Source organism: Rattus norvegicus, chromosome 14 (assembly GCF_036323735.1).
Source record: "Rattus norvegicus strain BN/NHsdMcwi chromosome 14, GRCr8, whole genome shotgun sequence".
NCBI classification, from domain to species: Eukaryota; Metazoa; Chordata; class Mammalia; order Rodentia; family Muridae; genus Rattus; species Rattus norvegicus.
Window position 1 is genome coordinate 62,981,004 of NC_086032.1, and position 72,089 is coordinate 63,053,092.

The window sequence follows — 72,089 nt, forward strand, 5'->3', positions numbered from 1 at the left end:
TCTTTCTCTGTTTTTTGTTTGCTTGGTTGTTTGGTTGGTTTCTTTGTTGTTGTTGACAAGAGAAAGGGTCTCTCTTGTAGAAAGGGCCACTGTGTAGCCCTGGCTGTCCTGGAACTCACAGAGATCTGCCTATCACTGCCTCCCAAGTGTTGGGATTAAAGGCTTGCAATATCACGCCAGGCCTCTTGAGCTTTCTTGTGTGAGCAGATAAACAAGATAGACTTAGTGTCACGTGTGTAACACCTGTCATCCCAGTTCTTGGAAGGCAAAACGAGATGAGAGTTCTACACTGCCAGTTTGAGGCCATCCTGTTTTACATTAGGCTTTTATCTCAGAAAACCAAAGCGAAACAGAAACATTTTGGTAGATCAGAGAAGGGCGAGAGGTGTGGAACATGAATTATGTCAAGGTAGGAGGATGGGCCCTGACTAAGTAAGGCTTCTGGGATGGTCTGTGGGAGGAGTGAAGAGTCCCCTAGCACCCTCCTGGGAAAGAGCTTTCTAAGAAACGGAGGGAAGAGGCCCGAGGGTGGGAGGGAGTATGCCTGACAGGTGGGGAGAAATGCAGGGAAGCCACAGTGGCCCTGAGAGTAAACTGGCAGGTGGAAGGGCCGAGGCTGACGTCACAGGGATTGAGGGTGTGTAGATGTCCCTTCGTGTTCCTTTGGGGATGAACTTAGGGGAAATAAAGGCAGAGCAAGGAGTGTATGGAGGAGTGGAGGGTTCAGAGTCCTAAATGAGGGAGGCACGGAGCTGAATACATAGAATACATACCGAGTCAAGGGTGACTGCTGAGAACTGACTGTAAGAGGGATATGAAGAGGCTTGGGGAAATCAGTGATCCAGTGAAGGAAGGCGGTTTTGTTGCTCAGGCTGGGAGTGGTGAGTGACGAAAGTTACCTGTTCAGAATCTTTTTTGAAAGTGGTAGGAACAGAAATTTCCAAGAAAGTTACGGAATAACCCATGTGTGTCCGCAGGAATCCCTCTGAGGTCATGTGAAGTTTGGAGAAGATGAGAGGAGGGAGAGGGCTGTTGGTCAAAAGCTCCATTCGGGGTCATACTGAGATAGGTCTAAACAGATGTTCAAGTGCAGCTATCTGCAGTCAGGAATCCAGCATCTGGAGCTCAGGAGAACTCCAGACCCGGGACTGTACATATAGGTGTTGTGTTCAAAGCCCTGAGACTGGATAAGACATCCACAAAGGACACAAAAAGACAAGGAAGACAAACAATTAAGAAGGGAGGGCAACCAGACTGTCTTAGGAGACTCGGCCAATAAAATGCCATAAACCTCAAACACTCATTCTTGACTTAAGAGAAATATCAAGAGGAAGCTAGAGGGACCAAGAAACTATCTGGGAGGGAGGGGGAGAATTCAATGCAGAATGGAAGCTACCATATCCTTAGGTGAAAGACTATATTTTTAATTATTTTATTATTTCAAATTACAAAACATTCAGACCGATTGAACAAGTAAAACAGCACAGTTATGTGTAAAAGAAACAGTCCATTGTTGCATCCATCCCCACTCCCTTAGGGGTACCACATTAACAACATGGCATTTGTCCTTTCCTATCATTTGCATGGCTCAGTAGAATCACAAGCTTTTATATAACTCAGCTCTGTAGGCCTTCTCTCATATGTCCACTGTGTCAAAACACAGTCTTATCACATGTTACCATTTTTAAAATGTTAATAGTTTATCAATCACATTCTCAAATACTTGGGTATAATTAATTCCATCTTGTTCTGCCAATGTAGTGTATATTATTCTATGTCTATGCAATATACGTATATATGCATACATGCACACACATACAATGCTTAAACATATATGATTGTGGTCTGGATGCAAAGTCTCTCCCATAGGAACAGGTGTTTGAATATTTGGTCCCCAACTAGTAGTACTATTTGTGGGAGTTGTGGACCATTTGAGAAGTAGGACCTATCTGGAGGAAACAGCCCTCTGGGAGCTGTCTGGTGGAGTTGAAGTTTAGCATCTACTTACGTCCTGTCTCCTCTCTGCTTTGTGTTACGAGTAGATGTGAGCTAGCAGGTTCAAGAGATCCTGTCATCACAACTGAAATCTGCTTCTCCCATGGCTTCCCTGCCAGAGTGCCCTCCTCCCCCAACTGTGCAAGTCAAAACGTCCTTCCCTCCTCAGTTGCTTCTTGTCCGGTCTTTGGTCCCAGAAACAAGAAAGGCAAATAAACACATTAAGATGCAGACATATTAATAGCATATCACAGTAGGTTTTGTTGTTTTGTTTTTGTGAGACAGGTTTCACCGAATAGCCCTGACTGTCCTGGAACTCCTTCTGTAGACCAGGGTGACCTCAAGATCAACCTTCCAATGCCTCCTGAATGCTGGGATTAAAGGCATGAACCAGCCTCAACTCCCTGACTCACACTAGATGTTTTTTTCTTTTTTAATCTGAATGAAGTTCTTAGAAAACTTTAGACCTGTGTCTTCTTTCACCTTCCTCCTTTCAGCATCTACCCAAATTGTACTCCAGAGTGGCAGAGCCCCACTGTTAACCCCATGTCTGTGCCTTACCATGTCCTTAAGCTCATGCAATCCTAAACAGATGGAAGTCTGTTTACAAACATAAACACACACATACACCACACACATACACACACACACACACACACACACACACACACACACACACACACACAACTTACCATGTACATCAGTCTGCCTCTAGGAGCCGTAAGACTCCAGTGGCTTGCCCTTCTCACGCCACCCTTGTGAGAATCCTAATTCACTAAAAGTTCCCTTCTACCTTGGAAGTCAAAGCCTACTATTTTATGAAGCAGAGACACCATTCAGCACGTTTGCAAATGTAGCAAAAAAAATTATTAAACTGTTCCTTCACGGTTATGCGTTTACTTTGCTTCTAATTTTTTGCTACTACAATTTTGCATAAAGCCTTCCATATTGGCTTGTTGTTAATTATTTCCACCTGCCTCGGGGTTGAATCACTAGGTCAAAGGTTGTGCAGATTTTTTAACAGATTTTTTAGGACTACAGCAACAGTTCAGTTTCACAAACACTGCAACAGTATTAGTCTTTTGAATGTTTTGAATCTCATGGGTGTAACATAATGCCTCGTAACTAGTGGAGTAATTTTATTTGGTGTTTTTAGGCAGGGTCTCAGGAAGTCCAGGATGACCTCAAATTCACTATGTGGTTAAGGCTATCCTTGTTTCTCCTGCCTCTACCTTCTGAGTGTGGGATTATAGGCATATGCTGCCACATCTGGCTAGATATTATTATCCTAACTGCAAAACCCAAAATGCTGGTGAGCTTAAAAACTTTTAACATGTTTTTTAGTTACTTGGAATGTTTTATCTTTCCTTTATCGACTTCTATGTATTTGCTGCTTGTGAGAAATATTTACCCCTCATGTGTTATCTGTGTTTCACGTGCTTTACTAAACAAGTTTTGACATGACGGTCTTGGCATCTCTGGCCATTTAGAGGTTTTGAGTTTTGTTACCACCCATTTCCCATTTCCCGAGTTCCTGGTTTTAGTTTTTGGAACGTGTTCTCTGTCACCCACGTCTGCGTGTAGCTACCTGAATGTTTCTCTAAGGCTTATGGCTTACACTTAAGTTTTTAATCCATTTAGAATCTGTTTTTAGACTTGTGAAATTGAGACCCAAGTTCATTTTGTTCTAGATGAATAGCCAGTTACACCGGCACTGGTTATTGAATAAACCATTCTTTCCCACAGAATTGAAATACTGCCTTTGTCACATATTAAATTATGATATATGCTGAAATCTATTTTTGGATTCAGTGTTCGGCTCCACTGATTTGTCTGTCCTGATGCCGATACCATGTTGATTGCATTACTGTGATTTTTATCACTGCGGCTTTCAGTTGAAGGCAGGCCTCTCATTATTTATCTTCAACAGAACTTTTTGTTGTTGTTATTATTCAAGCTTAGGATATTTGTGTGTGGATTTCTGAATGACTCTGTCTGACTTATTCCACCTTGTAAAAGGGAGAACTGTCCAGACTGTAACTCGGATGCTACCGCTCTCTTAAGAAGGGCATTGTTCTTCACTGGAGTACGTGAAAAGTTCAGTAGCATTTTATTTTTAGTTCTGTATTTTAATTTTATGGGTATGAATGTTTTGTCTATGTGGTATGTATGTGCACTACATGAAGTGAGCATGATGTTTGATTTCCTGAAATTGGAGGTACAGCCAGCTGTAATCCACTGTGTATGTGCTGAACCCTGATCCTCTTCAAGAGCAGCAAGTGCTCTTCCCCACTGGATGATCTCTCCAGGCCATTTATAACAGCTAAAATTAAGCGATTCCTGATATGAAGATATGTCTGATCATGTTCTAATCCCCCGTTATCTCATGGCTTATTTGGATAGAATCCTGATAGCTAAAGCTGTCAGTGAGCTGATGGTGCTAAGTGTTCAGGTTGTTTTAGTCTACAGAATCCCCCCTCTTCTTCCATTCTTTACTGAAGTAAAGAGGTTGTTTCCCCAAAACACTCCCTTAGCCTGAGCTTTGTTATCTGCAATGTTGTGGTGTCATTCAATGTCCAACATTCATTTAGGTCGTGGAGAAGGCCTAATTGTTGTTGCTGTCAGAAGTCCATCTACCGATCTGTTAGGACCTCCACAACGCTGAATAGATCCATCCTTTCATCTCTGTTAACTGGAACAGCTCTCGAAGGTCCTTCTACAAAAGTTGGTATCTTTTCCAACCACCTAGTGCCTGGGAATATAGAAGACAACAGGACTGTTCAGAGGATGTGGTCTCATGGAACCTGCTAAAGACAGTAACTATGTTTTCTTTACTTCTAAACTGTCAGATATAAGCATAATGGATATGGTTTCAATGTAGCATAATTATTAATGTTATTTGTTTCGCTGCTCTGTGGCAGCTTTTTCAGATTGCTCTTGAGTCTTTGCATAAGGCTGGGGGAGGGTCTTTGAATCTGACAAGGAAAGAAAGAGAAAGAAAGAAAGAAAGAAAGAAAGAAAGAAAGAAAGGAAAGAAGAGAGGGAGGAAGGGAGGGAGAGAAGGGAGGGGAGGAGAGGAAAGGGAAAAGAAAAAAGAAAAGAAAAGAAAGTCAGGTGCTCAGGTCAGGTGCATTTCCTACCCAGACCCTTCAAGGCTGCAACCAAAGGTCCTTCTGCCCACTGGAGGAACTGTCTGGAAGCCCTGTAAACACACTTGCTGATATTCGCTAAATCATTACATTGAAGCTTTATCTGGGGACAGCAGAAAGCAGAGGGTATTTATACACTTGCATGTCCTAAACTTATAATGGCATTTTACATTCACCTACAGGATACCTAACTCGATGGTGTGCTTCCTCCTACACCTAAGACATGCTACTGTTGACAATCCCAACAGAACTGCTCCTTGAATTGAGGTAGGGACTTCGTAAATATTTTTCACTTGCAACCCATTTTCACTTGAAATTTGTTTTTGGTGCTGATGATCAAACCCCCTTTATACATGCAAGTACTCTACCACTGAGCTGCAACCTCAGCCCCTGACTCAGTAATTTAAATATGTATTATTTATATATATATTATATTAAATATATAGTTTATAAGACAGATATATGAATAAAACATTTTCTGGGAATAAATCATTAAGAAATTTACTTTAAAATTTTAGATATATTTTAAAGATATAATGTAGCCTCAGTTGTCCTGGAACTCACTCTATAGACCAGGCTAGCTTCAAACTCAGAGATCCACCTGCCTCTGCCTCTAGAATACTGGGATCAAAGGTGTGTGTAACCAATACCCAGTTGATATTTTTAAAATATATTTATGACATTTTTATTGAGTGCATATGTGTATATATGCATACACATGCAATGGACCATGTGTGGAGGTCAAACGACAACTTGCAGGAGTCACTTCTCTCTTTCTATCATGTGGATCCTAAGGAGATACTCAAGTCTTGGCAGCAAGTACCTCCATCTACTGAGTCATCTCACAGACCGGTGTCTTAGGATTTCACTGCTGTGAACAGACACCATGACAAAGGCAAGTCTTATAAATTTCTGGGGCTGGCTCACAGGTTCAGAAGTTTAGTCCATTATCATCAAGGAGAGAACATGGCAGAATCCAGGCAGGCATGGTGCAGGAGGAGCTGAGAGTTCTACATCTTCATCCGAAGGAAGCCAAGAGCAGACTAGGCATCCTCAGGCAACCAGGAGGAGTCTTCAAGCCTACCCCCACAGTGACACACCTACTCCAACAAGGCCACACCTGCTAACAGTGCCACTCCCTGGGCCAAGCATATACAACCATTGCATTCCACTCCCTGGCTTGTTCAAACATGAGTCTATGGGGGCCATACCTAAGCATAGCATAGTGCAAAATACAGTTAGTCCAACTTCAAAAGTCCCCATAGTCTATAGCAGTCTCAACAGTGTTAAAGTCTCTTCTGAGATTCGTGCAATCACTTAGCTGTAATCTCCAAAGCAAGACAGGAAACCAGCTGGGCAAACTCCAAACATCTCCATGTCTGATGTCTATGCAGTCTTCAGATCTCCAACTTCTTTTTTCATCTTTGTTGACTGCATCAAACTTCTTTCACTTGGGCTGGTTCCACTCCCTGTTAGAAGCTTTTCTCAGCAGATAGACCATGACTCTGGCATCTCAAACATCCTGGAGTCTCCAAGGCAACCTCAGCATTACAGCTTCTTGTTTCAGTGTCTGGGATCCACACATGATCTTCTGGGCTCATCCAAAGGACTGGCATCACTTCTCCAACTCTACCCTCTATAGCACTCTAAGCTCAGGTTGATCCACTCCACTACCACTGCTGTTCTTGGTGATCAACCCAAGGGACTGGCGTATCCAATATACTGGAGTCTTCTGCTACAACTAGACTTTACCAATAATCTCTCACAGGCTCTCCTCATGGTGCCAAGCCTCAAATCCTTTGTATCATCCCTTCAGTCCTGGGCTGTCAACTACAATGGAGGCTGCACCTTCACTAATGGCCTTTCATGGCCTCTCACAGTGCCAAGCTTTAGCTGCTCTTCATGACCCCTTCATGCCTTCAAAACCAGTACACCTGGGTGACTCTTACACCTTACCAAGTACGGCTGCAGCATGAGGTACAACCTTGGCTGTCTCTGGGACACGGCTCTCAAAAAACATTTCCCAGAAGATTTAACCTCAGTGGTGCTGCTCTCTTCTTAATCACCACTAATTTCTTAGCTCCAGCTAACCAGCACCAATTGTCCCAGTAGTCGCTTCTATTTTTCACTCTAAAGTCAGAGCCATGTGCCCAAAACTGCTGAGTTCTGCTGCTTGCTGGACCTGGAGCATGGTGTTCTTTTTTCTATCACATTATCACCAGCTTTCTGTTTTCCAGCTCCTTCATTGCTTAAGCTGGACTGTCCTGGAACTTCTTCCTTTGACTGACTTTGAACTCAGAGATTTGCATGCATGTTTCCTAAGCACTGGGATTAAAGGTGTGGTTCACCAAGCCTGGAATTAATTTTTTTCTTCTCCTAGAACTTGCTCTGTTCTAGGCTGGGCTTGAACTCAGAGATCTGCTTGTCTTTTCTTCCTGGAATTAAAGGCTTGTACTACGGTGCCTGAACCTAAACTTAGCTGGGAGGAATCTTGCCACAAGGTCATTACTCCCTTAATTCAATTTAATATCCTTGAACACAGAATTCAGCTCCATTTCACTTCCTGGTGCCCCTTTAATACTCCAACCATATATTTTATATTTTTCCTTTCTCAGCTTGCTTTTCTTGTTCAAAATTTTCTTCATGAGACTTAACCAGAGAACAAAATCTATGATGGTTGTTTCTGAGACTTCCTTTGACAATGCAATTTAATCTGAGTCTCTTCACATTAGCCTCAGATAGACTCACTAGAAAAGGGCAAAAAGTAGCCACATTCTTCACCAAAATAACACAAAAACAGTATCTAGGCCACATTCTGAAATTCTTCTCCACTGAAACCTCTTGGGCCCAGGCTACACAGTTCAAATCACCCTCAGAAACAAAGTCTTCCTTATTCTTACTAGGACTAGCCCATTAAGCTCAACTGAATTCATTCCACTGCTTTCCAGAGTATCCAAATCTACATTCTTCCAAACAAAAGCATGGTCAGGCCTATCACAGCAGTACCCAACTCCTGGTACCAATTTCTGTCTTAGTTAGGGTCTTACTGACACCATGACCAAGGCAAGTCTTATAAGCTTCAACATTTAATTGGGGCTTGCTTACCTATTCAGAGGTTCACTCCATTATCATCAAGAAGAGAACATGGCAGCATCCAGGCAGGCATGGTGCAGGAGGAGCTGAGAGTTCTACATCTTCATCTGAAGGAAGCCAAGAACAGACTGAACATCTTCAGGCAGCTTGGAGGAGGTTCCCCACCCCCACAGTAACTCACTTCCTCCAATAAGGCCACACCTTCTAATAGTGCCATTCCCTGGGCTGAGCATATGCAAACCATTACACCTAGTGTGCTGACCAATTTTCTGTCAATTTGACAGAGGCTAGAGCCAGCTGAGAGCATGGAACCCGAATTGAGAAAATGCCTCCAGAAGATTGGGCTGTAGTCTAGTCTGTAGAGCATTTTCTTAATTAGTGATTGATTTGGGAGGACCCAGCCCATTGACTGATGTGGATGGGGTCACCCCTGAGATTGTGGTTCTAGGTTCTATAAGAAAGCAGGTAAATAAGCCCTGGGAAGCAGACCAGAAAGCAGCAGCCCTCCATGACCTTTGTATCAGTTTCTGCCTCCAGGTTCCTGCCATGTTTGAGTTCATGTCCTAGATGCCTTTGATGATCAACAGTGAAATGGAAGTGTAGGCCAAAGAAACCCTTTCCTCCTCACTCCCCAAGTTGATTTGGTCATGGTGTTTTATCACAGTAATAGTAACTCTAACTAAGATACCTGGTGTGGATATACTTTTAACATTAGAGAATAAATAAAATTGCATATTAATTACATGGATGTGTTCTGTGGTTTGAATGGGGAATGTCTCCAACAGGCTCACATGTCTGAATATTTGTCCCTTCCTGGTAGGGCAGTTTCAGAAAGATTTGGAGCCTTTATATGGTAGTCTTGCTGGAGAAGGGGTTCAAACGCATCAAATTTTGAGGGAATGTAAATAAGTGTAGGGCCATCCACGGGGCATGAGCAGTGTACCAGTGGCCGCCCTCCCAGAGAAGAACTACTTTCCTAATGCCCAGTATCCGTGAACAGCCAATAGTTCCCCAGCTGGAGTATGACCTTGTGAGCTTCCTGCTCATTCATGCTAGAATGTACATTGGCTGGATGTTGTGTACGTCTTGTGCAGGAAACCATAACTCCTAAGTACAGCAGAATTTCATGTCCAGAAGACAGATCCCATAGCACTCCACTCTATGCTCAGGCTGTTACATTCTCTCTGCATCCTCCTTGAGATATTCCTTGAGTCTTAGGGAAGGTTGATATAAATATCCCTTTTAGGGTTGAACACTCATCAGTCCACATATTCTCAGTAATCTCATCAGTTATGAGTTTATATTAACCACTATCCACTGCAAAAAAAAGTTTCTCTAAGGTTAAGAGAACAGATCCACAGGTACAGATGTAAATATTTAAAAGACAGTTTGACAACATGGCCATTTAGTAAATTTACAGTAGTAGATTTCCCCCTCTAGGTCCTAAGACCTCCTAAAGCAATGAACTTTGACAAGTATTAAATTCCTATTGTGGAGCAGGCTTCAAATCCAATCAGAAAGTTGGATTTGTTAATGCCAATATCCTATCTTGCCTGGCAGATATATTAATTCTCTTTCCCTCCTCTGCAAGACAGAGGCTCTATATTTACCTCTGGCTGTTCTGAAATGTGTTATGAAGATCAGGTTAGCCTCAAACTCATAGAGATCTGCCTGCCTCTGCCTATCAAGTGCTGTGATTAAAGACACATAACACTATGCCTGGCTATTTAATTTTCTATGTAAAAATGAATAAGCATATTTACTTCATTAGTATGTAAATTTGCTTTCATCTTTAATAAATGATAAAATTACATGTACGCCCAGGAATTATCTTAAAATACATTCCTTGATTATTTATTAAGAGTAAATGTTCTCTGTATATGCTTACTTTATACACCTATACACACAGCATTACATGAAAAATTCCTGTTAATCCATGACATCACTCTGCAGGGTCAAAAAAGTCAAGAAAATTTCCATATACCCAACACCTGGGAGGTGACAAGATAGGTATCCACAGAAAAGACGTGGCAGGGCATGGTGGTACACACATTTAATCCCAGCACTCCTGAAGCAGAGGCAGGAGAAATTCTATGATTATAAGGCTGTCCTGGTCTACAAAGCTAACTCCAGGACAGTCAGGACTTCATAAAGAGACTTTGTCTCAACAAACAAACAAACAAGCAAGCAAACAAACAAACAAACACAAAAACAATGGAAAGAGAGTATCAAAGAGTCTCAGGATCTCTAGGCAAGTTTGAGTGGTGAAGGTTTTCTCTCTAAAGTTAGGGAAGAGTGCAACGGGCCTAGCAGAAATGAAGGTATTTTCCAGAGACACCTGTGCTTCTCAGTCACCAGGCTATTCAAACAATGGACCCCAAAGAAAAAGCAATTTCTCCAGAAATCTCATGCTTGTGGAAGGGAAAGGTAACAGTTAGGCAGGGAAACCTGTTCTTTCAAAGGAGAGATTTCACACAGTTCTAGCAACTCGACAGACTATCTTACAGGAGGAGAATGAAGGGCTAATGGTGGATGGAACCACGCCTTAAATGAGAGGTCATCAGTGTACAACTTTTTAGCCGTCTATTTAAACTTCAATCCCATTTCAGGATCCTAGAGATCCAAACTGGGTTCCTTTGTCCCTCTTTCCATGTGGCTACACTGAATACCTTTCCCTTTTTGGTTCTCCATTTTTAATTTGGCTTAATTGGCTTATTGAGGACCAGTGGCCAGACCTATCTTGGACACAAGTTGTTACTTGCAAGTTCCATAACAAGACTGTAACAGCTGACTACTTCTTCAAGTGGAAAAGGGACAATATGTGACTTTCAGGAACATTTTGAAGAAAGACAATATTAAAGGAACTGTGATTTTCTAGAATCTGATTCAGAGAAGTGACAGCTTATGGATCACCTGACAAGGAATGCAAATTGTGTTCTAGGGGAGTTCAGTAAGCCACAAAATAAAATGGTGACTTGGGGCATAGGTCTGGGTAGAGTGTATATGAATGAGAACTTCTAAAGGAAGCTGTGTCTGCAGAGCCTGATTGGTTAGAACTGCAGTTCTGTGGAAGGGTTGGAATGTTGGAGGTCTAAGAGCTAGTTATCTTACCTTGGCCTACTTCTAACCCTAAGAACAGTCAATCTTTGCCCACATCTGTGTCTAAACTAACATCTTGTGACTAATAGATAGTAATATTGAGATAGGGTCAATTCTAGTTAGCAGTTTCCAAGAGCAAAGGTATATGAGGAGTCTATTAAAATAAACACAGTAATTAATGGATATAGAGTTTCAGTTTACAAGGTGAAAAAGTCCTGGGGATAGGTGTACAAGTGTTCTGAATTTTTCTGCACTGTATACATTAGGAATGGGGCTGGGATGATCTGGAGAGATGGATCGAGTGCTGAAAGCACATACTGCTCTTGCAGAGGATCCAGATCAGTTCTCTGTGCCCACACAGCAACTCACAAGCATCTGTAAGTCCAATTTCAGGGAATCCACCCTCTCGTGGCCTCCACAGGCACCAGGCATGCATGTGGTGCACGACAGACATGCAGGGAAAACACCGCACATATAAAGATAAATGAAAATGTCAGGGGTGGTGGTACGAACCTTTAACCCAAGCACTTGGGAAGCAGTAGCAAGCAGATCTCTGGTCTATATAGTGAGTTCCAGGATAGCCAGGGCTATACAGAGAAATCCAGTCTCAAAAACAAAACAAACAAACAAAACCAAAAAGCTTTTTAATCCATTAAATCAAACCACTAGCTTCCACCAAAGCAAAAAGTAAGAATGTTGTCAGATAGCATCTTGGGCCTATAGAAAAGCTTTTCCCATCTTGCTCACTCTCTAATGTACCCACAAATGTATTTTAAATTGCACTGGTTTATGACTGTTTTTGTTCTGTAAAGATTCGATCAAACCTCATGAAACCACTTCCGCATTGGAACATGGAATTTGGGGGAACCTGTATCTGGGCAGTCTTGCCATTTGATTCCTGTTCTTGTGAGTCAGCATGTCCACAGGTGGCAGGATATGTTTATCCAAGAACAGTGTCTTCCCTCTGCACACCTGCAGTTCTACTGAATAGTTTCATAGCGCTCAATACATATGTGTACAGTTTTGTCAATTATATACTTAAACACTTTATAATCATTAACAAAAGAAAGCTAATTAGTATGACTGTATGAATCAACTCAAATAGTTTTTAGTTTTTATTTTTAAAAAGCTGTTTTTTTAACATTTATTCATCATATGTTATGAGCACATGCTTCATGAAACATATATAGAAGTCAGAGAACATCTTTCAAGAGTCAGTTTTCTCCTCTCATTATTTATGTTCCTGGGATTGAACATGAGTCTTCTGGCTTAGTAGTCATCATTTGTACAGACTGAACCAACTTGGTACTAACTTGGAGTCACAGTCTCTCTCTCAAGATATACAGAAAATGTGGTACATTTACACAATGGAATATTACTCAGCTATCAAAAACAATGACTTTATGAAATTCATAGGCAAATGGATGGAACTGGAAAATATCATCCTGAGTGAGGTAACCCAATCACAGAAAAACACACATGGTATGCACTCATTGATAAGTGGCTATTAGCCCAAATGCTTGAATTACCCTAGATGCACAGAACACATGAAACTCAAGAAGGATGACCAAAATGCGAATGCTTCACTCCTTCTTTAAAAGGGGAACAAGAATACCCTTAGGAGGGAATAGGGAGGCAAAGTTTAGAACAGAGGCAGAAGGAACACCCATTCAGAGCCTGCCCCACATGTGGCCCATACATATACAGCCACCAAGCTAGATAAGATGGATGAAGCAAAGAAGTGCAGGCTGACAGGAATCAGATGTAGATCTCTCCTGAGAGACACTGCCAGAATACAGCAAATACATAGGCGAATGTCAGCAGCAAACCACTGAACTGAGAATAGGACCCCCGTTGAAGGAATCAGAGAAAGGACTGAAAGAGCTTGAAGGGGCTTGAGACCCTATATGAACAACAATGCCAACCAACCAGAGCTTCCAGGGACTAAGCCAGTACCTAAAGACTATACATGGACTGACCCTGGACTCTGACCTCATAGGTAGCAAAGAATAGCCTAGTAAGAGCACCAGTGGAAGGGGAAACCCTTGGTCCTGCCAAGACTGAACCCCCAGTGAATGTGATTGTTGGGGGGAGGACGGTAATGGGGGGGAGGATGGGGAGGGGAACACTCCTATAGAAGGGGAGGGGGAGGGGCTAGGGGGATATTGGCCTGGAAACCGGAAAAGGAAATAACAATCAAAATGTAAATAAGAAATACCCAAGTTAATAAAGATTGGAGAGAGAGAGAGAGAGAGAGAGAGAGAGAGAGAGAGAGAGAGAGAGAACCTGGAGTTCACCACACTGAGATATCTCCAAAGTAGAGAACTTACGTACCTTGCAGTTCTCATCATAGGAATGCAGTGGTCAGTAAAACAGCTTCTTCAGGCCCTAGAGGCTATATTCTTAGAATAGTATTCCAGCTCACATAGATAGGACATAGAAAAGAGATTCAAAGCTTTAAGTTGGCCCCTCAGACTACATGATCCAGTAGATCCTATAGTATAAGGGCGTTGAGTAAAAAAAAAAAAAAAAAAATGAGGTGTAGGTTTTATGGCAAACTCCAAGGGGAGAATCATGGTGTGGATTCTGGATCAAAGCCATACCAACTGCAAAAGAGAAACATGTACTTTTCAAAACAGTTCTTGGAGCAATGTGGTGCCCAAATAGACACAGAGAAGTGGCAACATAGTGTCTTAGGGTTTTACTGCTGTGAACAGATACCATGACCAAGGCAACTCTTTTAAGAGACAACATTTAATGGAGGTTGGGTTATAGGTTCTGAGGTTCAGTCCATTATCATCAAGGCAGGAACATGGCAGTATCTAGGCAGGCGTGGTACAGGAGGAACAGAGTTCTACATCTTCATATGAAGGTTGCTAGCAGAATACTCATTCCCAGGCAGCTAGGATGAGGGCCTTAAAGCCCACACTCAAAGCCCACCTACTCTAACAAGGCCACACCTTCTAATAGTGCCACTCCCTGGGCTGAGCACATTCAAACCATAGCACATGGATAAACAAAATTTGTTTTCCATTATGGTTGATTTCAAACTATCAAATGGCATCCATAGGCTCACAACAGGTTCATAAATAAAAACAAAACACATAGAAGTGGGCATAGTGTAAAAATCTTTATTTCCCATGTTCATACCTATTAGAAGGCATCCATTACACAGATGATGCTAAAAAGTCATGTACCATCCCATTACATCAGCCAGCCCCCATCAGATTTATTGAATTATTATATTAGGAACAAACACATGAACCCAGGACAGCTGTTATATCATATATTGTAGTACCAAGAGCCACTTTAGAGTCACCAGCTGGAGGGAACACCTTACAAAGATGGCATGCTACCCTTTAGAGCACCATGTGCCTTTTGAATGAATGACCTCTAATGGAGCTATTTCCCTAACAGTAGAATACAAAGGTCTGGAAATCAGGAATCGGAATCTCTTTGCCTGCCTTAATTCCCAACAATCCATCTTTTAGTGTTTTCTTCTAATGGAGACTCTAGGTGTCTAGTACTAAGAATAATTTTGGGGATAGAGGGAGTCATTTGTTTTTTTTTCTGTTTGCCTGCCTGCCTGCCTACCTGCTTGTCTGTCTGTCTGTCTGTCTGTCTGTCTGTCTGTCTGTCTGTCTTAGGGTTTCCTTTGCTGAGAAGAGACACCATGACCAAGACAACTCTTATAAAGGACAACATTTAATTGAGGCTGGCTTATAGGTTCTGAGGTTCAGTTCATTATCATCATGGAAGAAAGCATGAGAACATCCAAGCAGGCATGGCACACCAGAGGGGCTGACAGTTCTACCTCTTGTCCCATCCCAAAGGCAAACAGGAGAAGCAGAGGTAGGCAAATTTCTGAGTTTGAAACCAACCTGATCTACAGAGCAAATTCCAGAACAGCCAGATCCAACTCTGTCTCAAAAAACCAAAGGTGGGGGGAAAGGTAGATAGATTAGATGATTAATAGTGTGGTGGTTTGAATATGCTTGGCCAGGGAGTGGCACTGTTAGGAAGTGTGGCCCTGTTGAAGGAAGCATGTCACTGTGGGGGTGGGTTTTAAGACTCTCCTCATAGCTCCCTGGAAGACTATCTTCTCCTGTTTGCCTAAAACTTACAGAGCGATCACCACAGGGTCTTATGTCCTGATCCTATGGGATAAGGACCAGATTGTATATCCCTTACAATGAACATGTTGCTTCCTTGAGTTCTGCAAGTCATTCTAACAAATTGTTAAACCAGAACTTGTCCCTGGTTGAACAGGGGCCAAGGCAGTCTGGGGACTACTGAGCTTATGGATGGCACCTAGGGAGAGGACATCTTCAGGTTTGTTGTTAGATTGATTTCCTGCGTGTGGGTGTTTGCCTGCATGTATTTATGCGCACCATATACATGCCTGGTGACTGTGGAGGTCAGAAGAGGGTGTTAGAGCCCTGGTAACTGGAGTCACAGATAGTTGTGAGCTGACATGTGGGTGCTAGGAATTGAACTCAGCTCCTCGGCAAGAGTAGTGAATGCTTTCAACCACTGAGCCATCATCTCTCCAGTCCTGAATCTTTAGGGGTGTTGTTGTTGTTGTTGTTGTTGTTGTTTTTCTTTTAAAGGAACCTTGACCTTAACTTTTGGGGTCTGAGGTAACATCACATAGCTGATGACCCAATTGCATGGGGGTCCAGAGATGTAGTGCTTGCTTCTCCATCGCAGTGATCGAATAACCCAGCGTGGGCGGCTTAAAGGAGGAAAGATAAAAGCAGGACTTAAGTGCTTTGCTGCTGTTTTAGCCCTTACCTCTTGGGCAGGGCTCTCCAGGTTGTGCATAAGTGGCCTGTCTTTGCATCCAGAGGATGGCACTTCCTTATCCAGTATCGATTGTTCTCTTTGGGGCCTACACATGAGTCTCTAAAGTTTTAGGATTTCTGCTAGAAATGCTTCCCTCCTTTTCTTCCTCCAGCTCAGAGACACACCTGCCTCTGCCTCCCAAGTGGTGCACTTTCTATGACCCTTGCGGACCTTATGTAATGTCTCTTTCCTCAGGATCTATTCTTTCAACTTCAGTCCAGACTAAGACCCCTTATTCGTTCTCGCCACCCCAGTCCTCTCTAGATGGCATTTTTAGGACTTGTCACAGTCTTGTCAAAGCACCTTTCTATGCACTTAGCTGTTCAATGCTGTTTCTCTCCTTTCAGTAAGTTTCATGAAGGCAGAAAACACAGTTGTCCTGTTTTTGTGTTGTTGTTTCCTCCCCTCCCCCCATTTCTCTAGCACTTAACTCAATGCCTGACACAGGCTTAAAAAGATCCACTGAATGAATACATTAAAGATTGGTTGATGGATAATCTTGAGGTCAACTTGACTATATCTGAAATCAATTCGAACCCAAGCAGCTGGGCGTACCTGTGAGAATTGTTTTGTATTGTTTTGTTTTGTTTTGCTTTCTCTGAGACAGGTCCTTGGCTATCCTGGAGCTCACTAAGTAGACCAGGAAGACCTGGAATTGACAGGTATCCACCTGTTTCTGTTTCCTGAGTGCTAGAACTAGAGGTGCTCTTCAACCTTCTTGGTGGCAGCCCCTATAAAAAAACGAAGCCCTTGTTCTTTTGTTCTTGGCAAGTTCATCTGTCCTGCTGCTGGGGTATTCCTTCCCTGGTATTAGAACCTATTTTGGGGGGTGGGGGCTTCTGATGAAGGTCAAAGACCAGCTGAGACCTCCAGCCTCATGGATGAAACAACTACCAGATTCTTGACCTTTCTGTTAGAAGACAGTGACTAGCCAGAGCACAGTCTATAATTCACTTTAAGAAATTCCTATATATATCTACATTTTCATTCTCACATGTAGGACCCTGATTAAGGCAATTAAGTATTAAGTATAGAGTAGTAGTTATCTCCTCTTGGTTGGACATGACCAGCATTATCCTACATCAGAGAAGCTATGATGGTAATTCACATGAGCTCCTCATAGGACTGACCCATCAACACACATCTTGGAAGGAAAAGGATGGTCATGGGGTTTATAAAGCTCAAGAGTCTGCACAAGAACAAGAGGCCCCTCCGATCCAGGAACTATAAAGAGGAATACAACTGACAAGGGTAGGGCTCTTTTTGAATGGAATTGCCTGTAAGATACTCATGGGACTTTTCAGTGGCTGGTTGTGGGGGGGGGGGGGACACCCACTATGTTACTCTGGCTGTCCTGGAACTCACTATGTAAAACAAACTGACTTTGAACCCACACAAATCTGCTTGGCTCTGCACTCAGGAGTGCTGGGATTAAAGGCACTTACTACCACACCTGGCTTAATTGATTGTCAATGTACATTTAGAAGGTTGTATTGGGTATTGTGAAAGTAACAAAAAGATATTCATTTGAATTTGTACTGATGGATGATACAAAAATAGAAGCTGTCATCTGCCATGTTTCTGTTGTATTTAATCTTTTGAGAATTTTTGAGGGACTAGAGCCAAGGAGCAGTCAAGGAGAATCTTGACATGAAGTGATACTCTGTGTTTGGGCTGATCATTAGAATTCTTTCCCCCCACACTTCTGGAAATAAATGCAATTGAGCAAGCACATAGGCTGAAGGGAGAAAGATACACAACCTCTTAAGTGTCACCTTCCCTCAACAACTTGCCATTACAGTGGAGTTTTAATGGATGCGCTATTTGTTGATTTCCTTCAGTCTAGGTGATTATGTCTATAAAATGTCTTTCAGGGTTCACTCTACTAAGGAGCACAGCAACTAGGCATGCTAGGGCATGTCTTTAATCCCAGCACTGGGAGGCAGAGACAGCACCTGATCTCTGAATTCCAGGCTAGCCTCTTCTACAGAGCATGTTTGAGGACAGCCAGAACTACACAGAGAAACCCTGTCTTAGAAAACCAAACCAAACCAAACCAAACCAAACCAAACCAAACCAAACGAGGACAGAGATAGGGTTAACATCTCCAAGTGCCTAATATGTACTCATATATACACAAACGGAGAGAGACTAGGGCAGAGGATTGGAGAAAAAATAAGGTGTCCAGTACGAATTCCTCCAATTTTCTGAACCCTATCCAAAACACCTATAGATTGAATAAATACTGTTCTGGGGTAAGTGGACAAAACGAGTCACAGTAAATTAACATGTTTCTCACCGCGGCTGGGAATCTGGCGCAACAACTGCAAATTCCTGTTCTGGAGTTATAAAATAATTGTGCCCTGCTCTGCCACTTACCAGCTGTGTGATCTTGTTTCCTTAAGCCTTCCTGAGCTTCAGACCCTAAAAACAAAAGTAAATACACAGCTGGATAGATTTCCTAATTAGAACTAGGCTTTTCCAACTTTCCGAACGAACTCCAGGCAGCAAGTGACAGCTTGAGGCTCATCTTCGTCCTTCGCAATCGCTCAGAGCGGCTCACAGCTAGGAGGAGAGGGGAGGAGCCCGCGGGGCGCAGAGCCATTCAGCCAATGGCACATCGGGCGGGACGGGAGTTCCCGCCTCCGGGCGGCGTGCGCGCGCACCACGCCGGCACGCCCGCCGCGGCGGCGCGCGCGCAGGCCCTGCCCTCGTCGTGGCCGCCATTTTAGCTCCTGGTTCGGGCCGCACGGAGCGGTCTGTGGTGGCGGGAGGGGTGGGGGTCCCTGCGAGTTGAGCAGCGGGCCTCTTCTGTGTGGATCCGGCTGCTGGAGTCTCTCTTCTTCCTTCCTTCCTAAGCGTCCGCTCTGGGAGTGCGAAGATGTCCAAGAGGCATCGGTTGGACCTGGGGGAGGATTACCCCTCCGGCAAGAAGCGTGCGGGGACCGATGGGTAAGACAGACCGGGTGCGCAGTCGCGGCTCGGGCTTTGTTGGCTTGTGGCGGGGAGCAGGCCCGGCAGCCGAGTCTTTGTCTGCCATCGGCCGGCTGGGGCGCGGGCCGAGTGTGTGCGGTCAGGGTGAGAGGCCTGTGGTGGCCACGAGGCCGCGGGCGGCGGGCGTGAGGAGCGGGCCGCGAGGCCTCGGTGCTCGCGTGAGGCCCGCAGCCGGGGAGAGTGTCCGGAATGGGGTGGCCAAGGGCACTGCCCCTTGAGCGGCCCCGGGCGGCGGCGGGAGCTGTCTACTTGGGGATAAAGACCAGCCGACCTCGGGGCGCACTGTTTGGCGGGAGACGGACGGCCTCCTTCCATTGAGGCACTTCAGAAGAGGCCGTTGCCAACTTCCGCCCTCTGCTTGCCCTCCCGCCATCTCCTTTATTTCCTGCTTTGCTTAAAAACCGGCCTTGCTAAGCATCAGTGGGGTAGGCCTGTGAAAATACGTAATCTCCCTCCGCTCTGTAAGTTATTTCTATCTCCTCCCGACTTTGGACGCACTTTTCAAAAAGTGATCTTAAGCGTGTTTGAACAAACAACACCCACGTGCAGATTGAGGAATGCTTACACCGATTCTTGGTCTGGCAGTTTGGTTCCTTTTCCTAGACTTTTGCAAAGACGGGGCATTTAGCATGTAAGCAGTTGTATTATCATTTTCCAGCTTTTCTGTGACAGTTCATACTTAAAATGTACTTTAGCTTATATTCCTACCCTTCCATTTTAATTAACTGTATGTTTATACTTTGGCAGTACAGAGATCTGTTTGGTTAGTTAAAAAAATATAACACAGAAGTCCGAATGTCCAAAACTGTTGTATGCTTTTATCATTTTCTTACGTCCTGTGACACTAGCTGTCAAGTCAGATGTGTGGTCTCTTGAGATTTTAAGTCTTTTGGGCTTGCTTTCTAACTACCAATGGGAGGTATAGGTCAGGATAGGATGTGTTCTGATGCTCTCCTTAGATTGAAATATTGAATATGGAAAGTAGGTTTGTTATGTTTTGATTCTGTAGTTTTTTTTTTAAAGCTTGTAATACTAAGCATTGTAATAATACAACATCCCAAGACAGCTAGCTATTCCCGCAAGCAAAAATTCCAAGCGTTCATATTTGAGCTCAGTCAGTTCTTAGGTAGAAATACAGCTCATGATTATTCTCCAAGGGAGAGCAACATTACAGTGATCTTTTCCATACTTTACAGTGGCATCTAGAAATCTCCTTTTCTCAACATGAAACATAAAACTGTAGTTAAACATTACCACCTGTCATAATGCCATTCTTATTGGATTGATAAAGTGTAGTGATTGTCACATTTGGCTAAGATGCAACTAATTTCCCACTTAGAGGTCACTCTGAGATAGTTCTTTTCAGTGTTTTTGTGTGTGTGTGTTCACTACTCAGTGCATTTATTTCGATTAGTGGCTCCACATTGATCACAGTGATCATGGTGATTTCTCTTGCTAATGTATAACATTGGTAAAATGGACTTTGGGTGTATCATGGTAGCTTCATGTTTTCTCTGAGTATTTAATATTTGTCAGTAAGTACAGGAGAGTTCAGTTGAAGAGTAATTCCTTAATTTCTAGAGATTCTGGAGGGCAGTTGTTGCTGTTTCGTAAGTGTTTTGAGTACTTTTTCTTATAGAACTGATTTTCTTTAGCAATGAGTTTATACAGTATTTGTGCTTGGTATCTATTGATTTTCTCTTCCTCACTTAGTTTGAAGGCACTTTTGACTGCCAGGGATTCTGTCCCTCCTCTCCTCCCTCCCTCCCTCTTTTCCTTCCTTTTTGCTCTTGTTTAGTGTATTTGACAGCATAGGCTTGTTCATTTTGTCACCCCAGCTGTCACCAGACCCTGTTGTCTCCATTCCAGCACACTTTTGTGTGTTTGGGTGTATGACCACTGCTTGTGGCAAGCAGAAGAAAACATGGAATTAGATACTTCCTCTTGACCATGCTGGCCCCAGGGGTCAACTCAGTTTTTCACTCTGAACCATCTCACCAGCTCTGGAAAATCTGAGGACATTTTTATTCTAATGGTTCTTAGTATTCCTGATCGAAACTCAATAATTATGATTCTTTGTAGGTAGAAGTGTGTTTCACTACAATCCTGTGGTAGCTGAAATTAAATAAGATGCAGTGAGCAAGAAATTTTCACACTTTAAGGTATAAAGAAAAGAGCAGTAAGTTACTCCAAATCATTATTTCCATCTTTGGAGACCATACTTATTCTTAAATACAAAATGTAATATCTGAGCTCTTGGAATTTGGGGCCTATTTGTGCAGTACTCCAGTTATAAGGCATATCTCTTGTCTTGCTCATTGATATTAAGTGCTTTCTTGGGTTTTTTTTCTATAGATATGTATACATATTAATGCCCATGCTTAGTAGTGTTTATATAAAATATCTGAAGTAGATGACTAGTTTCCATCCTTTTTAGCGCAGTATATTAGTGCCCGTTATTATTCCAAGTACAATTTAAATGGAACATCAGTAGTAACCAGTATTTGCCTGGTGCATTTCAGATATTCCAGGCAGCATTACATTATTAGCTTATTAAATGTTTTTAGTTCCATTTCAAAAACCATAGCTTGCACGTGAGCAAGGAAACGCTGTTCTCGATAATTGTCAGTGTAAACTAAAGTGCTATTTAGAGCACTTTTCTGTCTGTCCATCCGTCCGTCCATCATTTCTTTTTAAAAAGAGGCAGCATCTCTACATAGCCCTGGCTATTAGAAACTCACTCTGTAGACCATGCTCACAGAGATCAGCCTGCTTCTGCCTCCAGAGTACTGGGACTAACGTGTTTTAACCACCACATTGGGATTGTTTTTATTTTCTTTAAAATTAAAAGCATTGTTTCAACTAGAGAATTTTTATGAACAAAACTTTTGTAGTGAAAGTTCCCATTTTGCAGATAAAGTGAGTCTTAGGCCTTCGCGTGTATTGCAACATTTGTGGTTGTCATGCCCCTCTTTTTTAATTTAAATTTTCACTTCACTGATTAGCAAATCTTTGTGTTTTTTTCATTGTATTTTTTTCTCTACTGTAGTAATGAAGCTGCAGGTGAATTGGGTTTTGGTTGGCTTGTGAGACTTTATTTAGTTTTGTGTGAGGGTGGGGGTTGGGATGTTTTGTTTTGTTTTGTTGGTTGAGGGGGGAGAGGAGGTGGTTGGTTTTGGTCTTTTTAGATAAGGTTTCTCTGTGTTGCTCTGGATGTCCTGGAACTGTCTGTATACCAGGCTGGCCTCAAACTCACCTCTGGCTCCCAAGTGTGTGCCTGGACATTAGAATAGAAGAGAAGTCACAGGCTAGTGAGGCTTTTCTTCACTCTTAAGATTATGTGGAATAGAATCTCATATTTTAAGAATAATGTACTGGCTGGTTTTTTGTGTCAACTTGACACAAACTGGAGTTATCACAGAGAAAGGAGCCTCAGTTGAGGAATGCCTCCATTAGACCCAGCTGTAAGTCATTTTCTCAACTAGTGATCAAGCCGGGAGGACCCAGGCCATTGTGGGTGGTGCCATCCCTGGGCTGGTGGTCTTGGGTTTTATAAGAGAGGAAGCTGAGCAAGCCAGGGGAAGCAAGCCAATAAGTAACATCTCTCCATGGCCTCTGCATCAGCTCCTGCTTCTTGCCTTGTGTGAGTTCCAGTCCTGACTTCCTTTGATGATGAACAGCAATGTGAATTGTGTAAGCTGAATAAACCCTTTCCTCCCCAACTTACTTCTTGGTCATGATGTTTGGGCAGGAATAGAAACCTTGACCAAGACAAAAAAGATTGGATAAAGTTTACCACAGCTGTGGCTGAACCATTTTCACACAGTACTGTGTTTAGTTAGCATTTTAGCTGTGTTCTGTTTAAGGTCTTTACTGTTACTCCCCCATCAGACTGTGGAGAGTGAGTGCTCTTCCTTGCTCTGCTGTATTGAGACTTAGGTCCCAAGAAATGGACTTTTATGTGTTGTAAGTAAAGAGCAATGACAGGTTTAGTTAGGGGTTTATTTCTGTCTCATCTCCAAAATGCCTCATTATTTTAGTCTGGGTCCCAAAACCTTATGGGAACTTAAGGAATTGGTCTGAAGTAAAGTTTGAATGAATGAGTAAACAGGTTCCTTCTATCACTAACTACTCAGACCACCTTTAGATGCAACTCAAAGCCATATTGTTTGTCTTCTATTATAAATTATCTTAAAATTACTCCACTAGGAATATTTGTAGTAGATACCAGAAATGACTGCTTAAAAATAAGTTTAGAAAAGTAATTGACTTTTCTGAATTTCTTAGTTTTTAAAACAACTCTGTATTTTATGAAAGTTTTTAATTTTATTACATTTCATTTTGATTGATCCAGGTTCATAGATTTACAAGGAACTCACAGAGATCACTTTCCTCTGTTTTCCAAGTGTTGGGTTCTTAAAGATGTATGCTATTATACCCAGCTTCAAGTGTTTTTTAATTACATTGCATTTTGTGTTGAGGCTATGTCCTGGGTATTGAATTAAGGTGGTCAGACTTGGGAGCTGAGCCATTTCAATAGGCTATGGGTCAGTTCTTAGTGTTGCTATGCTTAAGGTTTTAGAAGGATGAAACTAGAGACTTAGTCTAGTAAAGGATGATTATGCTGGTATGTGAAGAATCTGGTCATAATTTCTAATAACTAATTGAGATATGTGTTTAAAATCACTCTGATTTCTAAATTTTTGTATTTCTAGGAAAGACCGGGAACGAGATCGGGATAGAGAGGACCGATCTAAAGATCGAGACCGAGAACGTGATAGAGGAGACAGAGAACGGGAGAGGGAGAAAGAAAAGGAAAAGGAATTGAGAGCTTCCACCAATGCTATGCTTATCAGTGCTGGATTGCCACCTTTAAAAGCTTCTCATTCCGCTCATTCAACCCACTCCGCTCATTCAACACATTCTACACATTCTGCCCATTCAACACACACCGGACATGCAGGACACACATCACTTCCACAGTGTATTAATCCATTTACCAACCTGCCCCATACTCCTCGATATTATGATATTCTAAAGAAACGTCTTCAGCTCCCTGTTTGGGAATACAAGGATAGATTTACAGATATTCTTGTTAGACATCAGTCATTTGTACTGGTTGGTGAGACTGGGTCTGGTAAAACAACACAGGTGAGTTGTTAAAGACCATGGTAAATACGTTCATGTTCAAACTAAATGTGCTGATTGGTTCTTGGTAGTCCTTTCCATTGTCTGTCAACTCATTTCCAGTTGTCTTGTCTTATAGAGTACCTTGGAGAGTCCTTTGATGAGCACTCTTTAGTAACTTTAAGGGTGTGATTCAAATAGAGTGTTCAGGTTTTTCTGAGTCCACATAGGAAAATAACTGGTATGGTCTCATCTTGTAGGTACGGCAGGAATAATTTTCAACACATTTTAACCCTAAGACAATACAGAGTTAGAAATACAAAGTTTATTTTTGAGTGCTTGAGTAGAGAAACCTGAACAATTGAAGTAGTTGTTTCTACTCCAAGTATTTGTTAAAATATTTCGAATTATGTGAACAGTGTAAAAAAAGTTGAAATTGCCAGTTATGATAATGCAAATCTTTTCTAGCATTTAGGAATCAGGTAGGCAAGTTTCCGAATTCGAGGTCAGTTTTCTATAATGAGATCCTGTCTCACAAGAAGAAAATGATTAGAAATGCTGCAAGGTACAAAGTATGGTTGTGACCTGCATCCATCTGCTTCCAGGGTTGTAGTACTAAACACTGTTAAAGGGGGCTCATCGGGTGCTCACAGGTTTTAAACATGAACAAGCCATTACTTGATCTTGTTGATAGGTGGTGCAGCCTATTTTTATAATTTTTTACACTACTGCATCTATTTATGTGTGAATGTTTGTGTATGGGTACACCCATGCCAAAGCACATATGTGTCAATCAGAATAACTTAGGAGAGTTACTGTTCATCCTATGGGTATTGAGGATTGAACTCAAATTGTAAGGCTTAATGGCCAGTGCCTTTAACTCACTGAGCTGACATACCAACCTTAGGCTTTGTTCAGTAACTTCAGGGACAAGTATGTTTGTAGATTTTTGAAATGTCTAGATTTATTGCACTCGTACTACATGTAGCCAAATAGTCCTTTCCTCATGGAGCACCCGTCAGCTGTTTGGTTATATCCCTGAACTTGAATTTAGTAGTAATTGTGGATTTAATAGACACTTGGGAAGCCATCAGAGAAGAGTCTCATTTTGATTACAAAAGTTGTTGGGTATGGTAGAATATTTCCAAAACACAGGAAAATACTGAAATCAACTTAATAATTGCCCATTTTAATATGTAAAGATGAAAGGCTTTTTTGACTTATTCATTCATTTTTATGAATGTAGGGTACACATTTCTAATTGAACATGCTGCTAAAGCAGGTACTCTACCATTGAGCTCTATGTTCAGGGTGTCCCCCCACCCCCACCCCCGTTTTTTTTATTTTAAAGAAAGGATCTTGCTATTCAGTCTATTTAGGCTTCTAGTTTTGCTATCCTCTTGCCTGCTGAACCTTAGATGTGGACCACTGTGTCTGGCTTAGGATTTTTTTAAATTATGTTCTACAGATCAAAACTGAGTATTTCATAGAGACATTTTGATATTCTAGCAACCAAAAATATTAAAAGATTTAATTGAGGGACAACTTTATGTTAATAACTCAAACTTTTAGCTGTGGATAGTGACACTTTTAATTTCAGCATGTTGAGGGCAGCTTTGTCTACAGAGAGACACCCTGTATCAAACAAACCCTTAACTTTTAAATTTAATGTCTTTTTAAAAAAAAATTCATGAGAATGTGGCTCTATCAATGCCAGTAGAATTTTTAAACTATTTCAGATGCTATTGACAATCTTTGTTAATATTTTTGGAAAGTCAAACCATATGTATTTTTCATGCTTTATTAATAGCCACATTGAAGGTAGTTTGCATTGTGCAGATGGACAGACATAAAGAGAACTAAGTGCTGTCTATCAGGTTGGACATCAGAATTGAGAATATGTAAAATACATCCTACTAGAAAGGTTTAGTTTGAAAAAATTATTTTTTGTGGGGTGAAAATGCAAGTTTATACAAGATGGGTTTCATTAGGAATTAATATGTAAATCTATTACTTTCTCATTAGTTATTTTAAGAGTATAAAGAACTTTTAAAAGTTTGAGATCTGCCAAATAAAATGAAGTTAAGTCATTCATTTCATTAGAATGGATTTTTTTTTAAATCTGAACAGTTTTAAGAATTAAGGACTAACTTCCTTTAATCTGCTAGTCAGTGCTTCTAATTTCACATTGTTTGATTTTATTTTACTTTCCTTTTCTTTTGGAGCAGGGTTGGTGAAATGAAGGTAGATCCTTAAAGCTTTCCTAGAAAAGCACTATGGTTCTGTTGGTTTCCAGAACTAGGAAGATAGTGTTAGTTAGTAGTTTTCTTCATTTAGGCCCTTGAAAAACATACACTATTTTCTTTGGAGAAACAGTATAATTGTCTCCCCTTTGAGTTATTTGTTTTTATGCATGAGCTAGTCAAATTGCAAAAGTAATTAACTAAATTATATATAACAGTGTATCAGCCAACATTTCTCATCAGATGTCGTCATGTAAGCACTGAGATCCAAGCCCTGTACATACCTTAGTATTAGAATGTTTCAGATTTCAGAATCCTTGATGAGACAGATCGAGGTACTTATAGCTGAGGATTCTTAAGGTTGTGAACATTTACATCTTCCTATCTTTTCCGTTAAATGACTAGAGAACCAAACTATGAGAGAAGCCCTTCATGTCTGCATATTGTAATTGGTCACCATAGTGACCACCTTGAGCTTCAGATTTTCTTTTCTCTTTTCCCCTTGGCTGTTCTCAGTCCCTTTGAACTTGAAGGTGGTGATTTTGAGAACTTAACTAGTTAAGATGTTATCTAAGGTACTGTTACTGTGCATAATACTGCTCCTGAGAGAAAAGTTAACAGGGTTATAATGACGTTTTGATGGATTGCAATTTATATGATACTTGTGCCTACATTTTTATAATTAAGAATGTGATTTTCAAAAGTATACATTGCTGTATTTTACTTCTGAGACTTAAAATTCTTTCAAGGATAGAATTTAAATTGGATGTTTTTCCATTGCTTAGAAATACTAATGGTGCAGCTGTACTGCGGAGCACACTGAGCACCTCTGAGTGGATCTTGTCTTCCCAGGAGTGTAATTATGTTACATCCCTGTTGTCCATGAGCCCTTCTGGCTTAGAGTGCTCGCGTTAGTGTAACCCGAGTCATAACAACTTTGCATAATTGAATTTTGTTTTAAATAATTACAGTAAGATAAAGTATTAGATACATATAGTTTGTATGTGGGTAGGGTACAGATAATTTAAATGTGAAATCATTTCATAGATACCACAGTGGTGTGTGGAGTATATGCGATCCTTGCCAGGACCCAAAAGGGGAGTTGCCTGTACACAGCCCAGGAGAGTGGCTGCAATGAGTGTGGCTCAGAGAGTTGCTGATGAGATGGACGTGATGTTAGGCCAGGAAGTTGGATACTCCATTCGATTTGAAGACTGCAGTAGTGCAAAAACCATTCTTAAGTAAGTACTCTATCTTTAAAGTGGATACTACTCTAATTATAGGTTTGGTTTGTTTTTTTTTCATTAGTTAAGGACTTTTACTAATGGAATTGCCAGCTTTAAAATACAATGAAATAGACATGCCAGGTGATTTTTGTCAGTGTTTTTTCTTGATGATAGTATATTTAGCTTTTCAGTAGAAATTCTGTTTCATGGGTTGGGGATTTAGCTCAGTGGTAGAGCGCTTGCCTAGCAAACGCAAGGCCCTGGCTTCGGTCCCCAGCTCCGAAAAAAAGAAAAAGGAAAAAAAAAAAAAAGAAAGAAATTCTGTTTCAGTTTAGTTATGTGGTGCTATATCCTGTGTAAAATGTTAATAATAGCATAAAGTGTGGTGTTTTAGATTGTTCATTTAAATGTAATAAAGGGTAAAAATGTTAGTAAAAGTTATGTTTAGAACAGATGATATGTGGGAGGGATGTGATTTATTTATGGGTAAGGAAAATTGTGTAGTTTTTGCTATGTGTGAGCTCATGGAAGAATCTTGTTCTGTAATAAAGTATTTATACCATCTCAAGATCCTGCTTCTGTGACCATTTTGAGCCTTGTAACTTAATTTATATAGTTGTTTTCTGGGTCTTACAGTTACATTCTGCTTAACTAGTGATAATTGCTGTCCAACAAATCTTACTTTCTCCTCTTGCTTTTATGTATTCACATTTATAGGACATTAGTCAGTTTTAGAAATAACTTGGTCACAGTGCAGTTTTCAAGTGTGTTATAAAAAACAAACCTGGAATACATGGTCAGTGATGTGAACCTGTGGTGTGGAAATGCCCTGTGGTAAGATGAATGAGATTGATTGGATTAGGAAAAATGGTACAGTAGCATAGTATGAGGTTCTGTATCCACCATCCTTAGGCTCTTGGTTCATCCATATCTGAGCATTGATCTTAAGTAGTACATATTTTTGTTTTTGAATATTTAGTGTGTCTCTTAAAATTTATAACTGAAAAGGCAGTTTTTTAATTAAGATAGCCTGTTAACTTTTTAGCTTATATTTCACTTTTTTTAAGTTCTTGGGTTTCATTTGAACTTCATAATTTTTTAATAGAAGTTCAACTTTAAAATACTAATCAGCTTATGTTTTTTACTTTTAAGGAATGTATTTTTGGCTTGTATCTTCATTTTCATTGAATATAAAACTTAAGGTGATAACATCTGTGATTTGAAATTACAGTATAATGACTATATTGCATAAAATCAGCTTTTTTATTACTCTATAAGATGTAGATATCAAGAACTTGAAAATAAAGAATAGATTTTTCCTCATCTCTACAAGGAGTATCTTTTCAATATTTGATTATGTACCATATTTTCTCGGTAAGCTACAGTAAAGGGAATAAAGCAGTGTGGATTTTTGAGAAAATTACAAACCATATTAATAGTGTATCTGGTAGAAGTAGAGGAAGGATGGACTTTCAAAAGATGGATCTTGTAATTAAAGCTTTAAAACTTATTCTAGATAAACTAAGCTTGTTGGTATTCTACAATCTGTTTACCATCCTTTAAAACTAACCTGGCATTGTTAATGGACTTGGAAATGGGTATGTGTTTTATTTCCTTCAAGGAAAGAAAAATTGTAATGCAACTCTTAGTAGTAAGAGTGTTAGTGGTAGTTTTAATTGATAGGGTGACTTCACTAAGAAGTGTTGTAAAAGTACCTGGATATATTTGCATTAACTCACTGAAAACCCAGAGAGTAAAAACTGGCAAAGCTTTTAAACTGAAGGTCAGTTGTGTATTGAGTAGGAAGAATGCATGTATAGACAGGTCCTTACCCTGCATTAACTATTTTTCTATCTAGAAATTAAAGTGTTTACATATTCATCAAATAGTCAAACTTTTAATACAAAAGGATAGTAGAGGAGACTAAATTTTAAAGATTTTTTTTCTTGAACATCTCAGAATATAGACAGACAGTTCGAAGCTACATTTGTGTCTTTAAAATTGGTCCTATATGGTATCCATAATATATTTTCAATGTTTGAGATGCATTAAATTCTACATTAGGTATTGTACTGTTGGCAGAGGATTTGACCTTGTACAAATTAGTCGACATGGAGATCAGACATAGCATTAAGGAATCTAAAGAAACAGTCCAGTCTGAAAACTAGTGGGTTAAGGATAAATGCCATTGTGACAGTCATGTCAGAGCATCATGATTCATCGTGATGTTTGGAACAAGACGTTGATGTGTAATACCATTGCTATGGATTGAAGAATTTCTTGGTATGAGTTGTAACAAATCATAGAACATTTCTTAGTTTATTTTCAGGGAACAAATGACTTTGGAAAGGGAACAGTTTAATCTGTAGAAAAAATATTTTGGAGTTGACTTTGTAGATAATATTACTGGTAGTTGAGGTGATAACAGCTGAACAATAGAAGTAGTTTGATGTTGAGGGAATCCAGCTATTTATCAAGAAATACTCAGTACTTTAGCCATTGAACAATGTTTTATGTATTAGACAATATATAGTAGTAAGAAATTAATCTGGTTTATGTCTATCAAGAGCAAATATAAATACAAAGTTTCAGATAGCTGAAGCAGATCATATTTATATGGAAGAATAATTCACGTTTGATGGAGAAGTTGGTTTCTTGGTGACAGTGTGGAGTCTAACCCAGGACCTCATGCTTGCTAGGCAAGTGATCTACCAGTGAGCCATATTTCAGTTTTGTGTAGTCGGCATTTTCAGTCTACGATCCAGTTGAATGAAGCAAATAGAAAGATTGAGGTACAGGGTGCCAGAATTCTAGGCATATGGGATAACCCCCACCCCCAATTTTTTTGTTCCCTTAAGGGAAAGGTTAGCTTTTAATCCTTTAAATATGTAATGTGTGTGTCGGTTTGAGCATGGCTAACCATGGCATATATGTGTTTATCAGAACAATGTATGGCTCTCTCTGTTGTGTATGTGCACATGTGATAGGGTTTCTATAGCCCTACCTGTCCTGGTTTTTGCTTTATATCTATAGATTAGGATTGCCTAGAAATGAGTTCTGCCTGAGCTTCCTGACCATGTCATGCACTTAAAAGTTTTTTGCTTGAGGAAGTACCACAGTTACTTTGTGAGTAATAAAACTTTTAAGCATTGAACAAACATATAAGCATTTTATGCCAGATTACTTTAAGTTATTAAAGAACTAGATTATTGTGGACAATAATCAAAGGTGGGATTTTTAATGTCTTGCTTAGTGGAGCTACAAATTTGGGATAGAATTTGAGTCTGTCTCCTATGCTTGCCTTGTATGTGGAACTTGGTGGGTTCTTCCCTTCTCCACTTACTCTGAGGAAGTCAAATCGGCAACAGAGGAATGTGAAACTTGTGACTATAAGAATCTTGATGAATGTTTAGCAAAATTAAGAGAAGGGGAAGATATAATAAGGACCTTCTAAAATTCTTTAAGGTTCTGTTGATGAAGCAGAACATGGAGATTTAGAGATTTAGGTAATTTCCTTTTCATTCGGTATCTGTTTTGGTTATCTGATTAGCTTTAGTTTTGGGATTTTAAAGGAGACTCTGAAGTTAGTATATAAAACAAGTATAATTTTGAAGGGATATGAGTTCTGTTAACTACTGTTCTCATACTCTACCCAGAATTTTGTCTGGTATAATTTGAGGTTAAGCTGCTAGGAAGCCAAGAAAAGGTAAAGACAAGAGGAAGGACATGGTTGAAACATAGGGAAAAATGAATGGCAGTCTTCATTGTATAAACTCCATTTAAAACTTAAAGGAAATACACTTTTAATAAGAAGTATATTTATACAATCTAGATAAAAAAATTTATAGGATTGTTTTAATATTAAAGATAGGCGTTCTTTATAGGCAAGAAGGTGGAAGAAGCCAAAAGATCCTACTAGCAAAATACAAACACTACTCAGTAACGATCTTGGTGGTAGGGAACATTTAAGGATGACACCCTGAGAATTATGATATATTGCCTGGCAAATTTAATACTGAAGTGCTAACTGTATAAGAATTTAGAGTCTGTAGCATTAGCCAACAGGGCACAGTGATGAGGAATTTGAGAACCAAGATGATCCCTCTATCCTAAGGTCTTGAGTTGGGTCCCAGCCCTATTACTAATTAGTTGCAAGTTTCCAGAGGAAGGAGCTAATAACTGTCTCAAGGATTCTAAGTGTGTTGATCTATGTACAGTCATGATATACTGACACTCAGCTTAACTATGTAGTCAACATGGCTAACACACTGCTGGTGGTAGTGGAAGTATATTTCCAGCTATATTGTAGAATCTTACTAGTCAGATTTAGTGTGAATGAAAATGGCTTCCATGGGATCAAATATTTGAGTGCTTGGTTCCTATAGTTGGACCATTTGGGAAGGACTCCTCCTGGGAGTGTTTGAGGAGGTATGTCACTAGGAAAGGGTGGATCATTGTCTCTTGAATCCTCAGCTTTGAGGTGATAATGTTAGCTTTGAGCTACTGCTTCAGTACCGCATGCTGTAATCCTCCTTGCCTTCTGAAACTGAAAGCAAACTTCCAAAAAATTTATAAGTTGTCTTGGTCTTGGTGTCTTCTTACAATAATAGGAAAGTAACTAACTGGTGCCTACCAGCTAAACTAATTTAAAAGGAGCTTAATAAAGCAATGTAAAGTTCTGTATAACACAATAATTGAATTACAGTTGAGGATATTAGCATGAATTAGAATTTGATGTTTGTCATTGTGGAGTGAATGTAGGCAAGTGCCCTTAGGGCTTGAGATAAGAAGTAAAAACTGGTCTGCTACTACTTTAAGCCTCATATGTACGATTTAAAAGTAATTTATAGTAGTAGGCTCCATTCTTATTGAACTCTAGTGTGTAAGCTAAATGGTTTAGTTTGATCTTTGTGCTCTTAGGCAGGGGAGTACAGAATAATTGGTAAGTTGACTAAGCAGTTGACTGAAATATTACTTTTCAAGTGGGATTCTTTTTTTTTTTTTAATCTGTATATATGCAAGGCAGTGTGCTGTACCACTTACGAAGGTCAGAAGTTGGCTTTTCTAATCATTAGACTGAACTCAGGTCTTTTTGCCCCCTTCAAATAGAATTCTACTGACTTATCAATGTAAGCTAACTTGATCACCTACTTATTTCTAATATTTATGCACTTGCAAAAAATTACTTGTAGAAGGCCTACTTTGTTTGCACAGTGCCAGTATTTGGTGGGAAAATGCATAGAAATTATAATCTCAGCTTTTTGTCATGTTGTTCTGGGAGTAAAAGAGTATTGCCTTCAAAATTTAGAGTTGGAATTGGGCAAGTATTTAAAAATTGTTTGTTTATAGTTGTTAAATTTTTAGGCTTTTTCTTGATTAGGCATCTTAAACTTGAAACAGGCTAAATAACTTGGCATAACAAAACTGTTCGGCGTGTTTGGGTGTCTGGGCTAAGCATTTCAGCCGAGAGAGAGAGAGAGAGAGAGAGAGAGAGAGAGAGAGAGAGAGAGAGAGAGAGAGAGAGAGAGAGAGTGAGTGTGTGTGTGTGTGTGTGTGTGTGTGTGTGTGTGTGTCACAAAGGAGCTTGATATTTCCTGGTTCTTACTTTGTTTGTTTTATTAGAACATTGAGGTATATTTCATTTTTAGGTGAGCACCACATCTAGTATATCTCACTGTAATTGGTAATATGCTTTACTATTGTATTGTTAGATTGAACTTGATCCTGCGAAAATTACCAAGAAATATTTTTGATACACTAAGCTACTTAGAATTAGGAATGTTACCTTTTATATTATTAAGATGAATGATTCTTTTGAAGACTTAAATTATTTAGGAGATCATTTCAAGTGACCAGTTTATAATGGAAATAGTTGTTTAATTGATTGGCTCTGGATGGGGTGGGTGTGTGTGTGTGTGTGTGTGTGTGTGTGTGTGTGTGTGTGTGTGTATTGAGATTATTAACTATCCAAACTCCGTTGGCTATGTCTATAACATAGCCAGGGATTATAGACTGTTTATAAAGAGATTTCTAAGGTTTACCTGAAGTTTTTCTTTAATGCTATAAGTTTTGAATTAGTCCACCAGAAATCCAGTGTTTTTAATAGATAAGCTAGGGTAGAGTTGAACTATTACCCAAAGTTTGGGGACTGTCTTTATTATAGATCTGTTTTCTGCCAAATGAAAGCTGCTTTTCCTTTGTTGTGTGCATTGTTACTGTCATCCAGAAACTTTTCTATTGCTAACTGCTGTTTAATAAAGAATATAAAAATAAGAGTTGACACTGCTGGGTTTGCATTTGTAAAAATGAAAATTGAAAATAATCTGGAAAAATGAGTAACTATACTAAATTTGGACACTTGGTTTTTCCTTCCTTAAACTGTACAACTTGATGTAAGAGTCTATTATGTATTGTACATCTAGAAACTAAAATGTATATATAGGAAAATGTTTAGAGTTATATGAAAATACTAGGCTAATTTGTATAAAAGACAGAATCCACACAGATGCTTGGTGTACTGAAACCAGTTCTCCAAGGATGATATATTCAAAAGATCATAATGTCTTTTAGGAATGTTGATTCTTTATAATTTAAACAATTGCTTTCTACAAACTTGTTTATGTGAGTATGTCAGTGTGTGTGTATCTGTTTTTTCTCTCTGCTGTGACCATATACCGACACTGTAAGGGAAAAAGCTTACTTGGGCTTACCTTTTAAGGAGGATTGGGTTTCATCATGAAGAAGGCATAGAGTTCAGTAGTGTGAGGCAGCTGGTCATAATCTATCTGCAGTGGGGAAGCAGAAGTAACGCTCAGGTGCTTTCTAATCCAGGACTTCATCCTATGGCCTGTTTGTACCTACATCTACAGTAGGTCCTCCCACTCCCTTAAAGTTTCTGGAAATATCTTTATTGGCACACCCAGAAGTTTGTTTTCATTACCATTAGTTAGGAATAACTTACATACAACGTATTGGTCTATGTTACTTGTATATATTTGTTGAAAAATACTTAAGCTAGATTAGTGCTATTCACAAATTCTGGCTTTTTGTTTATGTGGCTTTACTTTATTAAATAATTATGATTGAATGCCTGTTAGGTTAGTTGTAATATGCCAGCTTTGCAACTTTCTAATAAATTGAGGTATATCTTAGAATCAGTTGAAGTCTTGTAATTGATGAGTTTGGTGTTTGTCGTTTCCTGTGAATATTTGATAGTGATTTAGTTTTGTGTATATTTCAAATACTCAGTGAATTTTTGGAAATAACAGACAGAATTAATATGCTAATTAAAGTGCTTTCAGAAATACATGGTTTCCTATTGAAAGACTAGCAAAGATAGTCTAGAAATGTGTAGCAACAGTACAGTATAGATAGACATTTGAGCAAATCTTCTTGAAATAAGAACCACTTCTTTTATGTCCCCCTAAAAGTTAAAACAAGAGTTTTGTGCACTTAAGGTACTTATCCACATTTACTTTGTCACTGGATTGCCTACCTCATGTTAGTCTGAAAATAATAATTGCAAAATGCAAAATGAAAAGTTTCAAGGCATCTAGAAGCCATCGTGTGGCTTAGTAGGTACCTGACTGGATTGTTATGACATTTACAGTGATTTTTCTTTTATGTTCTTAAAATAAGATCTTGGAGTTGATTGTAGAAATGGTGGGGATTTATTTTGAAAAGAATACGGTAGAAACATAAGCTGTATAAATGGGGACTAGGTATAATGACTCTTACCAGCAGCACTCAAGAGTCCAAGCCAGCCAGAGGTATGTAATAACTCTTTGCCTCAAAATAGACATGAAGTGAAAGTGTACTTGTTTGCCAAATGTTTTGATACGTTTAGAATTACTCTTAGAGTAAATAAAGAGATGGATTCACTGTGTTGTATGCTGAACTTAACTGTTTCACTAGATGATATAAACTGAAGTCAAATTGGTTTATAAAAGATTAGATATTGTTAGATTACAGGACAAGGAACCAAAATTAAGTCATAAATAATGGCTTTGGATTTTTGTTAATGCCATTTCTAAATAAAAAAATGGGCTTTTATTTAACTGACCATGAACTGTGACTTTAGCATTTTAAGGCATGCTATGTTTTTGTCCAGGTGCCCAACTTAAGGATAGTTGTTTTGTTTTAGTGACAGCACTGGCCAGAATGGAATGGACAGGAGATGGCTGACCTATACAATGTTTTACAAACCATCCTTGATCTGATACTGACTCTACATGGTTCCTTCTGTAATGGTTGGATTCTGTAGTAACTGCCTTCTCTGAAGCCATTCTAAGCCTGGTTTCTTTTTTCTTTTTTTTTTTTGAGTCATCATTCTGTTTGATGTCATTTGCTTTTGATTTTACATCTATATATCAGCATTCTCATGGTGCTGATGCTGTCAATTATTCCCAGAACCTTTATGAATGAACTCATTTTGTCCTTTAGGTCACTTCATTTGTGATATCGATGGAGGATAGTAGAATTGTTTGCTGTTAGCTATTGTTACATTATTACCTTAAAAAATTTGAGTTTCATTTTTCCCCCCAAAATGTACATTTTTCATATAGTAATATTTTAGTAGTGTGATGGCATGAGACAACTTAAAATTGTTCGTTTATTGGCTTTATTGGCTTGTTTTAATTTTTTTAAGGAAATTTTTTAAAGCATTTAAATGACAAATTTAGTTAGTTTTGTCATTTGTGTGAAACTATGTGATCATTCTATGCCATGATTGGGGAGTTGTATTATATTTCTTAGTCTATTGTAGTGTTTGGTAAGATGTTATGATATAACTTTAGTGTCTCTTTTGCAAGCTTAATTTTTACAATTTTTACTTAGGATAGTTTTAAATATACATAGATGATTTTGACCAATGTTGTCTTTGTAATTGAAGGTATATGACTGACGGGATGCTCCTTCGTGAAGCTATGAATGATCCCCTCCTGGAGCGTTATGGTGTGATAATTCTTGATGAGGCCCATGAAAGAACATTAGCTACGGATATTCTTATGGGTGTTCTAAAGGAAGTTGTGAGACAGAGATCAGATTTAAAGGTGAAGAAGTAGCTTTATAATTTTTAAGTGTGTGTTTGTGTATGCATGTGCACATAACTGTGGGTGCTTGCAGGGGCCAGAATATGACATGGTGGGAATAACTATACATATGATTATCACCCCCAAAGAAACACTTGCTTTTTTTGTTTGCTTTTTGAGACAGGGTTTCTCTAAGTGCTAGCCCTGGCTCTCCTGGACTTGCTTTGTTAACCAGGCTTATTCCCTGACCTATGCCTCCAGAGTGATGGGATTAAAGGCACGAGCTACCGCACCTAGCTTGTTTACACTCTTGTATAAGTGTGATAGCACCTTCTTGTAATCCCAGGGCCAGAGATATGTAGCTCCCAGTGCCTTGCTGGCCAGCCAGCCTAATGACCCTAGCATTTTTTAGATTTTCAAAATAGCTGTGCTTAATTTAAGGCAAATTTCTATTTGCTCTATTTGATTTTTATTAATAATGCAATGTATTAAATTAAAAATTAATTGTATCATTACGCATTATTACATGTTACAACATATTGGCTTAAATGGTATATGAGTGTATCCCTTACATAGGCCTTATACGTTATTTACTTATCATGTAGTTTAAAATGTAAAAAATCTCAACGTATTTTATTTCTTTCTATATTTTATTTTTGTTTTTTAAAAATAGGATTTCACTTTCTAACCCTGGCTGACCTTGAACTCACACAGTGATCTACCTACTTCTACGTCTTTTTGAGTGTTAGTGTTTAATATGTGTGCCACTACACTGGCCTGTATTTTGTTTTTAATGTTTCTTTAAAGACTGTCTTTTTCCCTCTAGGGGTGATGATGAGACAGGGTCTCACTATGTAGCTCTGGCTGTCTTGAACTCTTTGTGTTGTAGTTAGTTTGACCTTGAACTCAGATGTGTCTGCCTCTGCTTCCCTGGTTCTAGTCTGGGATAAAGCTATCTTCATAGCTGATTAATAAATATATATAGAATAGTAACTTTTTTTTCTTCTTTGGGATCATCTAGGAATCTTTATAGAGATAAAGCCTCAAAAGTAATTTGCTGTTTTCCTCCTACAGGTTATAGTTATGAGTGCTACCCTAGATGCTGGAAAATTCCAGATTTACTTTGATAACTGTCCTCTCTTAACTATACCTGGCCGAACACATCCTGTTGAGATTTTTTATACTCCCGAACCAGAGAGAGATTATCTTGAAGCAGCAATTCGAACGGTGATCCAAATACATATGTGTGAAGAGGAGGAAGGAGACCTTCTTCTTTTCTTGACTGGTCAAGAGGTATAATTTGCTTAATGTAATTTTTGTGTACAAATGTCCTTTACCTAACAACTCTAAACTTATATAACCAAGGCTGGCCGTATTTTTCTCATCTCAGTCCTTCCAAGTTTTCAGTGTAATTCTTTGAATATATGTAATACTTAACCACATCCTTTTATACACTCATATTTAAAGGGTGAAGAAAATACAATTGAAATGGTAGATGGTTGTAATTCCTTTAAATATTTGGGTGCCTTTTACAGTAGAAGGTCTTGAGTTCTATTCTAGAATGTCTTAAGTATGGTCAGTAGATTTTTGGTCTGAAGGAAGAGAATTTGCTAAAACAAGTTCTGTTTTTTTGTTTAATGTTTTTTGGAAATAAGTGAAGTTTGAGGAGAAAACACAGTGTGTAAGCTCTTTAGGTCATTTAAGATGTAGGCTTGGGGGGTTGGGGATTTAGCTCAGTGGTAGAGCGCTTGCCTAGGAAGCGCAAGGCCCTGGGTTCGGTCCCCAGCTCCAAAAAAAAAAAAAAAAAAAGATGTAGGCTTGGTCGCTTTTCCAGAGGAGTGTTTTATAGTCCAAAACATCCCCACTATGATACATAACTGCACCTAAACTGTAGTGGAAAATTGCTCTAATCTCATGCAAACCAAACACACCAAAACCTCTTCTTTTTATTGTGTCCAGCTCTTATAGAACTGCTAGCTAGATGATGTAAATGCCACTCAGTTAAGAAATATGAATTTGGGATAAGTTTTTTAATCTTGGGTATTTTGTGTGTGTGTGTTTTTTTAATCATCCTTACGATTAAATACTATTTATATTGTGAGTTGGAAATTTTTGTGTTCTCGGATCCCTTTGAATTGTTGGACATTTATCAGCACTCAGTAGATGCAGCAGTATTTTTTAGCCATAACCAGCAAAGATATTTAGATGCTGCCAAATGTCTTGGGGAAATGTGTTTGTAAATTCTTCTCCTGTAGACACATTCCCTTAGTTCTTGTGAGCTAAGGGTGTTGAGCATCCAGTTTTCTGGATAGTCTTCCCTCTTTTGATGTAACTGATTTTTTTTTTTTTTTTTTTTGCAGTTAAAGTGGAAAAATTTCCATAAATCTTTTGAAAGACTTAACTAGTATCTTACCCATGGCATGTAAACAGCACTCATGCTCTAACTGTTGAAGCTAATGCTTGTGCAATATTCATTTTTCCTCTTGTGTTTGTTCTCTACAATTTCTCACTTCCTCTTGACTTAATCTACTCTGGAAGGAGGCATATTTGAATGGTATTGGAAGTTTCAGCTGATCTCATGGAGAGAACCAAAAAGGCTTTTTTTCTGAGTCTGCTTATTATAATTCATTTCATTCATGGGGGAAGGGAAGTCAGTAAGCTTCGTGTTTTCAGCTGTGTGCTGGTATGTTGTAAAATGAAGTAAAGTTATAGTTGTGTACTCTCATTATGTTTTGGGTTTGAAAACTTCCAACTGGTTTGTTTTGCATAGATTTCCTTATTATGTTTGCTAAAGTCTTTTTTAATACATGGAATGTAGCTCTTAGGCTTATCACTTAACTGTTAAAGTGAGCTGGTATTAAAAAATCTGAAATATTAGGAGTCTCATTTTCTTAATTTAAAATTTTTCACTCTTATAGGGATCTTAATTCCATATTTGCATGCCAGCAGGAGACATTCTGATCTTTATAGAGCATTTAAAAGCAATCTTTTTGTTTAAAAGACTTTAATTTTCTTTCAAATAGATGGCATTGACTTTTCATTTTCTAGAAACTTGAAATCTCAAAACAAACTTTGGGTTCTTAATAATAATTTCCTTCTGTCAAATAACCTTATAAGAAAATTGCTATTTTGTAGTAGGCAAAAAAAAAAAGGTTGGTTCTGTCCAAGGATTTTATACTTTCATTTTGTGTGTATGTATGCAGCTTGCATGTATTATGTATGTGTATCAGATGTGTACCTTGTGTTTTCAAGGCCAGAACAGAGAACCAAATACACTGGAACTGGAGTTACAAGTGGTTGTGAGCTACCATATTGGTGCTTTGAACAGCCAGTACTTTTAACTGCTGAGCCAACCTCCAAATATGTGTATTTTTTTATTTACATTTATTTTATGTGCTTTGCCTACATGCATGTCTGTGTAAGTGTGTCAGACCTTGGAGTTACAGACAGTTGTGAGCTCCCACGTAGTTCTAGAATTTGAACCCCGGTCCTCTGGACGAGCAGTGGTGCTCTTAACAGCGAGCCATCTCTCCAGCCCCAGATTTTATATTCTTTAACACAGAATCTACAAGTTGGTTTAAAATCATTGTCAGGAAGCCTCATTTGATACAAAACTAATTACCTGAAAATCCTTTTTTCTCTTAACGATACTCTTTGTTACTATAGTTGACTGCCTAGTTAATACATGAAAGATTGTTTAATAATCGTTTAATGTGTTTTCAAGTTTAATTGCTTCAGCAAAACATTTATTGTCCACCATCAGCCTTCCTTTTTAAAGCCATTTGCTACCTCCAGAGCTGCTGCTCCTTTCTTTCCCAAATGCATTTATTATGTCTTTCTTTAAATTTGTATTTGAATACAAGTACATTGGATTAGTTTGCCTTGATGGAGAACATTCTGACGTGGCTCTAATGTGTTTGTGTCAGCATACTTATGAAATAGCTACGTTGATACTGTAAAAGTGCTTGTTCTTACTAGGCATAATGAAGCAATTCTTTGATATAATCACGTTAGTGATATGTGACATTAAAGCCTAATTACTGTATTTTAAATATATAACTCATCAGTTTCTTTTAGATTGTGAAAATGAAAAGGTTATGAGTGCAGTTAAATATTCCTGGGTGAGAAATTTCAATTTTAATACAGTTGGTTGAGAATTAATTAGGACATCCGAGTCTTTAAGAAATGGGTTTTGGGATGCAAATATGGTATTTACATATTTGGCTCAATACAGAAATCAAAATTTCTTTGGTTGTTTCAAAATCACACTGAAATTTATTTAATTTTGGTTACCACATTTGAAATAGATTATCTGTGAAGGTAGATCATAGATATGACAAATGGAATGTGTACAACAAAGATGGACTTTGTTTTCATACTCTTAACATTTTTATTTTCTAGGAAATTGATGAGGCCTGTAAGAGAATAAAGCGTGAAGTTGATGATTTGGGTCCTGAAGTTGGTGATATTAAAATCATTCCATTATATTCTACACTTCCACCCCAGCAGCAACAGCGCATTTTTGAGCCACCACCTCCAAAAAAACAGAATGGAGCAATTGGAAGAAAGGTAACATTAAATATTCACTATAGTCATTGTTGATAGTAGGAAACCTGCATGGTACTGTCACTCAAACTAGAAGCTAGATGTCATGGTACATGCCTATGATTAGCACTCTGGCAGAAGAGGCAGGAGGATAAAGAATTTAAGAATAGTTGGAGTCTCTTCTGTTTATGCTATGGCTAATTAGTCACTATTAAGCCTCAAAATAGGAATTGCTTAGTAAAATGGGGCATGGTCCTTACAGAGATGGTTCCATGGTTTTGAAGGGAGGGTTATTGATCCTGTTATTTAAAGTAGTTAACCACACAAGCTAATAAAATAAATGTCTTTGAATTGGAGGAGAACACTCATGTTCTGGTGGCTAAAAGAATGAAAATTAGCTTAATTTAGATAATTATTGTGTCCAAGCAGGACAATTTCTACTTTAATAGCAGTTAGTGAACTAAATATTGGTTTTATTTAGATACAGGTTTTTGAGGGTAACCTCAAATTTTTAGCTCTAACGCCAGCTGAGGACTTACTTCATACTACAGCAGTGTGCCTTGAGGTAGTTTCCTCGGCCTGAGATTCTAACACTTTGCTGGTTTTGAACATTTATTACAAAGTTACAGTCTAGAACAGGCGTGTAACATTCCTACTTTTCCCAAGCAAATCCCTTGACTACCTCAGGATCGCTTTGCTGACTAGTTCCTAATTGAATAGGGAACTGTTATGTCTAGGTCATATTTACTACTTGCTTTACCTGATTGATGAGGCTGCAGTGCAGCTCTATAAACCATCTCTTGCATTCGTTCGTTCGTTCATTTTTCTGTATGTATTTTGTATGTTATCTAGCTATTTTCAGATCTAGAGGTCTAGTCTGTAGAAATAATCTTAATTCTAACAACATTTATGAAAATTAGCCCTTTTTGTTCTTAACTACCTTTTATGATTTTTAAATCCTGTCATTTCAGCAGTAGAGACTTCAGTAACTATTGAACAAAGGCCCCAGGCTGACATTGTGGGATTTGACATATGCCTAGCAACGGATAGTTAAAAGTAATGACGTGAAGCTTGCTGAGTCAGCACTATCCTCTACTTGTTAAACATGTGGAGGCCACATGTCTACATGCATAGGTGGTTTTTTGTTTGTTTTTTTCCCAGAAAAAAAATTTTTTTAATTGAAGCAAGAAACCATGCTTCATAGTCTTACTTTCTTCTTGGTGTTACATGTGGGCATCATAATCTTTAAATACTTAATTTTAGGAAAAAATATAATTCTCAAGTTTTAAGTTAACGCACTGTTCTAGAAGCATGATGACATTTTCACTACGCAGTTCCCTTTTTGCACACAATGTGAATCTTCATCAGTTCATCATATCCAGAGGGTGTATGCTACTTGCTTATGTTCTAACAAAGATGCTTATTTGTAATTCCTTAAAGTTGGCAGCATCACGAAATTTTATCACATTGTATATTGAAAGAACCCTGTGAAGTACACTTTTAATATAACAAAATAATTGTCTAGCTTCGCTGTCTTAAATCTTCCTGAAGAATTCAAAAATACACATGTTTCTAAGTATTTAAATGGCATTTTAAAAATGAGATCTGTAATCGTGTACCCCACAACCCTGTGTTAACTAACTAGTCTAATGGTCTAATAGGGAGTTTTAAATACAGATTGACACTGAAGAGTATTAATACCTTCATAGTATTCTGGTTTGTTTTCCAGCTTTGATACTTGCTTAACTTTGTATGAGCTACAACAAAAATCTGACTTTAAAAGAATAGTGCACGTGGGTTGGGACTCTTATCATTAATGTTAGGCATTATATGTTTGTTTCCCTTCTAATTATTGATTGTATAAATATGTGATCTATGGAAAGTAAAACTAACTTCTGCTATTTGTCATTGTTTTTCATAAGTTGACCAGTGTAAAAGACATTTATTGACATTAAATGATTCTGAAATATTTGTTGTTAGATGCCAAGGTTTTCTGCTAGTATTTACTGTAATCTTCCAGTTAAATATGAAATCTATATTATTTAGAGTAGTGAACGTTAGTCACTGAATTTAAGGTTTTTTTTTTTTTTTTTTGTTCTTTTTTTCGGAGCTGGGGACCGAACCCAGGGCCTTGCGCTTCCTAGGTAAGCGCTCTACCACTGAGCTAAATCCCCAGCCCGAATTTAAGGTTTTTAACTTAAAAGATTGCTTTTTTTTTCCCCCCTGAAGTAAAAGAATAGGGAGAATACAAGTTCTTTCTGTTCTTGTGTGTCTCTATAGTCACGTATAAACCCTTGGCTAAGCTGACCAATTTCTCAGAAATTTTGTCTTAACATTCAGGTCCTATGCTAAAAGCTATTTTTATCTTGAATTAAAAAATAACCACATTTTAAAACTCAAAGCATTTATTTGTCATTTATACTTTCTATGTCTAACCTCACCGTCCAAATTATACAGGCTGTGTAGGAGCAGACTTTGATACATCTTTGATACATCTATGTGAACATGGTGCATACATGTCTCTAAATGTCAACATTACCATCATTTCCTTTTGTTTTAATAGAAAAAGTATTTAATACCATTTCCCAAGTAAAACCAATTTTGTGTCGTCCCCGCCAGTATCCTATCCCCCCCCCACCCTCCTTGACCAAGCCTTATTTTTTTGGACTTGCTAGTCAAGCACTCTCTAAGCTGAGTGAGCCCTCTCAAACTTAATTTCTGAAGACATTCTAAAATCTAGGAAAATGGTGCAAATTTGTGAATAGACTATCATAATAGTATGTGAATGCATCAAGTATCATTCCCTGTTAGTACATTTATTTTTTCTTTGCTAATCTGTGCATTCTCCTTCCTGTTTACATTTCATTGTGAGGATCTGCCAATTTTTACTGAATTGTACCTTGGTTTTGCTTTTCTGTTTTTTATTAATTTACTTCTGTTCACTCTGCCATTTTTATTTAAATTATTGCTGTGTGTTTGTGTGTGTAAGACTTGTAAATATTGCCTGAAAATACTGGAATACATGCTTATGTGAACTTTGAAGGGAATATTCAATCTGAGATTTTATAAACTGTGCTTAATAGTGTATTTTATTACTTGCCTTTTGATGCTACATTTCTGTTTGTATAATCACTGTGCTTGATAATCGCGTGTTGATAAAGAATTGCTAGTTTAAAAGTTCTTTTGTTAGTGACAGTAGGTTAAGTCATGGTCATTTTGCTTGATTTCTGAACAGGTGGTTGTGTCAACTAATATTGCAGAGACCTCTTTGACAATAGATGGTGTGGTGTTTGTTATTGACCCTGGATTTGCAAAGCAAAAGGTAGCTATGGCTGGAGCTTACTTTATATAATGTGAACTGAGGATGCTAAATGCTTGCTTATCTTGTGACTAACACAGTTTTTCAGGGTTACTTCTCTAATTTTGGATTTCCTTTTGAAATTTGTAACATCCCTGTATTCTTTCTTGCTCTTAGAAATTAAAGCTGTGTTCAGTAATCTAGGCCACATTTTCCACATGCTTTGGTATAAAAGTTTTGTGTTCCTTTTGTGTATGATGGTGGCTTAGGCATGTGGTCTCATGTATGGAGAAAAATGGTAGTAATAGAAAATCCCGGATCATACTTAATGTTGGTCAGCCACTTGTCCAGAATTAGTTTCTATTTTGTATACTGGGCATTCTTTTGGAATACTTTAATTCCCCAGGAAAAGGAACCCAGTTACCTCTAAGTGAATAGTTGCTAAAATGTTCAAAGATTTGGGTAAGTAACCACAATGTAATCTATAGGTATATTATTAACAGAAAGCTTTCTCGTTAAAGTGAATGCATGTGACTAACTTATTCACTGCTTGTTCTTAAGAACAGATAACTAAATTGCTGTCTGTTTGTCTTTCTTTGGGACTGGCAAAATTCTTCCTTCACCTAACAACATAGTAATAACTTCAGAGAGACAGATGTAAGCCCTCTGTGTGTTAGACATTTAACTTCAGTTTTTGGAATGGTAGCCAGAATGCCCAAAAGAAAGATAGACTGTGAGATGAACAGTGTGGAAGCTGATTGATTGTCATGGTCAGCAAACTACCAGTTATTTGACATTAATTGTAGCCTGTTAGTGTTGTGTTGCATTTAACTTCATGTTTTGCTGAAGAAAGAATAATAAACTGTCTCCATTCCGATAGGTATATAACCCTAGAATCAGAGTTGAGTCTCTTTTGGTGACAGCAATTAGTAAAGCCTCAGCTCAGCAAAGGGCTGGTCGAGCTGGACGTACCAGACCTGGGAAATGCTTCAGGCTGTACACAGAGAAAGCTTATAAAACAGAAATGCAGGTAAGGAGTAATACTATGTGCATTTAAGAAAAAAGAACTTTATTTCGCTAACATTTTTGAACAGCGGTTCTCAACCTGTGGGCTGTGATCCCTTTGGGGTTTTGAAGGCCTTAGAAAATATGGATATTTACATTATGATTCATACCAGTATCAAAATTACAATTAGGAAGTAGCAGTAATTTTATGTTTAGGGTCACCATAACACGAGGAACTGTACTAAAGGGCAGCATTAAGAAGGCTGAGAACCACTGTTTTAGAACCTTAAGTGCTAACCTTTGCCCCAAATTAGTTAATGGTATAATATATTGATCTATCTGATTTATATTTAAGTTTTCAAATTCAGGTGGCTAGCTCCAAAACTTAAACAATACAGAAGTAGTTGGAAAAGTATGATTTTTCTTTTAGGATAATCTCAAGTATTTTTTCCCTGTGAGATAGTTATGTACAAGTAATATAATGCCAAAGCGAGAGGTTGAGGGGGCAAGGACAAAGAGTGTTATTATCATAACATGTGCTTTTACTTTTATTAGGATAACACCTATCCTGAGATTCTGCGTTCTAATTTAGGATCAGTTGTATTGCAATTGAAGAAGCTTGGTATTGATGACTTGGTACATTTTGATTTTATGGACCCACCAGGTATGACTTAAAACAGCATCTTTTATCAGCTCTGTTAATTGAAGATGTATTTCTTTGAGTCCTATAAAGTATATATGCATTAAGATTGGTTTTATGGGGTAGGGTAGCATTAAAACTTTAAAAATAGTGGCAGTTAATTAATGATAGTGAATACATCCCCTCTAGATGTTATTCTGGGAATTTACATTAATTGAATTATTGCCAAAGTAAGCAAATATAAAAATTATTTTTATACTTATAATTTTTCATGGGAAAATAATTGTCTGCTGGGGATATCCTTTATAGGTATTTCCCACAATGTCTGGCTTGAAAGTCATTTTAGTATAGTATTGTTTGCTCTATCTATATTATTGAATTTGATGACAATTTGAGTTCTGAACTGGATCCAGTAATGAATGAAAAATGAGATTGCTTATAATAGTTTGCACTTTGTCATATTTTTGCTTACTTAAGACAACTCATCTAATAGATTGCCTTTTTCCCTTACTTAGCTCCCGAAACTCTGATGAGAGCGCTAGAACTTCTGAATTATTTGGCCGCTTTAAATGATGATGGAGATCTGACTGAATTGGGATCCATGATGGCAGAATTTCCTTTAGATCCCCAGCTCGCTAAAATGGTTATTGCAAGTTGTGACTACAACTGTTCTAATGAGGTCCTATCTATTACTGCCATGTTGTCAGGTAATAGAGGGAGAGGGACCAAAACCCTAGCTCTTCAGAGTTTGGGTGGACTTCCCTTCTGTTGGTTACCATTATTATTATTATTACTATTATTAGTAGTATCATCATCATCATTACTACTACTCAGTATGGTAATAGATTTTACAGATGGTTTTAAGGAACTTAGTTTGTTTCCTAAATATCTTGTAAATAGCTTTATAAAAATTTTTACAGAAGTAAAGTTTTTAATGCCCAAAATATAGTAAAACATTGGCTCTATTGAATACAGACAGAACTTGCAATAAGAATAAATTTGAATGCAATTGTAACTGCATTTTTTTCTTTAGATCCCTTAGTCCTATTTTAAGTTTATTGAAAGTACACCAACTTTGTTAGTACTTGGTGCTATTCACTGAGCCTGTGTTCCATTTAAATTGACCATTTCCTACATGTAGGCGTATTCAGTGACAAACACAAGTTTCTGATTTAGGGTCACATAGAAGTAGTGATGTATAATTTAGGACTTGAAGTCAAAGCCTGATTTTGATAATCTTTCACAATGGCAGAAAACACCTGCTTAAAGAAGTATCTTTTATAAACTTGATAATATTTAAACATTGAGAAATAGTGCTCTTTCTTAGTGGCAATAAAACTTTAACTTGGAAATTAGATTTCCGGAAATCTTTTTTTTTTCTTTTTTCTTTTTTTTAAAGTTAAATGTAATCATAGTACTGTATATTATGAGTTTCAGTGCTGGAGAGAACTGACTTTTAATTGCAGAATGGTTTATTGGTTTGAATTATTTATTGCCAAAATTCAAAAATCTACAGAATTAAAGAATAAAGTTTTCTAAAATATAATTATGGCATAGTTCAGATGATGGTATATTCTAATGGTGTGACTTACTTAAGAAGTAGCTAAATGTTTTCTTGCAGAGTTATGACTGATCAGACTCAGAGCAGACGGGCAGGGCAGTGTCAGTGTTAATCAATTGTCACTTGCAGAGGTGGTGGTAGGTTGTTGTCTGCCTTGCTTATGCTTGTCATAATCTCCCAACGACGCTAGTTTTCAGAAGGAGGGTGACAATTAGTAGACAGTGCGCTTGTGGTGTTTTCTAGGACTTCTCTCCCTGCGGGTTTCATCTCAGACATAGGAAACAGTACTGTTGCTGTACGTAGATAATTAGTCCTTTCCAGTGGGCCATTGTGGTGAGATTGAACTTAATAAGCTAGATCTCAGTTTTATATGTAGTAGGAATTAGGAAAGACCCAGGATTTACCTCTGGTGCTTGTCTTTACACTATTGAAAATAAACATACATAACATTGTTTTTTAAACAAGCTATTTATGGACAAAAAGCAGTTAGAGCTTGTGAAGCTTCCCCCTCCCCCCTTTTTTTCTTTCTTTTTTCTTCCTCTCATTAGTTTGAGATTCTGAGTTGAAAACCAGAGGCCTATGTGCTCTCACGTTAGTGTTTAGAGCTGTGAGATGTTTCTGGACTTTGATGAGTTACCTCGCTTCAGTTACATTAAGCAAGATCTGTAATGCTTACTGTGATTGCTTTGACATCTTTATTTGGCTACTTTGGCATCTCTAAAGGGGGAAACTATAAGGGAAAGAGTAATTTGATGCTGTGTTTGATCTCATTGTTGATTATTCCCTTTATTTTCTATCTGAACTGATCATGATTTTTATTGGTAAGGTTATATAAGAGCTTCAAAATATATTGAAAAGGCCCAAGCTTGTTAAGTATTTATTTTGATACTGCTTTTTCTAACTATGGAATTGATAAAGTGAATTAAGTTAGGTTGTATTTCAAAAAAATGTAGTGCATACTTTGTAAGAACTTAAGTTTGTGAATTAATCTTGAGGCTCTAAACAACTACTGTAGTTCAATATTTTGACGACCCTTGAAATAGTGACTGCTTGAGTCTAATTGTCAATTCTTTAATATTGGATTTACTTTTATATTGAGGGTTTGATTCAAATCTTTTTTAAACTTGGGGCTTTATTAACTTTTTTTTTTGTTGTTGTTGTTGTTATTAAAATGCAACATTAGACTGAATATCCCAGCCTTCTTGAATTTTCTTAATTCTAAGGCGGTTTAACCTTCCACCACTACTGCTATCATCAAACCCAAGATTTCTTGAATTTTTTTTTTTTAATGTTTACATATGCTTTTGCTTACCGGTGCTAATAGTGATACCCACCAGTTGGTAATAGCCACAGATTTAGGGAAACAATTTTGATAGAAACATGGCAGTAGACTGGTTGTTTTAGTTTCTCAGTGGGCAAGTACAGCTTCCTAACTACAGCCATTCAGTGGATTGAATGGATGGCCTTTTGAAAAATTACAATTAACTAAAAGGCTATTGATACCATACTTCTGGTTATTGGTAGAGCTATCAGCACTGGTTTTTGAAATAAGTTGAGCTTTCTAGTAATTTGATGGCCTTCAGAATAGCTGTTTTGATGCCTACTTTTAGATCTAGTTAAAATAATCAGGTACTCTGTAGCTTTGAAACCCTCTTGTCTTACAGATGTGGTTAGGTGATGTACCAAATCAAGGTAGTAAACAGTCCAAGATGCAGTTGGAGGCCATCCTGCCCTGCCCTATGCTCTGTGAACTGACCTAGCTAGGCCTTGTTCCTCTATCTGTGAATGCGTGACTCATCGATATGGGCGTTTGTGTTGGGCCCATACCAACCTTGTTTAGTCCCACAGTGTTTTGTTCGCCCCACGGAGGCCAAGAAAGCTGCAGATGAGGCCAAGATGAGATTTGCCCACATAGATGGAGATCATCTGACACTGCTGAATGTTTACCACGCTTTTAAACAAAGTAAGTAAAGTCAGATTGAAGGTACTCTTTTGTCTGAATGTCACTTGCAACATAGAAGATAATTTTTTCATCTCGATGTCATTTATAATCTGTCACAAGATTTGTTAGGAAAACTCCTGACTAGCATTTAAAATAGAATTGCCAACCTCTTCCAAAATTATTAGGGTTTATATTCAAGGAAAGAGGAACAATTAAATAAAAAACTTGAAAAATACAGTGATACAAATGAAACCTGTATTACTGCCAACATAGGAAAATTGTGATATGCTTTATGTTTTATTTCTAAATGTACATTTTCCAGTAATTTTTGTATTATGTGATCGACACTGACATTTTTTAAATAAAACTAACAAATTGAACAGGCAGTAGGTTTGAGTCCCTGCTCTCAGTCATACTACTAGTGTCTGTAAAAGTTCACTTGCAGGGTTTCTAACCTATACAATTAAGACATTTGTTGCCCACTTAATTATTAATTTCTCTAATTTTTATCAAAGCAGTTATGAGATTCAAATATACAAGTAGTATTTATATGCGTATTTTGACTTTTTGGTAGGTGAATTTGATGAAAATATTAAACAGTGGATATCCAAAGATGTCTTACTCTGCCTATTGTATTATCAACAGAAGCCAGAGGTAGAAAATGAATTAGAAAGTAATATTAATTCCCCAGAGGCATGATTTTTAATTAAATGTTTCTAGTTACTAGGAAAAGGGTGGTAAGCCTTAGTGGGTTTTAGACCTCTTACTCTGTGTCCTTGTATTATACCAGAGGCAGCACATGTGTTTGATAGAACAGATACTTTCAAAGTAGAACAGTTAGTCTTACTCACTAACTGTTACCTTTTAAAATACAAACTTTTGGGGCTAGAGAGATGATTCAGTGATTAGGGGCCCCTTTTTGTTCTTCCCAAGGACCTGAGTTCACTTCCCAACACTCAACATTGAATGATTACAAAAATTGTTAACTCTAGATCCAGGAGGATCTGAAGACTTAGGCCTCTACTAGCAACTTACCTGCTGCCACACAGAATTAAAAATAAATGCAGTTTGTAAAAAGAAAAATTTCAGATCACCATATTATTTGAATGTTTCAAATTCTATTTATTGAATTTTTATCTTGGAAATATGGGGAAGCTAAGATTTTATGTTATAAAATGATATCTTAATATCTGTATACTTACAATTAAACTTTAGGTTATAGTGTAATACTACTGTATATAGGGAGCCCTCATTCTAGTGTTTTTGTTTTTGTTTTGGTGGGGGGGAGTCTTCATTCTAACATACAAGTGCTTTGCCTTTGAATATTTAAAGTAGCTCTTGGCATTGTAAGGAGTAACTAGCAAGTATTAGTTTAGTTTTTTTCTATACCGTTTAGTTTTTTGTTTTTTTTTTTTATCAGAAATGTGGTAGAGCCATCAGGTGATATGTGGTTATCTTAACTAACATTGTCATTTGATTGGTCAGTTGGCTAGTTAGTTAGTTAGATAGATAGTTAGTTAGTTGATTTATCCATGCAGACATTTAACTTGGATGATACTCCCTTTCTGAGGAGCTAGGACAACAGGCGTATTTAACCACACCAAGCTCTCGTTAGTCTTTGATACTTGAGTTTTAAAAATTGGGAAACTTTAAAAAGCTGCACTCTTGATTAGTGTATGTAAAGCAACACCTTAGTTTAGAGATTGTCATTGCCCAGCTTTTGCTCAAATTCTTCAGTTCGTTGGAAGATGTATTTCATAGTCCTGCTTATTACCGCTAAAATGGCAGTATATTCTGTAAAATGGTAAGCCTGTCTACTTATTTAAGTCTGTTTAAAACTTGAACATTTCAGTTGCTTGAATTCCAGCACCAAGTACAAAACAATTTACTACAATTAGAATAGCTTAAGAAGACCTAGTTCTAGTTTTTAATGCTTTCTTCTTTTATACTTTTCCAATTTTGAAGCCCTCTCAATTTTATCAATATCAAAGATCTGTGAAGCAGATGTTGCAGTTTTCTTGTGTGACTGTCATCAAAAATAGGCTACTCCAAAAGTATTCTTTCCCTTTGATTTATATGGTACCTTTTGAGCTATGAGTTGAATAATACTGGTTTGGATGTTTTCAAGAAATCATTAGAGAAATACCTTTTTGATAATATGTAGTAAAATTATTAATACTTGGCATGCTTATTCATAGGCCTTGGAAGACACAGATGACAGTAAAATTCTTGCTTGTAAATTGCTCAGGCAGGTGTTGCTGCAAGTAAGAATTTAGCATCTCGGTGTAGAGGACTAGTTTAGGCAGTTAGAGAGCATCATGCTACTTGTTTGAAGTTCACTTCATTAATGTTGTATTTGATTTTCTTCAGCTAAGGCTGTGATTTCTTTGAAAATGAGCAAAATCTGGCATTTTACCAAGTTCTCTGAATCTACCAGTGTCTAATAAATCCTTTGTTGGAAACAGCCAGGTGGCTGTTAATAGGTAAATAATTCAATTTGCTAAGAACCATTGATTCAAAATCATTGTTTTACTACCGATTAGCCAGAAACCTTAGTACTGTTTATTTGCATTCATTTGAGAGGTTTATTGCTTTTTTCTTTTAAGAAAAGTTGGTAATTATTTAAAGAAGATGTGTATAAATGTTCTCAGTTTAGTTTATTTGTCTTTCTTACTACAGATTTTATCTTGTTGTGGGTCTTTGTTTTTGTCTGTCTGTCTGTGGGTGAATGTAAGTGCCTGAGGAGACCAGAGGCTTCAAATCCTCCTGGACCTGGAGCTGCAGGTGTCCTAATGTGAGCTGCACAGCATGGGTGCTAGAAACCGACCTCTGCTTCTTTAAAAGAGTAGTACACACTCTTAACCACTTAGCCATCTTTCCAGCCCCACAGCCTATTTTTTTTCTTTTATAAAAAGATGCCTTTTGGGGCTGGGGATTTAGCTCAGTGGTAGAGCGCTTACCTAGGAAGCGCAAGGCCCTGGGTTCGGTCCCCAGCTCTGGAAAAAAAAAAAGATGCCTTTCAAAGTTTTCTACTGTGTGGATGATTCATGGTCTCCTTTTCTTCCTTCCCTCCTACTTTTTAGATCATGAATCTGTTCAGTGGTGTTATGACAACTTCATTAACTACCGGTCCCTGATGTCTGCAGACAATGTACGACAGCAGCTATCAAGAATTATGGACAGATTTAATTTGCCTCGTCGAAGTACTGATTTCACAAGCAGGGACTATTATATTAATATAAGAAAAGCATTGGTTACTGGGTATTTTATGCAGGTAAGTAGTTAAATGACCAGGCAGTATTTGCTTTTGGTCTGGTTTGAGGTGAAAAGTGTCTAAAAAAGTTGGTTCTTACTGTTAGGTCTAGTTTCTCAGAATCCTATCTTATGAGTGACAGGTTAGTGCCTTAATTAACTAAGAAGTTTTGTTTGTTTGGATATAATGTTAGAAGTAACTGGAGTCTTTGTTTTAACAAATGAGTACCTTGGCCTTTTCAGGTACAAATAGAAATTTTAACCGTTGAATTTTGATAAACCTACTAAAGTTTCTCAAACTCTTGGTATTAAAATATATTATCATAAGACCACCAAAATGAAGCTTTTAAATGCATGAATCCTACAGTCTCTTTTCCTTTTTAAGCATCTCCACTATTTTCCATGTGACTGTTTAGCCTGTGTGTGTGTACACATTGTGTCCACTGGAAGAACAGCCTGTTCTCTTAAACTCCTCAGTCCTCTCTCCAGCCTCCATGTCTCCACATTTAAATAACTACATTTCCTTTGTTTCTATACAGTGCTCATTGGTATTTATGACTAACTTGGGACACTATAAAATGCATGTGTCCTTTGATTTAAGCCATTCTGAATTTTTCTTTATAAGTTATTTAATTTAAATGTATGTATTAGAGGTCATTGGAATAGGAATAAAAAATAACAGATAAATACTCTTAGCAGGTTTTAAAATTTTTTTGTTTGATTATGTATGGGTATTTCGCCTGTATGTCTGGATAAGTTGCATGCCTGGTTCAGGTAGAGGTTTCAGATACTCTGAAAGTGGAGTTAGAGTGGGCTGTGAATCACCATGTTGGTGCTGGGAATTGAACCTTAAGTCCCTTGAAAGAGGAGCACATACTCTAACTGCTAAGCCACGTCTGTAGCTCCTGAAAATTTAAGGGTCGGGTAAAACAAAATGATGTTTAAAAACTTTTCTGGTAGTTAGTTCAAAATACATTGCTTGAGTTGAAATTGTTTTTCAAAATAATCTGTCTATCTCATACTTGTTTATTCTGTCTTTGAATGTTTCTTAAACCAGTTACATTAGCCTTAAAGCCATTTGTGTTCAATAGCTAGAAGGAATATGGATGCATTTGGTTCCATAATCTAAAATCAAAGGAGATCCTGTGAAGTATCTGTCTTTGAATTAAAGTATAAGGAAAAAGTGGGTTGGTGGTTTTGTGAGAATGAGTCTCACAAAAGGGTTGCTTTAAACTCCAGTGGTTCTTTTGCCTTCTCAAGTGCTGAGATTACAGGTGTGTGTAGTTTCTATGTCTAGGAGGAATGCTTATAGTGGTATGAGGTAAACAACACAATCAGGCATAAATTTATTTTCTCCAGACTTAATTTATTTTAATATATACTAACATGTAATAACTTTTTCTTGGTATTTCTTAAAGTTTTTCACACACACACACACACACACACACACACACACACACACACACACAGAGAGAGAGAGAGAGAGAGAGAGAGAGAGAGAGAGAGAGAGAAAGCTGTGCTTAAGAACTGTAGTATCTCAGCTCCTATTCTAGAAAGTGACAACAAATGAAATGGTACTTGGCACCTAGTATATATTCAGTATAAATATTCATTAATTGATATTAAATTATTAAGTCACATAATATGTAGAGTTGGGAAGGGCAAACATTCTTGTCCTGCACTATTAGTTGTTAGGCATCATGAATGTAAGTGTGTAATTAGGAAAAGAAAATAGGAAAGAATTATGTGATCTTTCTTCCCATGCTTTTTTCTTACCATTTTCTTTTCTTTGTAGGCTGCTGCTTTCTTTTTGCTTAGAATTCTTTTCTTCGCGTTAGGAGTGTGGTAATATTTGTCCAGTTTGTAGCTAGTGTGTGGTACTGAAGATACATGCCTGAGATAGGAGTGAAGGCTGGGGAGTTATGAGCACTGAGTACTCTTGCAGAAGTCTTGGGTTCAATTCTTAGCACTCAAATCAAAAAACCAACTGTAACTCTAGTTTCTAAGGGGATCCAGCATTTCTTCTGACCTCCTTAGTCAGCCACACGTGTGGTACACAAATAGGCAAGCAAAACACCCAAGCATGTATGTGCACACACAGTAAAACAAAAGTCACAGATATTTTTTTAAGTTTGAATTCTCTTTTCATGTAAATATCCCCATGCTATTTTATAAATATTTCACTGGAAACACTAATTGTTTTGTTTCAGGTGGCACATTTAGAACGAACAGGGCATTACTTAACTGTGAAAGATAACCAGGTGGTCCAGTTGCATCCCTCTACTGTGCTTGATCACAAGCCTGAATGGGTGCTTTATAATGAGTTTGTGCTCACAACAAAGAATTATATCCGAACCTGTACAGATATCAAGCCAGAATGGTAAGTAAGCACACTGTTTTCAATTTTGATTTTAATATTTTGTTGTGGACAGAATATGTCTAGTAGATGAACGTATCCTTCTCTGCTCATTGTGTAGCTTGAACTTCTCAGCTAGCTGTGTATATCTTTGTAAAGGTGTGTATATGCATCCATATGTAAAGATAAAAATTACCTCAGATTGTTCCCTAGCGTATTAGCTTCTAAAAATTGTAATTGAGACTGGCTGTTCAATTTTTAGCTAAATGATGCCCTTGTGATTTCTCTACCACCATCATTTTGTAAGTTATGGGAATGTCAGCCAAGTGGACTGGAAAGCATTTATGGTGGGTTGTGTCACTTAGTATTTCCCAGCTTCCATCCATCACTGATTTATGACTTTTGACACTTCAATTGTTTAGAACGTTACCATTTTATTACATGTTTTGCCAAGGTTAAAATGTATAGTTTATAAAAGATACAGTTTTATATTTGTAGTTCTTAATACTGATAATGAGATGAAGTTGTTTGACTATTAAAACCATAACCTTTAAAATACAGGTTAAAAAGTGTGGTTGAATGAAACACTCAAGCTTTGTGTTTTCATATTAATATACATAAGTATTAGAAAAATTAATCCTGATACTTTTTTCATAGTTGATAAGATCAACAGAAGATTTATATTTTTGCTAAGCTGTTATTTCCTAAACTGATGTTTGTAAAGATGGCGTTTTAGATCTTTTATCATTGATTTGTATTTGAATATTTGCTTTCATTCAGCAGCAGTGTAATTATTACCAACTCTAGTACTTAAATCTTGATTTCATAACTCTCCCCCCCCCCCCCCATTCTGGACAGGTTGGTGAAAATTGCCCCTCAATATTATGACATGAGCAATTTCCCACAGTGTGAAGCAAAGAGACAGTTGGACCGCATTATTGCCAAACTTCAGTCCAAGGAATATTCACAGTACTGAGTGCACTGCTTAGAACTGAAGCTCCTCAGAGGACAGCTTTAAAGATGAATGAAGTCAAGTTCAAGTTGTGCTCTTCATGTTGGTTCAATAATGGCCTTTATTTGAAAGCTTTTTAATTTTTCTTTACAGTAAATATTCCATTCTGATTTCATAAATTAAACATTTATGCCTCCCTTTTGTGTTGACACTGTAGCTCATACTGGAAAAGTCGATCAATGTTTTGCAGTTTATTGAAAGTAGTTCTATATATAACAATGTTATAAGCATTTCTTTAGAAATGGTTGAAAATGCTTCTAAAATGTGATTATCGACCATGGTATGCATGATCGTTGTAATTGTTGACATTCCTTTTAGAAGTTGTGAAATGTTACAACTTGTGCTTCTGTAGACACAATCTTCTGTCTCCACACAGAGGCACTGACTTCAATAAAGTCTATTTATACTAATCTTGGCCCAAGTTCTTCCGTATCTTTTATTCTAAGAGTGTCTATAGTGAGTGGCCGCTTTTCCCGAATGTTGGGATTTTTCTTTTTTTCACTGTAATTATACTGTTACTACATATTTAGCATTTTTTGAAAGGAGTACTCCTTAGGTACAGTAGCCATTAAACCTGAGTTTTAAAGAGCATAATGTAGCACTTTCTTAGGTTAATCACTGTGTAATCTAATGGGATAAAGTGTGCAATACTTTTTGAAATTGGATCCCCAGAGACAGAATAATGGAAGAATGGTTTTGTCCTCATTCTTCTCAAAGCTCATTTCATAAAGCTGATCATTTATTACCTTGTTTAATGCGTTGTGCCAGGTCTTATTGTACTCAGATGAACAGTTTAAGGGCTCCAGCCCCCTAGCTAGCACATGTTTGTTGGTATTGGATAGGAAGGAACAGTATTCTGGATCGCCATTAGTTTTGCTAAATATTGAATGTTGGAAGCTTTTATAGTGTAATTTGTATAGTGTGTTAAAAATGAGAAGTTGAGCTTTGTATTAACAGACAGTAGACAAACTATAATCCTTTTGGAACCAAAATGAGATGGTGGATGTGGCTAGTCAACAGTACTACAATAATTCTTTTTCACTTACAGACTAAATACTGTCACTAAATTTAGATGTGCCTTTCCCTTGTTTTGTTGTTTTGCTTTTTGTAATACAGGGTCTTTCTATGATGTCTTGGGTGGCCTGCTGTTCACTTTAGACTAGCTTGGCCTCAGAAATCACTGATTCTCCTATCTCTGCCTCAGTTTTTCTAAATATGGAAGGGAAATGTATAGTTGTGATCTCTTGACGGATGTGTCAGTTGAATACTTTTTAGTGCGCCTCTTATTACATGATGCCTAGTAGTTCAGGACATCTAGAAACCACATCAGAGGCAAGGGGAAAACAACTCATTGTTCGTTGGCGTTGACAGTACGAGAAAGAAAGTAGGATATCTGCAATTGTTTCTGTCTTGTTTAACTATGTCTTAAGAGAGAATTAAACCCAGAATATTAAAGACCTTTAATCTAGCATTTCTAGCAGAACCTACTCGGAGGCTACGAAAAGTGCCCAGGTGTACCTAACAGCCCTAGAATTCTAGGACTGACTCATAGACATACTTCATAGAGAATCTGATTAGAATTCCTTTTTGATTCTGGCTTAGGAGCTCATTGTTTGTTAATTTTTGTTACTCCTGTCATTGTTCTACCATTGGGTCTTGGGGATTGATCTCAGATGTTTGGGTTTGTTGGGAAGTGTCTGCCTGATGCATTTCACTAGTGTAAAATCAAATTTAATCCATATGAAATTTAAAAGTAAAACTGGCTAGCTTGGTAGATACTTGTTTGCACACTGGTTTTTTTATTTTTTTATTTTTGTATATAATACACATTAGAGGATGTGGAGAGGGAGTCAATCACGTCAGAATTTTTTTACTGGTCCCCCACAAAAACATAGGTTTTAAGACCTATGAATACAATGCTTCACAGGCAGCTAGTACACAAGGGTAAGTATTAAGTATTTAGCCTGGCCACCAGTAAGACAAGCATCATTTCAGGTTATGGAAACTTGAGTTTTACTTTGACTTGTTTCAGGCCATTTAAACTCAGAAAAGCAAAAGTGTTCCTTGGTAGTTTTTTCATTTTTACATGGATAAGATGAAATTGAACCTGAGTGTTTGGCAAGTGTCCTACACGTTTTTTAAAAATTACTGTGTTGCATTTTTTCCTCTTTAAATTGTTATAGACTCATTATTTATAATGCACAGATTGTAGGCATTGGGAATGGAATATTGTGGGTTGAATCTAGAACACCACTAGTTTTCTATACCAGACCTAGACTAGAGTAGGTTGAACCTGATTAAGGAGTTAGAAATACAAGAACACATGGTATACAACTTTTTAATTTTCTTTTGAGGGGGAGGGAGAGAGAGAAAATGTATGAATACATTAGCCAAAATCTAATGTCAGGTATCTTTCTCTGTTACTGTCCACTGTACTGTTCTGAGACAGGACCTCTCACTGGACTCAGCCCTCTGATTGACTAGATTGTCTGGTCAATGAGCTGTGGCTGTCCCATTTGTTGCTCCATCTTCTTCCTCCTCTGTGGCTAGGGTTACAGACGAGCACCACAATGGCACTGTTTGTATGTGGTTTGGGGAATGAAACTCAGATCTTTATGCCCGATTGCCAGGTATGTTACTAACTGCTAGTCTTTTTCTAAATGCTCTAAAGTATTGTTCAGTTAAAGCCCAGGCATTGTGAGACTATCTCTAAAGGTAGGCAGTCTCAGCATAAGGTCTAGTTGAGTTTTTAAAAACTTGTACAAAGAACTATAGGTGCCATGTGCAAGGAACATAGTGAGAACCAGATACCCAACGCAGGATCAGTTAAGATTGGACAGGTCTTAGTGCACCGGAGTGAAGCCAGTGTGAGCCATTTGGGTCAGCCACCTGTCTTCACAGGGTCTCCTGTGGAGTTTTAATGGTTTTTACATTCCTAGATGGTTAGTAGTATTCTGGCTAACATGGTTTTTTAGAGTTCTGCTTTATTGAAGTATAATTTACATATAAAAATTTATCTTAGGTGCATAGTTTGATAGGCAGATACATAGTAGTAATCATATTACCCAGCAGTTTTTCATTGCCCCTCAAAATTACTGTCTCTCTTCCCATTGTTCTTATCAGCCATTGCATTTTTCTGTTTTTAGTTTTGCCTTTTAACAGAATTATAAGTGGAATTAGGCCAATGTATATCAGGTTTTTTAAGATTTAAATGTATGTGTCTATTTATTACTCGTTACATATCATACTTACATATTTGCTAGTTAAGTATATTTGGGTTTCTATGAATAATGTCACGGATTTATGGTCTTTATATGGACATATTTTATCTCTTGAGCTAAGCTTAATCAAAGTTGTTGGATTATGCAATAAGTCTTGTAACTTTGAAAGCTTCCAGTTTCAAAATGCTACACTATTACGCTACTGGCTTGCAAATTTCGTAATTTTTCTTAAAATTCCAGTAGGCAGAAACAAAAAGTAAAACATTTAGCAAGTGCCTATCACAAAACAAACTACTGTGGTGAAAGTTGTGAATTAGAACTGCTTTGAACTTAATGTGGTTTTTAGCTAGCCAGCTAATTTAGGTTTAAGGTAGAGGCAACAGGCAGGTAGCCAAAGGAGTCAAATATAGACTGTCTGTGACCCTCAGGACTATTTTCAGCCAAATAGTCATTTTAATATCCAAAGGAAGGGAACTCACATTTTTCTAAACATCTGATCTTTATGAAGTCCAGCATGTGTGAGAGTGGGCTTATACCTGCAGAAATAATTGAACATTTTAAAGAAGAAATTTTTATTTTCTCAATTCTGAATAGAGAAGCAGAATGAATTAAGATGTGGCTGTTTTAGGGGATGACTTAGACCATTAGTGAACAGAAATTTAATGCTTAATATTAGCTGCATTTTTTTTTATCAGTTTAGATTGTATAACTATTGCCAAGATGAGGAGCTAGAAAATACTTTAGGTATTTGCTCAGTGTCTTAGGAAAGAACCTGATATTTCATCCAGGGGACTATTGGCCAGTGTTTATAGCCACATTCTCAAAAAGGGAAACACAGTTGCTTTCAGAATTTTTTAAAACTTCTGATTCTTGATAGAGAGAATTCAGTTAGTTTTACTGTACTTTTTAATGTATGATCTGTACAAAAACATACTGAAGCCTACTTGGTCAAAATAAGATTTTATGTTTGTGCTTTATATAGCTTAGTTCCTGTGTTCATTTCTAGTGAAATCCTGGACTTGAAATTAATCTTTTATACTTACAAGGAGCTGACTTCGAAGAAACGCGCTAAACTTTAGACAGGTGCACCTGCATCTCTCAAGGCCTCTGTACAGGAATTTTATTTTCTAACTGTTAAAAGATTTCACAAAGGGCTTGCTGCTTTAGCAGTGTCTCTAGCCCCTGGTAACTTTGTAAAGTTAGTTGATGGAGAGGAGACTAGGTAAACCTCCAAAACCCAGGTTTCCCCAGTTGTCGTCATGTGATGGCAGATAGGTATGATTTGGTAGAGTCTAGTTATACGCGAGTAGCAGGTTTTATCCAGCAGGCAAGGTTGAAGGCAGTAGAGAAAATAGCATGGTAATAGGAAAAAAAGCAATCAGTAGTGATGGTTGTTTCAGGGACTCAGCATTTCAGATCAGAACTGAGTAGCACACATAGACCCAGGGCAGATGACTGAGTTTGGAAGAAGTGAAACTAAAGGTCGCTGGCCCAGTCATCAGTGTCAGCCATGGCAACTGTGCATAGCTTGATAGTGTTCCTTGTCCATCTCCAGAGGGTGACTGCAGAGGGCAGAGGATAGGCGTCTTCTGAGATAGAGCCCTTTGTACTATTCCTCACCCCTCTCCAACTCCCAGTTCTAAGAAAAGCAAAAGACATACTCAAGTGGCACAAGTGAGGCTCTTAGCCTGCTGCCCTTCTATTGGAATGCTTTGTTTTTGTGGCCAGATTGTATCACTTTAGTAATTCTGATAGTTTCAGCCTTAAGCTCATATTCTGTTGGGGTATTTCTTAAAACTGGTAGTGCTGCTCCGAAAGCTTTGCACAGCCATTGGATCTCTTATAGAATCTCTTAGGTCTGTTAGATTTGTCTCTGTGGTTGCTGCTTTAGACTGTACTGTTTACTAGAAAATATTATAATTAAAAGTGAAATGTCATTTTGTCACTCCTATGCCTTTTTCGTACAGGTAATTATTTGGTTTCTGGCTATAACATTTACCACCTGATTGTTGTTTTTTTTTTATTTATTTATTTATTTTTTTTAACAGTTGATACACTAAAGCATTTGTGATAAGCCCTTTGCATTGAGGAAGCCTGAGCATGGTGGTGGGGGTTAAATGAAATAGGATGACAGGTTAGGAAGTGGTGTTGTCATAACTCATCAGTGGGTACTAAATAGGATAGTTGCCTTCTGACACTGTTTGAGTGAAGGCAGTTTAATTGCAAGGTTCTGTTCAGATAAGCTCTTGAATCCACAGTTGTGTGAATGATATAGTTAAGAGTATTTTTATTATTTAAGATTTGATTTCATAAGTGAATTTTTTTTCCCATAAGTTCCACTTTACATGAAAAGTTATTTGGAAAATGTCTCAGTGTATCCATTCCTGGGAAATCTAAACTTAGAATTGTATCAAAATCTAGTAACTATGAAAGGTTGGAGACATGAAAATACAGTTGGTAGTTTATTATGATGTGACTCCTCTAATATTGTCAAAGCAGTCAGGCAATTGACGTTATGAATTGGTAGGGTTTTTAGTCTGTTACTGCTTGAAGACTTTCCCTGGTGTCTGAAGGTTCAGCTTCTAAGCATATCACATCCCCATTTCCAGCTTTACTGCTCCTATGACACAAACAGTCAACAGTGAACACTAAGCACTTTCCAAGGCACTCAGACAAGGAAGGGCTGTTGCCATTTGAACTAAATTTTGCATGCTCTGTCAGCTTAGATTTTTCTGCTAGGTTAAAAAGCCATTTTGGTTTTACTAAGGTTGGGGTTTATCCTTCTGCAGTCCTATGGCACTCTGGCTCTCTGACTTTGAAAATGATACTGTGTTTTCATTTTGTGGAATGGGAGGGCCACATGGGTGGGAATTTCTTTGCAATTGGAATAACTGTCCTAGAATCAAAAAGGAGAAATGTCCTAGAATTGAAGGAGCTAAGAATCATTGACTTCAAACTCTCATTTTCATCTTAAACCCCTTAGAGATAAAAGTTATGTGCAAGGTCATTCAAATTGTTATTTATCTCTTCATTCTAAGGGGGAGGAGGGCATGTTCTCTCAACAACACATTGGTGCTGCCTTTCTGTTTTAAATCCTACGTGAGCTCCCCATTTTACCTAAAGAAAAGTTTATTAGGTTATTTTATGTGTTTCACTTGTGTGTGTAAAAGTCATGCTTGGTGTCTGCAGAGGCTGAACAAGGACATTGACTCTCCTCATTGGAGACACTGGTGGTTGTAAACCACGGTGTAAGTGATGGGAATTGAGTCAGGTCCTCTACAAGACCAACAAGTCTTATCTCTGAACTCTCTCCAGCCCAGAAACATTATTTTTCAAGCTAAGGGTGGTAGTGAAAGTCTTTATTTCAGCAGAGCTATGTGTATTCCTGTGAGTAAAAGGCCAGCTTGGTCAAATGTGATAATTTTAAAACAGTATTCTTCATTTTAATGATCTGACCGTAGTCATTTTCTAATTACGTGATTAGGTTCTGATAAGACTGTGGCATCTTGGCTCTATACAACTAGAGATGAAATTTTCTTTAAAATTTTGCAGGTAGATAATAGCATAACTGTATAGTGATTATCTTAAGAGAAAGTTTGATCTATGGAAGACAGGTTTCCAGTTTGATTGTATTCCTGCTGTTTGAACACTTAGTGTAGTGTGGGTACTATCCTAAGCACTACCATTTGCTGTTTGTTATGGACCAGCCAAAGCTAGAGAGCACTGCGAGAGTGTATCACCAGCCCCGTGGTGAAGGAGTACTCTGTTCCAAGCGTTGGCAGCACCAGATGAGTGAGGTCCACAATGACCCCCATCAGCTTGATGTCTGCATCATGCAGTACCCTGTGCTCTACCCTCACCAGTGCAGACAGACTTCAGTGTTTTAGCCTTGCACTCTTTGTATCACACATCTATGGCTTCTTCCCTTCCTCCTGTCAGTGTCTGCCTGTTGGCAGATGTCAGAACGTACCTGGTTACACCCTTACCGCTGGAAATTTCAGTCATCCAGCAGCTCCACTGTGCTTTTAAAGACGTTGCAGCTCCAGGTGTTCTGGTGCCAGCAGCCTTTTTTAGGTTGTCTTCTAAATTACTGCCTCATCTTTAAATCAAGAGGAAGGATTGAGGTCGTAACCCTCTGCTGCCTAATGAATTATTTGTATAGATTAGGACAGATGAATATTGATGTGTTTGTGTGAGTGAAAGTTTAGTAGGCTTTCCCTGACATTAGTGTCATACCTTGGGCCAACTGGATTTCAGTTCTTTGGCAAGTCTCACACGAGTTCTGTGGGCATTATTAAGTGGGAATGATAACCACCTCTTTATTTTCATTCCTTTGGTAACTGACACCTGTGGTCGGGCTTTCAGATCAGAAAACCGAAAAATTCTCAGCTTCCTGTTCCATTTTCTCCACTGAAGCAGTGGGTCAGGGGCCAGCTTGGGGGTGGTGTTGTGTCTGTCTGGCCTTCCAGCCTGGGGCACAGATAACTGCCTGGAGTGTTCTCTCCCTTGTAGAGTAGAAAACACATTCCCATGTCATGCAGACTTGAAGAGTCAGCATGCCACCCAGAATTGGCTCCCCACGAGTGTGGTGGTAGAGTTGTATACTAGATGTTTTTGAGGAATGATGTGCTTGGCTTTTGTTCAGATGTGTGCATATAAAAGAAAAACAGGCCCATAAAGGAGACTCGGGAGAATGAAGAGGTGGGCCAGCCTTGAAAGTCTTTAGCCTTTGGCTAGGGTGTTCAAAGTAATGGGCATAGTTGTTCAGAACTGTTACTTTGGGTTTTCTGTTTGAATCCATATTTGCTGCCATCTACTTGAAATTTTGAATTTTCCTGTGGGGATTATTGTGTGACAAATGCCGTGTAAATTATCCCTGTGGTAGGCATTGCCCTTCCTCAGGTATTTCTGGTTTAAAGACTAGGCCAATACAACCTAAGCAGAATAATCTGAGGATGGTTCTAGAGGAAAGCGGAAAAGGAGAATCCATGTGCAGTTCAAGTTCCCTCCACTAGGGCACTGCTGCAGAGCAAGGCATCAGAGAACAGATCTTCCAGCCCACCCAAGATAGAGGTATGCGGCAAATGGACAGCTGGTGAGAACCAGGGGTACCGGGGTGTGGTTTGTTGTTACCTTATTACCTCAGTGGTCCTGAGCGCTACATTATGAGATAGTTAAGAGATACAAGTCAGAGGTGTATGGTAGAGGCAGAGCTTTCTGTGGTGGGAAGATTTTGTTTAGGTTTGTGGTTTGGGGACCCAGTGGATAGATACACGGACCTGTTTATTCTGGAACTTAAAGCCAAAGCTTGGAGATAGAATATAGATCAAACTGGAGATCCACTGGTCTCTGCTTCTGAAGTGCTGGCACTTTTGTACAAGGTAAACAGTAACTTTGTAATTTTATTCTTCCACAGACATTGAATTTTGCCATGCTAGTTTTCTGACTAGGCTTTCATTTTTCTACTGGTGTCTTTTTGCCTTTGTCAAGAATTGGGTGGCCATATATAGCTTTGTTGGGTCTACTTCTAGGTCTTTTCACAGGCCTGTTTTCATGTCAGCACCAGGCTGTTTTTGTACTCTAGCTCTGCAATGTATGCATGTATATATGTATTTGAGGTCAGGTATTGTGATGTCTGCATTTCTGAGGGCAGCATTCCAAACTGTTGTGAAATGCTCTTTATTGTATAGTATGAATTCTCCACTTATTTAGCCTTATTTACTGTGATGAATTTCCACGTGTGAGTGGGAAGTTAAAGACTTGGTAGTGCTTGAGGAACTACCTCACAGTTGCTTCACACCAGTTCTCGTCTCAGAAGTTGGTGGCCAAAGCTTGGTATATTGAAAAGAATACATAGTTGAGAACCATGGTATGAGGTCAGTGGGCTTGGAGTCAAATTCTGGATCTGCTGGGGAGATCGCATATTTTACATTTGTACTTTGTTGAATGGGTATGTAGCACCCTTTTGTCTGTATTAAGTGAGAATGTATTGAGCAGCATACTTCTTAGCTTGATCAAATGTTTGGTCAGTTTCTGTGGCTCTTTTTGAGTGGGACACTCATATAGTTAGAGCAGGAGAAAATGCCTCTATTAGCCTTCTTGCTCTTGTTCTCTTTGTTTTGCACAGTGCCTGAGAATCACACATGAGGCTTTGAACATGCCAGGCAAGCAGTCTGCTTCTTACCTACATCCTGGGCCAATGTCTGAGTGATGCAGGCCCAGCAATGATGAGGTTTGAGACGGCTTGCCTGGGTTCTTCTGTGTACACTAGGATCTTAATTTCTCTAATCCAGACACCATAGTTATCGTTCCAAGAAATCTCCCTCTTTAAATTTCAGCTTCCAAGTGGCATCAGAGGCTTCTCAAAGCCAAAAGGAAAGATCGGGTCCTCCTTGAACAGTGTGTGAGCTAACATGGAGCTACCCGAAAGCCTACTCAGCCCAGGCTCCAGCTGCTTCCAGTCTGCATTTCCTTACTAGGGGCTGCTAGACAGTCACACTTAGCCAGGGAAGGGTCTTCTCTTTATGGGAATCTGTCCACTAGAGTCAGTGCTTCGGTCTGCAGTCTTGAAATGGTGGACCTCAGACAGCAGTGTTGAGCACAGTTATGGCTCCACATGCCTGGGTGGAGTCAGTTTCTCTGACAGTCTGCACATCCCAAGGTTCTTTTGCATATCCACTCATGGTGATACTACTCTCCTGTTACGGTCAGGATGAATATGCTGACTGGCTGTTGCCCAGTTGTATGATCTAAGGGATACCTTCATATTAGTCATAAATGGGGTCATAATAGCATTAATGTGTGAGTACTTGTTCTGATTTAGAAACATTTACATCTGAAATACTGAGCATGTGCTTGGTCACTGTTAGCACCTCAATGACAGTAGCTATTGTCAAACTAGACAGGACGTTGTTGACTTCCCCATCCATCTGAGGTGACACTACCCTCAAACTTCTCCCTGCACTGAGAGCTGACAGTAGCTATATATACGTATGACCTTTCCAGGTTTGTCCCAGCATGTTTGTGTGCAGCTGGCCTTTTGATGTCTTAGTGTGGGAAGTGTGGAGAGAGTACATGTGGGTTGTAAGAGGATATATTCCTACTCTGTTACTCCAGCAGTAGCCTCGGCTGCACAAAGCAATATCTAACTCACCAGGGCTCTTGGAGGTCTGTTTCCTCTGAAGTAAATCTTGCCTTGCTCTCCCAGCTGTGAACAGGAATATTTAGGCCTTGTTATATTGACGACCCAGTCTACATTCTCTTATTTATGTGGTGTTGGGTGGGCATATGTGAAAGTCAGGGGACAACCTGGAGGAGTCACTTCTGTCCACTCCGTGGGTGCCCAGGAGAGAAACTGGGTTGTCAGACTTAGCGGCAAGTGTTCTACTGCTGAGCCATCTCCCCAGCTCCTTTTGGTTAGATCCAGGTACTGAAACTTGATTTACTCTCTAGTAAGGGACATCATCCGCTGAAACAAAGTTCTGACTAACTATGTTCATTCAGTCTCGGTGGTGGTCTAAGGTGGGTCTGACCTGAGCAAGAGCTGTAGTGTTTAATGTCCACTCCCAGATAACCCGTGCCTCTACTGTGTCCTGTCAAGTGGATACTTAGATTTTGAGTTCAGACTTTACTCCCCCCCCCACCGTGCCCCCCTTAGGACTAAGTATTGCCCCTTGGTATTGCAGTGGGCACATCTCTGTTGCTTCTCACCACCTCATGCTGGTCACAGTTGCAGCTGCCTCCTGTTCTCCATGCTGCTGCAGTCATACAGCTACACTGAGACCAGAGTGCCTTATTCAAGCAAATGCAGTGTTGGTCTTCCCATGTCTTCCCCAGTGCACACACATTGCTGCTGGCAGTTGGTCTTTGCATGTTTTCTCACTTTCCCAAGTCAGCAGCTTATTGCTAGTCACCACCCCTCTGCTAGTGTGCTCGCACATATCTGAGTGCAAATAGAGGACTCTCCATTTGTAGCAGAAAAACCAAGAGTTCAGATTTCCAATGAGCCATTTCAAGCCTGCACAGAAGGATGGGTATTATATAATGAAATCCCGTGCTTCCGCCCCCTTGCACCAACAGGTACCATTCTGCCAACTTTGTCACAGCTCTTGCCTCAGCTGTTTAGTTGACACAGGAATGCTTTAAAGCCATTTAGACACTGCATGGCCTTATATTAAAATCCTGTTCACAGCTCTGTCATATTGGGGTGCATTTTAAAGCAGCTGGGAGGTCATTAACCCAAAGCACAGCCACTAGTTCCTCACCTGATTTGAGTAATGGTTTGCTTGTTGTACCTGCGTGTCCCTCTCCCCTCACCCCCCCATCCCCGCTCCCCTCTCGGCTTTCCTGACTACCCTTAATGTTCAGTCCACTCTTCATCTACTAAATGAGCCCTTCTCTGGTTTCCCTATCTAGACCAGCCGAGTGTGAAGACGGAGGTCCTGGCATTTTGACTGGTCAGTGGTAGGCAGCGTACTCATGGGATAGACTGAATAATGCACTATCGAAGTTGTCAACACCCTAATCTCTGAACTCTTGAGACTTGCCATTCATTCACAAAGGGACTTTGTAAGTGGGATTAAGGATCATAAAATATGAATTATCCTGGATGCTTATACGCGCCCAAAGTAATCACAAGGCAGAGGGAGCAGAAGAGTCACGTGGATAGGATGCGTTTGCAGAGGTCGGAGGTTTGTGAGGAAGGGAGGAATGCCTGTAGCCTAGAAACCAGAGAGGGAAAAGGAAGCTCTACCTCCTAAAGCTTGCTCAAGGAATGCAGGTTCACTGACAGCCTATCAGGACCTCCTGTAAAAAGGTGGGTAAGCTTGTGATGAATCGTCCTTGCAGCAATAGGAGACTACCCAAATGTGTGACGGGCTTCTGTAGAAGCGGTTGATCACGGTGACAGACAGCCCTTGTCCCTGAGATGCCTCCCTCATATACTCACGTGGCTTCCTTCCTAGCCTCACTCACTTCCTTGAGCCTGGGACGCATCTGCTGAGAGGTCTGCTTCCAATCATGCCCCACTAGAAGGATACTCTTATTTTTTGTTATATTGTTCACTGTAACCTGACATTACTTTAAGAGCATCCTTTTCTATGTAACATTTAAATATTGATTCATTTATTGTGTGTGTGTGTGTGTGTGTGTGTGTGTGTGTGTGCATGCATGAGTGCTTTCCAAAGTAGGCATGTGGCAGTCAGAGACTAAGCTATGAAAATGGGTTCTTTCTTTCCTCTATCATGTGGGTTAGAGGGATTGAACTCAGATCATCAAGCTTGACAGCAAAGCGGCTTTACCTGCTGAGCCATCTCTCCAGCCTAAAAACGATTCCGCTTTTATTACCATGTGAGAGCAGGACCTTAGCACAACTCACTTTCCCCTAGCACAGAGCGAGGGCCCATTAAGTCACTGTTGAAAGAGGAAAGGAAGGAAGGAACTTGCTCGTAAGGATCTTCCCACTTAAGGGCTTCCTAAGTGATGTTCTTCACTCGTGTTCTTACAGTTTAGTCCGTATATTTTTCACCTAAAATTTTCCACTAAAAAGATGATACTGCTTCAATTGTGAAATTCTTCAAACGCTGCAGATTCTCAGCAAGACATTGGTGTTTATTTGACACAGTATGTGACAAAAGTGAGTGCCCTACGCTGGGCCAGGAGCTCTAAACAACCACAGTTGCAGGGATTTAAGCTGCTGGGCTGAGCCACCTGGGCCTCCCTAAGCCATGCTGCCCAGTAAGGTGGGATCCTAATTCACCACCTAAGGTTAGCAGAGAAACAGCTAAGTGGGAGCAGTTGGGTTAGCCAATTCATTCCCTGCCTCCCTGTGTGAACCAAAGCCAATCTCAGTTGGCTCCTGAAACATTGATTCTTTTCTGAACCCTGGCTTCCCAGGCTTCTGCAAGGAACTTGACAGGCTTTTTGTTGTGGCATCAGTGCAGAGACTGACCGGTAACTGGTGACCTTCTGACCTTTTAGATCTGATGGTGTAGTCCCTGCCGTAGGCTGTTCCTGGGTACTCAGGGTTGCCTGGAGTTAGTGGCTCCTGGAACAGCCTTGAGCCTGTAGGGAAAAAAGTAGCACATGGCCAAGAACTCTTCTTCAGCTGAGTTGCCCCATGGTCCCAGCAGCCTGGAGCGGTAGTTCCTAAGGCCCTCTGATTGGATGGCTTCCAGGTATCTCAATGCCTGTTTGCTCACGTGAACAGTTGGAAGAGAAATTACAGTACCCACCACAGTCTTATCCCCTGAGGCTTCTCTAGTAACATACCAGGGACCGAATAGTTTATCAACAGCAGTGTTTCTCACAGTTCCAGAGGTAAAAACCCTAAGGTCGAGGCACTGGTAGACTTAGTGTCTGGCAGGGCTGTGCCCTTGTTTACAGACAACATCTTGTCAGGTTGCAGTGTCTTCAAGTGATAGAAAGGGTAAGTTTTAAAGATCCTAATTTCTCCTAAGTGTTCCAGAGCTCCGCCATCATGGCCAGTTCACCTCCAGCCTCCCTGCCCTCTGATACAACCACTAATGCTTAGAGTTTTAATATGATAAGGAGTATGTGTGGGGGGGTCACATTTCAGACCACAGGCTAACAGGTAGGAGTGGACTCAGAACAGGACCCACTCAGCAAACATTTACTTTTACTATAGTAAGCTCAGTAAATCTTTTGCACATTGTAGACGCTCTTTCCAACAAGAATGAGGATGGCTGAGTTAATGGAATGACGACTCTTTCATAATGTTCCATTCCGTCCACGCTTTAACTTAAAATGCATATCTGAAGAGGGAGGGCAGGACTGGAGCTGGGTGAAACAAGCCCTCATTTGAATAGACTGGAGGGATGTGTGGGCCCCACGGCTGCTCTTGTGTCTCCTCTTCCTGAGTACGTACACCCCAGGCTCCTTGCTGGCCTAAGTTTCTATTTGTCATCTGGATGTGCTGGTTGACGTGCCCTGTCCTGTAGAAGCCACGCCCTTAAATAATGCACCAACTGTGGCCTCCAAGAGGAAGTTAAACATCCTTGAGAACTGATCGGAGAATCTCACTTTAACCTCCAACGCTTTGTTTTCCTGGCCCATGCCAAATCCTACAGCATGTTCTTCTAAGCAACCTCCATCTCTCCAGGCATGCCAGGACGATCCACCCAGCTTTTATAGGAACACGAACTTCACACTTGTTTTTAAATAGGTTTCATAATATGTAATGCAAGTGTAAAAGCAAAGAAGTAGAATTACTGCATCCTGTCGACGGGCCCCGTCTGTCTTGTTTTCTGTACATTTTCAGAATTGGGATTTGTGTCCACCTCATAGGGTTCAGGTGTCTGTCTAGGATGGAGTAAAGCATCCTTGACAGCTTTCCTAAAGCATCCTTGACAGCTTTGCTACGCAGACGTTCACTCACTAGGTAGCCATCTGGGGGCATAGTCAAGTGGAGCTTCCAGCATGCCACCAGCCGTGGGCATCATCAAATGGTCCATGGGTAATAAATAAGCTGCCTGGTTGAAAAACAAAAACAAAAAACAAACTACCACATTATGTTTAAAGAGGCAGGGCAAGGGCCCTGAATCAGCCTTCTTGTTCCTGTCCTAAGCCATGGACACGCCCTCACCAGAGGACAGGAAATGACATGGTGAGAGGTAGTGTATCCTTTCCAGCAGGTGATAAGGAGCATACAGAGGTGAAAAGGACCCTCCTTAACTCTGTCACTGTGCATGAGAGAGACATGGGCTTCAAAGCAACACGTGGGAGTGGAGTGGGTATCATCCGCAGGAGATGCAGTTCTAGACAGAGGTTCCAGGAAAGCAGGCCCGGTGTTAATTGTCCAACGGTATCCAGTGCCTGAAGAGTTATCCTTTCAGTTCTAAGTATGAAGTGTACTCCTTACGAGCAACACAGTGTTGAAAAGCAATGCTTAAAAGTACAATAAGTACTAGCTGAGCATGGTGGGGCACGCCTTTAATACCAGCAGGTGCATTTCAGTGTTCGAGGCCAGCCTAGACCATACAGCAAGTTCCAGGTCAGGGCTGTACAGTGAGACTCTGTCAAAAATTTCAACATCACAACAGGATTCTCTCCACACCTTCCCCCAGTGGGAGCCAATGGATGATTGAGTCACTAGATGGGGTACTGGGGAGTAGTGTAGTGACTAGAGTGCCATCCTAGTTTACCAGAGAGGGGCCCTGGATTAGATTCCTAGCACCATCTACAATGAGGTAGAGGCATGAGGCACTGCAGAGGTGCAAGTTGGGACTTCAAGCTTGAAGCCTGGGCTACTTTTGGCCCCGTTGCTGAAACAATGAAAGAAGCAGTAACTCATTCGCTCAGTGTGTGAAGCCATTTCTAAATTGGCCAGTCTTTGGGAACAAGGTGGCCTTGAACTTGGGTAATAGATACTCAGAGAACCAACAGCGAGCGAGCTGTAGAATTCACAGATACTGAAACTTTCAAACTAGCCCATTGTGTT

The 72,089-nt window shown here is 39.0% G+C and overlaps 1 protein-coding gene and 1 long non-coding RNA gene across 8 annotated transcripts; one reads left to right on the forward strand and one right to left on the reverse strand.

Moving 5' to 3' along the window:
• Positions 1–1,400: 1,400 nt before the first annotated feature.
• On the reverse strand, positions 1,401–18,769 carry LOC108352757 (uncharacterized). Of its 2 annotated transcripts, XR_010057526.1 has the most exons (4): positions 18,561–18,769; positions 11,850–11,942; positions 8,250–8,344; positions 1,401–4,747 (listed from the first exon to the last, which is right to left on the reverse strand). It is a non-coding gene; the product is annotated as an uncharacterized LOC108352757 (long non-coding RNA). The 2 variants fall into 2 exon arrangements; XR_005493280.2 differs by lacking the exon at positions 11,850–11,942.
• A 113-nt stretch (positions 18,770–18,882) lies between these two features.
• Positions 18,883–56,826, forward strand: Dhx15 (DEAH-box helicase 15). Of its 6 annotated transcripts, NM_001191597.1 has the most exons (14): positions 18,895–19,133; positions 23,891–24,326; positions 27,593–27,786; positions 36,662–36,821; positions 37,875–38,093; positions 41,202–41,369; positions 44,581–44,667; positions 45,524–45,673; positions 46,204–46,312; positions 46,804–46,995; positions 49,690–49,812; positions 52,875–53,065; positions 55,254–55,423; positions 56,258–56,826. In NM_001191597.1, exons 1-14 carry the CDS (start codon positions 19,063–19,065, stop codon positions 56,373–56,375), a joined length of 2,388 nt encoding a protein of 795 aa, NP_001178526.1. In that variant the 5' UTR covers positions 18,895–19,062; the 3' UTR covers positions 56,376–56,826. The 6 variants fall into 6 exon arrangements, 4 of the variants coding, with proteins under 4 accessions (XP_063129005.1, XP_063129006.1, XP_063129007.1 ...); XM_063272935.1 differs by lacking the exons at positions 55,254–55,423; positions 56,258–56,826 and adding an exon at positions 52,162–52,274 and having other exon boundaries at positions 18,883–19,133; positions 52,875–53,011; XR_005492917.2 differs by lacking the exons at positions 55,254–55,423; positions 56,258–56,826 and having other exon boundaries at positions 18,883–19,133; positions 49,698–49,812; positions 52,875–53,013.
• The last annotated feature ends 15,263 nt before the right edge of the window (positions 56,827–72,089 follow it).

Bases quoted from the DNA above. Each gene is read 5' to 3' on its own strand.
- Dhx15 (NM_001191597.1), top strand. From the start codon at position 19,063: ATGTCCAAGAGGCATCGGTTGGACCTGGGGGAGGATTACCCCTCCGGC. The intron at 24,327-27,592 runs GTGAGTTGTTAA...ATCATTTCATAG, and splicing joins GGTCTGGTAAAACAACACAG to ATACCACAGTGGTGTGTGGA. The intron at 41,370-44,580 runs GTAACATTAAAT...ATTTCTGAACAG, and splicing joins ATGGAGCAATTGGAAGAAAG to GTGGTTGTGTCAACTAATAT.